This window comes from Alosa sapidissima, chromosome 17, assembly GCF_018492685.1.
Source record: "Alosa sapidissima isolate fAloSap1 chromosome 17, fAloSap1.pri, whole genome shotgun sequence".
Taxonomy (NCBI): domain Eukaryota; kingdom Metazoa; phylum Chordata; class Actinopteri; order Clupeiformes; family Clupeidae; genus Alosa; species Alosa sapidissima.
In genome coordinates, this window is record NC_055973.1 from 15,618,623 (window position 1) to 15,690,711 (window position 72,089).

General features: G+C 40.6%; 5 protein-coding genes across 6 annotated transcripts in view; 4 read left to right on the top strand and 1 right to left on the bottom strand.

Moving 5' to 3' along the window:
• The first annotated feature begins 16,914 nt into the window (after positions 1-16,914).
• Positions 16,915-20,368, top strand: LOC121688187 (tripartite motif-containing protein 16-like). Its single transcript, XM_042067626.1, is given in 7 exon segments — positions 16,915-17,581; positions 17,790-17,885; positions 18,133-18,366; positions 18,441-18,603; positions 18,701-18,760; positions 19,157-19,159; positions 19,162-20,368. Coding segments are annotated over 7 exon segments (1,668 nt in total). The 5' UTR covers positions 16,915-16,990; the 3' UTR covers positions 19,683-20,368.
• Positions 20,369-25,372: 5,004 nt separating this feature from the next.
• On the top strand, positions 25,373-42,470 carry LOC121688188 (E3 ubiquitin/ISG15 ligase TRIM25-like). 2 transcript variants are annotated; one of them, XM_042067628.1, is made up of 7 exons: positions 25,373-26,014; positions 26,419-26,514; positions 26,624-26,740; positions 40,668-40,784; positions 40,898-41,057; positions 41,136-41,186; positions 41,517-42,470. In XM_042067628.1, exons 1-7 carry the CDS (start codon positions 25,424-25,426, stop codon positions 42,047-42,049), a joined length of 1,665 nt encoding a protein of 554 aa, XP_041923562.1. In that variant the 5' UTR covers positions 25,373-25,423; the 3' UTR covers positions 42,050-42,470. The 2 variants fall into 2 exon arrangements, with proteins under 2 accessions (XP_041923562.1, XP_041923561.1); XM_042067627.1 differs by lacking the exons at positions 25,373-26,014; positions 26,419-26,514; positions 26,624-26,740 and adding exons at positions 39,308-39,941; positions 40,346-40,441 and having other exon boundaries at positions 40,551-40,784.
• A 725-nt stretch (positions 42,471-43,195) lies between these two features.
• Positions 43,196-48,665, bottom strand: LOC121688206 (tripartite motif-containing protein 16-like). Its single transcript, XM_042067656.1, is given in 7 exon segments — positions 43,196-45,423; positions 46,500-46,529; positions 46,635-46,797; positions 46,883-47,116; positions 47,374-47,456; positions 47,790-48,089; positions 48,092-48,665. Coding segments are annotated over 7 exon segments (1,617 nt in total). The 5' UTR covers positions 48,345-48,665; the 3' UTR covers positions 43,196-44,869.
• Positions 48,666-55,707: 7,042 nt separating this feature from the next.
• On the top strand, positions 55,708-61,228 carry LOC121688186 (tripartite motif-containing protein 16-like). Its single transcript, XM_042067625.1, has 6 exons — positions 55,708-56,404; positions 58,063-58,158; positions 58,387-58,620; positions 59,267-59,429; positions 59,532-59,591; positions 60,472-61,228. Exons 1-6 carry the CDS (start codon positions 55,817-55,819, stop codon positions 61,014-61,016), a joined length of 1,686 nt encoding a protein of 561 aa, XP_041923559.1. The 5' UTR covers positions 55,708-55,816; the 3' UTR covers positions 61,017-61,228.
• Positions 61,229-64,794: 3,566 nt separating this feature from the next.
• LOC121688409 (ras-related protein Rab-18-B-like) overlaps positions 64,795-72,089 on the top strand; it is a 10,220-nt gene continuing 2,925 nt past the window's right edge. Inside the window, exons 1-6 of the mRNA XM_042067985.1 lie at positions 64,795-64,968; positions 67,920-67,975; positions 70,135-70,196; positions 70,889-70,961; positions 71,235-71,353; positions 71,452-71,518. Of these exons, the coding sequence (XP_041923919.1) occupies positions 64,901-64,968; positions 67,920-67,975; positions 70,135-70,196; positions 70,889-70,961; positions 71,235-71,353; positions 71,452-71,518 (445 nt within the window). The 5' untranslated portion in view covers positions 64,795-64,900. The remainder of the gene's footprint in view (positions 64,969-67,919; positions 67,976-70,134; positions 70,197-70,888; positions 70,962-71,234; positions 71,354-71,451; positions 71,519-72,089) is intronic.

Here is a 72,089-nt window from a genome sequence, read left to right on the forward strand (position 1 = left end):
TCCTGAAAGCAATCTAGGGTCATTCCATGTCAATTCAACCAGGGCCCATGCACTTAGGTCTCATAAATTCTGAAAAAATTACCAGGTGTACATATGTTACACAGGAGACACACTGTAATTTGCTTTTATGTAAAATCAATACTTTTCAAGATACAGCCAGTTTTACGGGGGGAGGGGGTTGTTGATTTGGTTCGGCCTCTTTTTTTTTTGCAAAGTTAACAAGCCCATAGCACAAGAACTAAACCATATAGGGTCAAGTTTTGCATGCTGTTACATAAATAGGAATGGTATGTAGCAAAATCATCACGTTTGGTCTGGATGATCCTGCATGGTCATAAGGAGCTGCTGACCACTTTCTACTCAGCCATCATTCAGTCTGTCATCTGCACCTCCATCACTGTCTTGGGTCTGCCACCAAACGGGACAGGGCCAGACTGCAACGGACAATTAGGGCTGCAGAGAGGATCATATAACCTTCCCTCCATCCAGGACCTGTACTGGTCCAGGGTCAGGAAATATGGGTAGGAGCAAATAGACACAATTTGCTTGTTTTATGGGTGAAAAGGGGCATCATCTGTAGACATCATCTGTTTTAAAATGAAATAACATCTCAACTGGACTACTGCAACACTCTATACACTGGCACTGATCAATCACAGCTCCGCCGCCAGCAGTTGATTCAGAACTCAGTCGCCCGACTCCTCACCTGTACAAAAAAGCATGAACATATCACCCCGGTCCTCGCATCGCTCCACTGGCTCCCCATCAGCTACTGCATTCATTTTAAACTTCTACTGACTGTTTACAAATCCCTCCACAGTCTGGCCCCCACATACTTGTCTGATCTTCTCCAACCCCACATCCCCTCCAGAGCACTACGGTCAGCTGATTAACTGCTGTTGGAAGTGCCCAGGTCCAGGCAAAAAACCAATGGGGACAGAGCCTTTGCAGTAGCAGCCCCCAGACTCTGGAACTGCCTCCCCCTCCACATCTGTGCAGCCCAGTCTCTGAATAAGTCCCATTTAAAGACCCACCTCTTTTCACTTGCCTTATAGTGTCTCCTTTCTTAAGTGCCAGTGCATAGTGTTCCCTGGTTACCTTTTAAATGTTCTGTTTTTTACATTATTTTAACTCCTACAGCACACATGGGCAACATACGGCCCGCGGGCCACATCCGGCCCGTGGGCTTTCCCTGACCGGCCTGCGTAAGGTCCGTGAAAAAACAGTAGTCAAGAGCCTATCATAGAGATAATGCACGCAAATCAATATCGTTGCTTTTATTATGACCGCCGCACAGCGAAGCGCCGGTCATATAGGTTTAGTCAGATTTTTTTTTTGTTTTGTTTTTTTTTCTTTTTTTTTCCGCATGTCTAAATTTCCGTCAAGGATTCCCGGGACACTGAAAGACCGGGGTAGACGAAACTTGGTGAGTATGTAACCCCATATGGATAGCATGGAACCATAGTTTTTCGTTTTGATCTGTAGGCCCCCCGCTGGACTGCACCCCCCGAAAGGAGAGTAGGGCAGACAGTTTTCTGTGGATATCTCGAGAACCGTAAGGTTTAGGAGGACCATTTTTTTTTGTATGTTGATCTCAAGGGGCCATGTCATCCCATTCCATAACCACTCATTTCATGTATAGTGCCACCTAGTTAAACACAAAAAAGTAAAAATGAGGTGTTGTAATCGCAGGTATCTGTGACCTAACATAGTCAAAACTGCACAAAATTGGAAGTGTAGGATCATTATGACACCCTCTGAATGCACGCAAGTTTAGTCGAATTCCGTTCATGGGGGGCCACACAATAAATTAATTTATGTTACTATACACCAACTGGCCTGTAGGTGGCCGGAGACAGTTTTCTGTGAATATCTCGAGAACCGTAGGGCCTAGGAGGTCCACCTTTTTTTTGTATGTTGGTCTTAAGGGGGCATGTCAACCCATCCCATTACCACTTATTTCATGTATAGCGCCACCTAGTTAAAAATTAAAAAGCAAAATTTTAGGTGTTTTCATCACAATATCTCTGGCTGACATGGTCAAAACTGCACGAAATTGAAAGTGTAGGATCATTATGACACCCTCCAAATGCATGCCGTTCATGGGGGGCCTTACAATAAAATAATTTATGTGTACATTTAGTGACCGTTGTTATGATACTGTTGGTCTCTGTTTGTTTGCCTGTCTCTCTTTCTATGTGTTGCAGGGCGGAGTCAGTGCACAGGTGTTGCTAGTCAGCTGCTAGTCAGCTGATCAGGGATCCAGCTATAAAGAGGCTACCTGCCTGGGTTCGGGGTGCCCTTCTCTCCAGGAGAATCTGCGTTGCTTTTATTTTGAGAATGCATTTTACATTGTACCCTGACTTACATTACATCTTTATTTTTCCACCATCTTATGGACACTGACTGTAGTTTACGTTTGCCCTACATTATTACTTTAATAAACATTTGTTAACGGTTATCTACGTGTGGTCTCATATGTTAAAATCACCACAAACGAGCCTGGTGGTCTTAACATATTGGGGGCTCGTATCCGGTTTAGCTTTGGGACCTTTTTTCTTTTTGCGGAGTAGGTAAATGCGCAGGTATTGGGCAGGTGAACGTCCCACTAAAGTGGTGTCAAAAGACGCAACTAGGTTGAATTGTGTATTTGCATATTGGATTGGCTACTCCGTTTGGGCTTGAGTGCACCCTAGAAGATCAAATTCGTCGGGAGACTCGCGTGGATATTACTTGTTTGATAAGAGTGTTTTTGTAATTAGTTTTGTTGCGATTAAATACATGGAGAGAGGGAAACTAGTTTGGATTCGCCAGGCTATCTTGTAAACAACTGAAAATTGGTAAGTGCTATCTCCGCATTGTTTGCGGAGACGTTGGTTTTTTGTTTGTGTTGATGGAGCAGGTAGCCTACCCTGCGATAGATTTTAGACCGTTCTGCGATTTCTGACCATGTTGGGGGGGTTGGCGTGCTAAACCCTGGGCTGAGGACACAGCCGTGGTCTGTCGTCTTGAGGGGCCTAGAGCCCGGATAGTCGCTTCCAGCGGTATTGTGATTAAAAATCTCAGTCCTCGGGGGGGAGCGAGAAGACGCAGGTATAGTTTATTTAGGGGTTGGATGAGTTAGGTGCGGGGAGCTCCTGATCGCTGGTTTGTTTTTGTTTCTGCAGACAATGCTGGTTATGCACAACGCCAAGTGAACGGTAGGCTATGGTTGTTGAAGTTATTAGTCACTAAATGTGGGAATTCTGTGGAGTGTGTAAGACATAATAGCACCTTGGTAAACTTTGTCAGATTTATTGTAGGTTTCGTTGTTTAGTTGCGGGATTAAATGGACGCGGTTGAGAGTTTTTTGGCCGCTCCTACAGCGGAACTTTTAAATTCCCTCTCAAAAGATAATGTTTTTAAGGTGGCAGAGCATTTTCAAATCGAGATAACCTTAAGTAAAACCAGTAAAGTGCATGCACTTAGGACATTTCTGAAAGATAGGCTGGTCGAGCGACAGGTGTTGACTCTCTCTTCGGATACGGAGGAGCCAGCTGCACATTCGAGCCCTCATTTGGTAGCTCCGGTGAAGTTGTCTTTTGACACTTCACGTTCCAATGAAGGCCTTACATTTGAACAGCGTAAGGAGCTGCGGCTATTAGAGTTAGAACTGGAGAAAATTCGGTTTATGCATCAGTTAGAAGAGAAGAAACTAGCTCATGAAGTCGAGCGTTTGCGGCTGGTGGCTGAAGGTAAGATTACTGATGGTACCCTGTCTGGTAATGACGGACGTTCGGCAGGCTTGAATTTAGCTCATATGATTAAATTGTTGCCTAGATTTAATGAGAAGGATCCAGACGTTTTTTTTTCTTTGTTTGAGAGCATAGCAGAAGATAGAGGTTGGGATGACACTGATAAAATCTTGCTCTTGCAAAGTGTACTAGTGGGTAAAGCTCAGGAGGCTTATATTTCTCTATCTGGGTCTCAGAGGAAAGTTTATAAGTCTGTTAAGGAAGCCGTCTTAAAAGTGTATGAGTTGGTGGCCGAGGCCTACCGCCAGCGTTTTAGGAGTTGGCGGAAAGGGGAGAAGCAGGCTCACGTGGAGGTAGCCAGAGAATTAGGCACTCATTTTTATCGTTGGCTGGCAGCAGAGGGTGTGAGTGATTTTGATGCTTTATGCAACTTGATGGTGTTGGAACAATTTAAAAGCATTGTTCCAGATCGGATCGCTATTTACATTAATGAACATAAGATAAAGACTCCGGCTGAGGCCGCTGTTTTAGCGGATGAGTTTGTGTTAACCCACAAGACATTCAGCAGAGACTCTAGTTACCGTGGTGAGTTTGGCTATAGGGAACCACGTCAGGGAAAGTTCTTTGCTGGTGCTGGGTCTGGCTCTGCCATGTCCAAGTCTGAGTTCAATTCAAAGTCTAAAACTGAATTTGATTCCAATTGTCATTATTGTCTAGAGCGTGGGCATTGGAAAAATGAGTGTCCGGTGTTGCGTTCCCGGAAAAGGTCAGACGAGAAGTATGACTCTGGGAGGCCAGTAGTTTTGGCCAGTGTGTGTCAGTCAGGTGAGGCAGAGGGGTCTGTCCCATTTCAATCAGAGGAGGCTAGGCCAGTTGTGTTGGCGTCTCAAATGAGTAACCTTAGGGGACACATCGAGTCCTGGGTACCTGAAAAAGTCCTGGATATTGAGCGTGACTATGCTCCATTCATTACTGAAGGTTTTGTTTCTATGGTTGACAGCTACAAAAAGGTGGGCATTCGGATACTTCGCGATACAGGCGCTTCAGAATCATTTATTTTAGAGTCTGTTTTGCCTTTTTCTCCGCAGTCTAGCACCGGTTGCAGTGTCTTGATTAAAGGCATTGGACTTCAGGTTTTTTCTGCTCCTTTGCATAGGGTGGTTTTGCAGTCAGAGTTGGTGCAGGGTCCAGTGACCATAGCTGTTCGACCATCGCTGCCTGTGGAAGGCGTAGATGTAATCTTGGGGAATAATTTGGCGGGTGGACGTGTTTGGCGTGATGTGACGCCACCTCCTGTTGTCAGAAATGTTCCATCTGTATCTGGTTCTGATAGTTGTGCCATTGAGTTTCCTGACGTTTTCCCATCTTGTGCAGTGACTCGTGCTATGAGCCGTTCTTCGGAGGTGGTTTCTAGTAGGATGGGCAGTAAGTCAGAAAAGTTGATTTGTTTGCCACCTTTGCCCGCTCCTTTGTCGCGCAGTGAACTGGTGGTGGCACAGCGAGAGGATTCAGGCCTAGTTGACTTGTTTACATCTGTTCAGTCTAGGGAACAGGTTAGTCACGGTCTATCGGGGTATTTTCTGCAAGATGACCTGTTGGTGCGTAAATGGTTACCCTTCAGTGACCAAGACATAGCTAGCCCTGTTTATCAGATTGTGATGCCTAGCAAATTTCGTGACCTTGTTTTGAAGACTGCCCATGGTGGACTGTCTGGCCATCTGGGAGTCAGGAAGACATATGACCGGGTCATGCGTTATTTCTACTGGCCCCGTTTAAAAAAAGATGTTGCTCATTTTGTGAAAACCTGCCATACATGTCAGCTAACAGGGAAACCAAATCAGGTTATAAAACCTGCCCCCTTGTATCCAATACCACCAGTTGAGAGACCTTTTGAGCATTTAATTGTGGACTGCGTTGGTCCATTGAGTCCTTCAAAGTCTGGTTCTGTCTATCTTTTGACAGTAATGTGTCAGTGTACCCGGTATCCGGCGGCATATCCATTGAGGTCTATTACAACTAAGTCGGTGGTTAAGGCGTTGTCCCAATTTATTTCCATCTTTGGCATACCAAAAACTATACAGACAGACAGGGGTTCTAATTTTACCTCACGCCTTTTTGGAGAGGTTTTAAAGCAGTTAGGTGTTGCACATCAACGGAGCAGTGCTTATCACGCTCAAAGTCAGGGGGCTTTAGAGCGCTGGCACCAGACCTTGAAAGCACTGTTGCGGGCCTATTGTACAGAGTTAAACAGGGATTGGGAGGAGGGTCTTCCATGGCTCCTTTTAGCAGCTCGTGAGGTCACGCAAGCCAGCACAGGGTTTAGTCCCAATGACCTGGTATTTGGCCACCAGGTGCGTGGACCCTTAGCAGTGCTGCAAAGCAACTTGGAAAATACGGAGCCACCGTCAAATCTTATCGACTACATTAGTGGGTTCCGCCGGAAGTTGTTTTTAGCGGGAAGAATGGCCGGTGAGAACCTTGCTAAAGCCCAGAGGAAAATGAAGACCTGGTTTGATCAGAAAACGGTGCAAAGACACTTTAGTCCAGGGGATAAGGTGCTCGCTTTGTTGCCTATCCCAGGTTCTCCGTTCCTCGCAAAGTTCTCTGGCCCTTACTCTGTGGTGAAGCAGGTGTCTGAGTTGAATTATCTGGTTTCCACCCCAGATCGGAAACGATCTACTCAACTCTGTCACATCAATTTGTTGAAGCCTTATTTTTGTCGGTCTTCTGTGGTGGGGGAGGGAGTAGATACTGGGGTGAGGCCAGTAGGAGTATCGGCAGTCAGTGGGAAAGTTCATTCAATCACTTCTGGTATGGTGGCAGCATATACACAGGAGGATGTGAATGCGCCAGATGACGGTGTGTTTCAACCCCGGCTTAGGAACTCTGAGAAGTTGGCAGAGTTGGAGTCTTCTCTTGGCCACTTGTCAGAGGAGAGATTTGCACAGGTGAAGCAGTTGATTACTGATTTCCCTTTGTTATTCTCAGATACGCCCACACGCACACACTGGATTGAGCACGATATTGAGGTAGGTGATGCTTGCCCTATACGACAGCGTTATTATCGGGTCTCTCTGGACAAAGCTAGTTTTATGGAGTCTGAGGTTAAGTATTTACTGGATAATGGGTTAGCGAGGCCATCTAGTTCAAGCTGGGCCTCACCATGTCTCTTGGTTTCCAAACCAGATAATACTTATAGATTTTGTACAGACTATAGGAAATTAAACAGCATTACCAAGCCTGACTCTCTTCCACTGCCCCGGATGGAAGACTGCATCGACCGGGTTGGGGCGGCGAGAGTCCTAGTCAACGCTTGATGCGGTGGGTATTGTTCCTACAGCCCTACAACCTGGAGATTAGGCATATTCGGGGGGTTGACAATGTGTTGGCGGACACATTGTCTCGTGCCCCGTGTGAGTGATACAGCTGTAACTTGTCTGTCCTCTGTTATGTTCTTTCCTACACATGGTAGTGCATTTCCTAGTGGCAGAGTACTGGTGAGGGGTTATGTGGTTATACAGAGGATCTCTTTGAGGGTCCTCTGTCTTTATGGGGGGAGGTGTTATGATACTGTTGGTCTCTGTTTGTTTGCCTGTCTCTCTTTCTATGTGTTGCAGGGCGGAGTCAGTGCACAGGTGTTGCTAGTCAGCTGCTAGTCAGCTGATCAGGGATCCAGCTATAAAGAGGCTACCTGCCTGGGTTCGGGGTGCCCTTCTCTCCAGGAGAATCTGCGTTGCTTTTATTTTGAGAATGCATTTTACATTGTACCCTGACTTACATTACATCTTTATTTTTCCACCATCTTATGGACACTGACTGTAGTTTACATTTGCCCTACATTATTACTTTAATAAACATTTGTTAACGGTTATCTACGTGTGGTCTCATATGTTAAAATCACCACAAACGAGCCTGGTGGTCTTAACACCGTACACCAACAAGGATTCCCGGGACACTGAAAGACCGGGGTACACGAAACTTGGTGGGCATGTACCCCCACATGGATAGCATGGAACCATCGGTTTTTGTTTTGATCTATAGCCCCCCCCCCCCCCGCTGTACTGGACCCCCCGAAAGGAGGGTAGGGCAGACACAGTTCTCTGTGAATATCTTGAGAACCGTAGGGCCTAGGATGACCAATTTTTTCCGTATGTTTGCCTCCAGGGGTCATGTTAACCCATTCCATGTGCACACATGTGCATAAACAGATACACACACACACACACACACATACATTCACAGTAATCATACGTATGACACATACTCACACAGTAGACATATGTACGCATGCATGCACATGCACAAACACACATACGCAGGCAAACACACAAGCACGCACACACACACACACACACACACACACACACACCCACACACATAAACATAAACGTGTACACGCACACATGCACACAATTCAAGAATTTCTCAGAATTATGAACAGGCAAGATGGGGGTGGGATTGTATAAAATGAATTTTACATGTGAAATCTATGAACTAATCATGTTTTGGTACTTGTTGTCTAGCAGATACCAGTGAGAATTGAGTGTGGATAATGCAATTTAGTGAGACAGTTAGAATCATATAGGCCTTTCAGCGTGATTTATTTTTGTGGGAAAAATGTGCTGGACTGGGCGGCGGTCATATTTTGTACCGCTCTGCGGTACATTTAGTTTTGAAAGCGACTGCTATTTGTACGCCCATACATTTGTGCGTGGATGCATACGACGTAAACACCCTCGCTGATGTGCTGGTGTATAGAATTTATGCTTCTGCGTAACAGAACAGTTGCCTTTATGTTGGCGTAAACCTTTCAAAGTTTTGTGTCTCCTGTGTCTGCGTCTCTCACCACCGCAACGGTTGTTAGAATGTCGTACTCCTACTGCTGCTCGTTGGCGATACGAAGTGTTCATTTCAAAATGTTACTGACAGTTTACAATCGGATAACCCCGTCATGGTAACCAAAATATGTCCGAGTTTATTTGCAAAGCTTATGTTAGCGACTAGTATGATGCTACTACCCACAGGTTGCTTGAAGCAGCCGGCTCAACACACAGGGCGAGTTGACCAATCACAGTTTTGTGTATAAAGTTAAAGCAAAAACATAGCCTACATTTTCAAAATAGTTTTCTTTGTGCATGTTGATTAACTAATGACAGCCTACTATTGTCTGCTCCACATTTTCATAGTCTAATTCTGTTAATTTAATGGTGGTAATGATTTAATGATGAAATATTGTTGATGAAATGGTGGCCTATTAAATACTGGACATATATTAAATATTGCCGTTTTTCCTTCGTCTCCCTTACATTTTCCATCTGTTCTTACGAGTAGCAATCAAAACCATATGATTTACTTAATGTTATACAAGAACAGAATAGAATTGAACAGAATTGAGTTCAGACTTGAGTTCGGTATTTTGGGTCCGGCCCTCCTCAACAGTCCCAGTTTGTCATGTGGCCCCTTGGGGAAATTAGTTGCCCACCCCTGTCCTACAGTCATTGTCTTGTAGCCCTTTTCTTTTTTCTTTTTGCCTTAGGTCATTCCTTTGTTTATTGTGCTTTATTTTAGCACTTTATTGTGAAGCACTTTGGTGCGGCTCAGCCACCGGGAAATGCGCTATAGAAATAAAAAAATATTTGACTTGACTTGACTTGACATATCTCCAATATTAAAATCACTACACTCCCAGTAAAACAAAGAATTGATTTTAAAATACTTTTTATTGTTTTTAAATCATTGAATGGCCCCATCTTATATCTCTGATATGATCACTGCATATATTCCAGCCAGATACCTACGGTCCTCAAGCAAAGGTCTCCTCTCAATCCCAAGAATAAATACTAGTTCCGCTCATGGTGCTTTTAGTCACTATGCCCCTACACTCTGGAACTCCCTACCTTATGAATTAAAGGTGCTCTAAGCGATGTTGGGTAACGTCACTTCTGTTTATTTTCAAACAATAACAGTTTTTCTTAGTCACTTTGGTGCTTTTCTCAGATCAGAATGAAAATTCTCATAACTATTAGTTCAACCTCCACAACATTTAGTTATTTGTGCACATCATAGTAGCAATGCTTTTGGACATGTTTCAGTTGCTTTGTCATGTCAGTCAAAATGAACTATACTTAGATAGATGCTGAATAGTCGTTCCCAATAAAACTGATAGTCTTCCTTTCATTGCTTGAGTCATTACATACAAAATTGGTGAACTAGTTATCAAATTCTGTCACAATGCTGTAGAACTGTAGCCTAGAAATCTAGACGCGCCCCTAGCGCTAGTCTAGCAACTCTCCGTTGGCTTGTGAGCTCCAGAAATCGAAACTTACAGTTTTTCTCAGTCGCTTTGGTGCTTTTTTCAGATCAGAATGAAAATTCTCATAACTAGTTCAACCTCCACAACATTTAGTCATTTGTGCACATCATAGTAGCAATTTCTCCTTCCTCTGAACAAATTGCAAATACTTTTGGACATGTATCAGTTGCTTTCATACAATTCTCTGCTGTTTTTTAACATTATCATTTGCTTATGTCATGTCAGTCAAAATGAGATATACTTACAGTATGAATGCTGAATAGTCGTTCCCAATAAAACTAATAGTCTTCATTTCATTGCTTGAGTCATACAAAATTGTTGAACTAGTTATCAAATTCTGTCACAGTGCTGTAGAATTGCAAAGAGCATACAGTAAAAATGTACGCATTCAGTGTCTTGTACTCACTTACTCACCTAACTACAGCAATGTGTAACTTTACTGTTTTCAAATGGCTGTACAAGTACTGTATAGTGCTGTCTTGAGCATGTTCAGGTAGTGTCACCGAGTTCTGACCTTTTTTTGCATTGGAAAACACTGAGAGAACTGTCATAATGAAAACATGACAAAGCCATTTGACTATCTTGTTCATAAACGATGGTGTCAAGACTTCTCATTTTGATGACACTGACAGTTTCATTGACATGAATACCTGCTTTTGAGGAATGGACTATCCATTTTGAGCAAGTGACATGCTTTTGCAGGTCATCCACTAGGTTTTGCAGTTTGCACTAATTGTTTTGAGAATTGCACTAACTTCTGTGCAAATGTTAATAGTGATGTGAGAAAAGCACCAAAGCGACTGAGAAAAACTGTAATCAGGCATTGAAATTGTGTATAGAGTCGTTTGGTGGGCTTACTGTAACATAATGATTGATGGCAGAGTTGCAACGGTTTGGCTTGAATTCCCTGCTACTTGAAAACAAATATCCTATTGCGTCCTATTGCGTGCAGAGGGAATTTGAAATACAACTTATTATCCCGCCCCTCGGACTGAGCACTACAAACGGTGAGTGCCCAGACCCTACATTTTAATGTGGGTCTGGCTCGCCAGGCTAGTAGAATTGCAAAGAGCACAGTAAAAATGTGAAACATACATATTCAGTGTCTTGTACTCACTCTTCTAACTACAGCAATTTTTAACTTTACTGTAGTTTTCAAATGGCTGTACAAGTAGGCTACTGTATAGTGCTGTCTTGAGCATGTTCAGGTAGTGTCACAGAGTTCTGACCTTTTTTGGATGGCAAAACACTGAGAGAATGAACTGCCATAATGAAAACATGACAAAGCCATTTGACTATCGCTCGACTTATCGTGACTAAATTCAAGATGGCTGCAAACGCTAAACTTCATGAAGATACTATCTGCATAAATCGTCTTGTAAGTGAACTACCAGTGCTTTTTCAAAGTTCTCAATGTCTCGTTTTAAATGTCAGGGCCCTCGGAAGTCTACCAATGAAGTGTGGAGATACATTGAGCCTCGTAAATGGTGTAAAACAGTGATTTATTTGCATGGCTAGCCCGATGCCGAAGCACCACCATTGAAAAAGCTGTTGGTAGCATCGGCTAACTAGCGCCAGATTTTAGATTGCAGGGGACAAGCCGAGATGGGCTTTGAGACATACGTTCACACTCGGTATCATGTTTCAACACACTTTAGGTCAATATCACACCGGAATTCTCCTTTAAGGCCTTTCCAAGTTGCTGCGATGACTTTCATTTTTATTTATATTATCATTTAAACTAGAATGTTGTACTTTCTGTTAATTTTACTTTTAATGTATTTTTAAATGTCTATTTGATAGTATTTTTCTATATTTTTTCTAAAGGCACATTGAGTCTGTGTATGCGATATGAAACGTGCTATATAAATAAACTTGAATTGAATTGAATGTGTGTGCTGGTGATAGATAGATAGATAGATAGATAGATAGATATACTTTAATTATCCCAAAGGGAAATTCAGTTGTTTCAGCAGCCTTTAGTACATACAGCAAGCACACATATAGTACACATACATAAACAAAAAATTACTTTCACCCACAAGACATAGCATGTGGTAGCTGTCAAGGTACCATACACATCCAAGTACCAAAGTGTAACTGCCTAATAATAAATCAAGACAATTGCCTCCATATTAGATATAAAAGATTAAAAGATAAATTGTCTCTCTCTACTCAAAGGAGAGTCGTTGTACAGTTCTATTGCTGTGGGTAAGGTTTTCTTATATCTGTCCTTACTGCAACTGAGTTCGCGAAACCACCAACTAAAAACACTTTGTCGTTTTGCCAGTGTACTGTGTAGGGGATGGGATGTGATGTATTGTCCATGATGTGTAACAATTTCTGCACCACCTCCTTTCCACCACCAACTCTAGAGGCTCTAGAGTAGTCCCCAGCACAGAGCCTGCTTTCTTAATTAGCTTGTTCAGTCTGTTATAGTCACTGGCCCTGATACTGCTACCCCAGCAGATGACAGCAAAGAAAATTGCACTTGCTACCACAGACTGATAAAACATTTGTAATATCTTAGTGCACACATTAAAAGACTTATAGTGGGGTTGTTTAAGGCTCAGTCATTTCAAATTTGTGTTAAAGTTTGGTTTTCACTTCCAAGTTGAAGTTTAGGGTCTATAGAACAATTTGAGTCTGAGTGTCAAACACACAGATAAAAAATGGCCTCTGGGGGTGGGTTTTTTTTTTTAGATAAAGGGTGGAAATGCCCTCAAAGTTGCAATGAAACATTATTTCTAACTAAATTTGTTGATGCAGTTGCTTTTCTGGACCAGTGAGTGACATTTGGGTAATTTTCTGCGGCACACCTGATGATCTCTCACGGCACACTAGTGTGCCCCAGTAAAACACGTAGTAGGCCTAATCCCTTGCATTGCCACAAACAAACATTAGGCCTATGATATCCCATGCATGATAGATAGATAGATAGATAGATAGATAGATAGATAGATAGATATACTTTATTGATCCCTAGGGGAAATTCAAGAAATGAATTGAATCAATGGAAATGGTTGTTGAAGGGGATTGACTGATAGACTGTCCAATCAGAGGGGCCTGTATGATGCCTCTTTACTTTGCACAATTTTGGCTAAAACAGTAGACAGTATGTTTATGTAAGTGAATGAAGATAAATTGTAAAGGTTGAAGATGGGGTTGAATGGGGGTTTCTGGGCTATAGGGCCAGATAATAGCGGTATTAAACCGATGATGTATCATCTTGGGGTCACCAAGTCCCCAAAAAAATCTTCAAAAGTGACCTCACTGCTAATAGCTTTTTTTAGAGGGCATGCAGGTAAAAGCCTGTCCAGCCATTTAACTATTAATGTAAACGGCAGCAGTTACTGAATGGTACAGTGACTTTATCTGGAAGTGTGGTCTATTGTCAGATGAAATGAAAATTGAGCTCTTTGGCTAGAAACTTTAGATGTGTTTGGTGTACATAGAAGAATGGCTATACTGAAAAGAACCCGATGCCTAATGAGAATTATGGTGGAGGGGCTGTGCTATTGTGGGGCTGTTTTTATTCCCAAAGGCCTTGAGAACCTAATTAAGGTGTATGGTGTCATGAAAAACCTGAACATTTTCAAAGGAAATCTGCCAATCTCTGCCAAGACACTAAAAGTTGGTCATGATTGGGTCATTCATCAGGTCAATGAACCAAAGCAAATGTCCAGATCAAAACAAATATTGTTTGCTGAACACAAAATCATGCTTCAGACATTGCCATCTCAGTCCCCTGATCTAAACTCCATAGGAAAACAGTGGGGTGAGTCAAAGAGGAGTGTGGACCTAGGAATCTGGATGATCTGGAGAGATTTTGTAAAGACGAACGGTCTTAAATCCCTTGCTTTGTATTCTCCAACTTTATGGGGTTTTATTGGCACAGGGAGGCTTAAGAAGTTATTACAAGCAGGGGTGCCAATAATTGTGAGCAATGTGTTTTTGTTACAAATATTTATTTCTTTATGAGATTTTCTTTTTTCTCCAAATAAGTTTGCTTCCCTTCAAGGTTGGATTTTTCCTAATTTCTTTCATTGTGAGATTACAATAAATCACCAACAGATTGTTTTTTTATACCAGTTTTATATAATTATTATATTATACTATAATTATTGCTATAATTTTAAACTATATTTTCTGATTCAAAGCTGAACAACTGAACAACAGCTGAACTACAGCTATAAAACTGATTAAAGCTAGATTCATGTCAATTCAGGTTGGTTTTTACAAAGTTAAATTGTGTTTTGTTTTATAAATCATGATATTGAATTATGCAGTGCAAGATGCCTCGAAGACAGTAGACAAATGCAGAAAGAAAGCCACAAAAGGCAATGGATCTCTCTCTCTCTCTCTCTCTCTCACACACACACACACACACACACACACACACACACACACACACACACACACACACACACACACACACACACACACACACACACACACCACACATACAAGCAAATAGATAAAGATTTCACCTGGTGGGGTAAATGATCTATATACTATAGTATGATGTGTTGTAAGATTCCATGTTGAATTTTGTTTCAATATGGGTCGCTATAATTTAAAGGATTGAACTGTAAATTATGCTGACATATGTTTATAAATCTTGTTTCATGTGCCCCTTTTTCAGTTTGAGCCCCTGGCCCTCCAAAGGTCTCTGCACGGCCCTGATATAGAGAGCTAGGCAATGCCCATGATGATGACTGAGCTGTGTAATGGGTCTGTTGCCTATTAGACTACTTTAGGCTATATCACGACTACTTCATGACTACCTAAAACCGTCTTTATTCAGAAACTGTGTCATTGGTCATTGATTTATGTATTCAAAAATAGCCCTCTAGCCTTTTTCACAAGCCTGTATTAGGCAATGGGTTCCTCAAAATTTCACGCACATTATTATTGATTTACTTTCTTCCAGATATAAAGTTCTTTTGTGAATTTTTCCGTGAATAAAATGATGGCTTGATTTAAAAAAAAAAAGTTGGTACTGATGGTACATGATCCTAATGGTACATGATCCTAAATTCATAAACTGAAAGTTGCAAGTTGGGTGCTTAATATCACATCGGCTTTATGCAACCATTTGTGTATGGGTATCCTAGGTATCTTTGTGCTTCAGGGATATTCTGAACAACGATCTTAAATCGAGTTGAGTGATTACCCAGGCTTTATTTACAATAACTTTAAAAATGATGTTTCATTGCAACTTTGAGGGCATTTCCACCCTTTATCAAAAAAAAAGCACCATTTTGCTGTCCATGGGCTAAAAGTGTGTTTATTATAAAGTGTGTTTTTAATCTGGTAACCAAATGCTTAGCTCACCAGTTTCTCCTTTTAATTCTGAATCCATACATACCTCATATGTTATAATTGGTTAAACTAGTCAAAAGTTGTAGCAGTTTAAATATTTTGCAGCGCCCCCTAGAGGCTATTTTGTTATCTGTGTGTTTGACACTCAGACTCAAATTGTTCTATAGACCTTTCACTTCATCTTAGAAGTGAAAACCAAACTTTAACACCAATTTGAAATGACTGAGAAAAATTACACATACATACGACCCCACTATTAAGCTTCCTCAAGAAATAGAGCCTACTTTGACCCTTCTTGTAGACAGCCTCAGTGTTATGCTTCCAGTCCAGTTTATTGTCTATGTGAACCCCCAGATATTTATAGTTCTCCACCACCTCCACCTCTTCCCCCAGGACGGTGAGGCGGTGAGGGTGTTTGGCTTAGTACTGTTCCCGCTAAAGTCCACCACCATCTCTTTGGTCTTGGCCACATTTAAGAGCAGGTGGTTGCTACCACACCACTCCACAAAGTGATCCACTGTCTGCCGGTACTCTGTTTCTACCCCCCCCCCCCCCCCCCCCGCCCCCCCCCTAACACACCTCACCTATGCAGAGTCATCTGAGAACTTCTGCAGATGACAAGACTCAGAGTTGTATTGGAAGTCAGAGGTGTAGAGTGTGAAAAGGAAGGGGGATACCACAGTCCCCTGAGGTGCTCCTGTACTGCTGACCACCCGCTCAGACACACAGCCCCCCAGCCGAAAAAACTGTGGCCTATCTGAGAGGTAGTCCATAATCCAGGAAGTGACGGTGGTGGCCAGCTGCATCCTCTGCATCTTCTCCCCCAGCAGCCAAGGCTGGATGGTGTTAAATGCACTGGAGAAATAAAAAAACATGATCCACAAATGCCAAATCACATTTCACAAAGGCAATTATCAGTTTTACAAATGCCATATTATTTACAAATACACATCTACAGTATATTTGTAAAAATCAATATACAAGTTACAAATGGGATTCATTTGTGGATATCAAAACACGCATGCAAATCAAGAAATACTTGTGGATCACCCTCTGCACATTTACAAATATTATTGAAACAAGTATAACCCCATAATATGGATTATTGGCTGTTATATAATTGCAAAAAAAAATGATTCTAGTAGACTACCTATGATAACAATAAATGTCTGAAAGATCTCAAGTGGGTTCAAGCCTATACCTGGAGCACATTGATGACAATACCTCAATTCACTTAGTCATGTACATCAGCTTACCAAGCATAGTTTTTGGACACATACTGTATCCTGTTCTGTTTATTTTCTTTATTTATTAATTTTGTTTGTATATTCAAAATATCAAATATAGGTATCTCAGGTTTGTACATATCTACATAATCTGCCTTTCTATGTCATATATTTCTTATGTGTTCTTTCCCCCCATAATGCAACACTCCACCTCTTGTGCTCTCTGCACTGCTGCCCCTCCCACTTTCTCACACACACTGACTGAGGAGGCCACTCCCTCTGCTCAGTGCCCAGCCCTTTTCCACAGAAACGAAAGTCAGTTGTGCCTCCAATTGTGTCAGCAGGGGATAAGAACAGTGAGTGACTCAAGACAGAAAAGAAAGTGATCCAAAATGGCAGAGGCCAGTGTTATATGGAGTCAGGATGCGTTCAGCTGTCCAATCTGTCTGGATTTACTGAAAAATCCTGTTGCTATTCCCTGTGGCCACAGTTTCTGTATGGACTGCATCACAGGCTGCTGGGATCAGGAAGAGCTGAAGGGAGTCTACAGCTGCCCACAGTGCAGACAGACCTTTACACCCAGACCAGTTCTGGGCAGGAACACAATGCTGGCTGAAGTGGTGGACAAACTGAAGATCATGGGATTCCAGGCTGCTCCTCCTGCTCAGTGTTATGCTGGACCTGGAGATGTGGAGTGTGATGTTTGCACTGGGCGAAAACAAAAGTCTGTCAAGTCCTGTCTGGTCTGTCTGTCCTCTTACTGTGAAACTCACCTCAGAGTTCATAATGATCTCAACCCAGGGAAGAAACACAAAGTGGTTGATGCTGCTGGTAAACTAGAAGATCTGATCTGTTCTCGTCATGATAAACTACTGGAGGTCTTCTGCCGCACTGATCAGACATGCATATGTTTCCTGTGTGTCATGGATGAACATAATGGACATAAAACAGTTTCAGCTGCGGCTGAGCGAATTGAAAAACAGGTAAGACTACAATAAACAATGTGTAGTCCATTGAATTGCCTGTATGAAATGCACTTTAAAATGATGTGCCATGCTTTGCAAACCAGATAGTGAACTTTACCCCCTGGCTTATGTTTGAAGAGGGTGTGTTTGTACTTACCTGCACAATATGTGCTAAAATATCTCTCAATATGTGGTGAGATAGCAAATGGATTTTACCTCTTCACAGAAACAGTTGGAGGAGAGCTGCAGAAAAACCCAGCAGACAATCCATCAGAGACATAAGCACCTGCAGCAGATGAAAGAGGCCATGAAGTCTCTTAAGGTGAGTTCCAATCTGAGAGGTAGAGGGGCAGTCTGGATGTTTCAAGGTGCCCAGAACAGAATGTGGGCCCAGAAAGATGGGAGTCTAGCAGGCATGCTATGTAGAGTTTTGATATTTAGGCTATTATTCTAACATTGCCCCATTTCTACCCAGGCCTTTAGCTTTTTCAGCATATAATGTAACATTTATGCCAGTTATGAAACAGAGTGGCAAAATAATTTAAATGTCCTCTTATATCTCCAAACAGCACTGTGCTCAGGCAGCAGTGGAGGACAGTGAGAGGATCTTTACTGAAATGATCCGCTCCATTGAAAGAAGACGCTCTGAGGTGACACAGCTGATTAGAGATCAGGAGAAGGCTGAAGTGAGTAAAGCTGAAGAACTCATGGAGAAACTGGATAAAGAGATTGCTGAGTTGAAGAAGAGAGATGCTGAGCTGGAACAGCTTTCACAAACAGAGGATCATACAAGCTTTCTCCGGGTAATCTTTCTGCAAAGATATGATAAAGAAATGTCATCTGTTTTCCTCAATAACAGCTTGTGTTCTTTTTGCAGAGTTTTCAGTCTCTGTGTTCCTTGACTGACCCAGATGATTCATCATCCAACCTCAGTTTCTGTTCAGATATGTCATTTGAAGAAGTGAAGGGAAATATGTCTCAGTTGAAAGATAAAGTAGAAGATTTATTTAAGCATTGTGTAGAACAGATTTCAATGAGAGGTAATGCACAAAGAACATTTTGTACTACTCCACTTTCATAGGTACATTTTATTTTATCTGAGTAAAACCAGTCTGATAAATTATCTCTTCTGTACAGCAAAAGTGATACAAATATCCTCTCCCCATGAGCTCTTGACCAGACAAGACTTCTTAAAATGTAAGAATAATGCAAGTTACTGCTAAGACACTAAGGCAGAGCTGTTTACACATTAACAGGAAGTAATTCAATATAAACAAAACACATTACGTCGATTAACAACATATTAGTGCACTATATGTTGATTAACAAGAAATAACACATTACAAAATGTTGATAACAAAAATTTAGTAACACATTACTATACTATTCATTAAAAAGAAGTAACACATTACTCAAACAGTACGAACATAAACTATATATTCAAGGTATAACTTTTGTACCCATTTTTCAAAGTGCTATTACATTCAGTGCACACTTTATTTTTAGGTTCTAGAGCTACACAGTAGTGCTTTATTAATGAAAGACAAATTTAAGGATTATTATCTCAATAACTGTTACCTTTTTCCTCCTCAGACTTTGTCAACTAAATCTAGATCCCAACACAGCAAACCCAAATGTTCATTTGTCTGATGGTAATAAGGAAGGTATTTGTAGACTTTATACACAGTCATATCCTGACAATCCAGAGAGATTTGACCTATGGCCACAGGTGCTGTGTAAGGAGGCTGTGACTGGAAGATGCTACTGGGAGGTGGAGTGGACCTCAGAACATTGGAAAGGTTCTGTAGCAGTATCCGAGATCTGCAGGAAGAGAGAAGACCAACAGGCCCAGTTTGGGTACAATAAACACTCTTGGAGTTTAAACTGCTCTTCCACTGCATGCTCTTTCATACACAATGGAGAGGAGACTAAACTCAGTGTTAAACGCAGCAGTAGAATTGGAGTGTATGTGGATCACAAAGCTGGAGTTCTGTCTTTTTATAGCATCCACAGTGACAAAATGACCCTCCTGCACAAAGTCCAGGCCACATTCACTCAGCCACTCTATCCTGGTTTTTCTTTCAAACATTATAACACAAAAGTAAAGCTATGCCATTAGGTATGCCATTTTGTGTGGGTGTCATCACCCAACATGATGAACCTTTTCCATCTACCTGATGCACCCAAATATTTCTAGCACTATGCAGTTTCATTTCTGACTCTGCCTTGCCTTAAAAAAAATCCACCAGTCTCAATCAAATGCATGTTGATTTGGTTTAAACATACACGTATTTCTTGTCAGATAAAACAAGGCTATAGACATAACAACAACATACTATTTTTAAGGATAAGTTCTTCCAGAATTCCTTGGCAACGCAGTTCTGTGTATGGGTATTTTTTGGAGATTAGTTCATGTTCATAGATCTGATTCATGTTTACAATGCTGTCCAATGCATTAATAATTTGTCATTTGTACATACTGAAGATAGTGCACTTCATTATAACCGGACTTTGTTGTATACATATCAGAATCAATAAATATGTGTTGTTTGGCTTGGCATATTATAACGGGTGTGGAGGAGCAGCGGTAATGTTACTGTCTGACAATTGCTTGACCTGGGTTCAATTCTCGCCCATTGCAAGTCCATGTCACTATAGCATCTGTTAAATATCAGTCAACTTTATAACACAGCTTTTATTTTATTTTGCTATTTTTTGTCCAAACCCTAATGTAACAAGCTGTAGTGAAAAGAGCGATTTATTTTTTGTGAGAGAAATCAACTAATAAAAAACGCCTCACTTTCATCCGGGTTTGTGTGTTTAAAGATGTAGGTGTTAAGGAGATGGCCTGATCACTGGTTATAATGAGGTATATTGACTCATATATTTTTTTATTTAGGCCTGTTGAATAAATGCTTATAAAAAGCTTTCATAACCTTCTAACACTGTTCCGGTCAAAGATGACCGATTTACACATTCCCTGTACCATAAATATGGGATTTTTCATCAGATTGCCTCAAGATCTTATGATATCCTTCACAAAAGGCTTTTGAACACATAGAATTTATTTTGACTACTTTCTTTGAATTTTGAGTGATTTATTCGACGTAGAAACACTTTTTTTGTTTACGGTCAAAAATGACCGCCATAGGAAATGAATGGGAAAGAGTATAATTTTCATCCAGAAGATAAAAGACATCTCCTTACACACACTCCTACAACTTACCACCAATGTTCCCACACATATGCTTGCATGCACACACAGAAGCACACACCCCCCCCCCCCACACACACACACAAACAGACACACGTACTGTACAGTACACACACACATGTACACCCACTCACAGACACAAACACACACTCAGTACATGTTGTCAGTTCATGTTGTTATGTTGCCACTTGTACGTGTGAACCACCAATGTTCGCACACATACTGTAGGCATTTACACACATATAGAAACACACCCACCCACACACACACACACACACACACATACACACACACACATGTACACACACACACACACACACACACACATACACACAGTTCATGTTGTCAGTTCATGTTGTCATGTCATGTTGCCACTTGTGCATGTGAACCACCAATGTTCGCACACACAGGCATGCACGCACACACAGAAACACACAAACAGACACACACACACACACACACACACACACACACACACACACACACACACACACACACACACACACACACATGTACACACACACACACACACACACACAGTTCATGTTGTCAGTCGTCATGTTGCCACATGGAGGAAAACCACCAATGTTTGCACACACATGCATGTACACACACGGAAACCCTCACACCCTTACACCCACCCCCCCACACACACACACACACACACATTTACACTCACTCTCTCTCTCACACACACACACACACACACACACACACACACACACACACACAGTTCATGTTGTCATGTTGCCAAGTGTTCGCACACCTTCAAGCACATACAGAAACACACAAACCCACACACACAAACACACATGATGTAGCTTTTAATGTTCTAATAAGGGTCTGTTTACAATAATGTTCTATTAAATAATACTTTTTGTCATGGTATTGGTATTTAAGAGCAGTTAAAACTGTCCGGTCAAATTTGACCGCGAACAGTAAATTAAGGGGGGTAGCAACGAACAGTGTTTAAAGGATAAACGTAGGCCTATTTCAGTAGACCTCAATAGTCATTGAACTGGAAAATCTTCATCAGTGACAGTTCCACCAATGGCCACTAGAGAGTAGCAACTTATTAGTGTTCAGCAAAAAAGCCTTTCGGTCCTGAGGGCAAAACTTTGTATTTGGAGACCATGCAAGAAGACACATGTTATTGTACCATTCAGTGTTAAAATGCTGAAAATATGTATTTGCTGGAGTGGACAGATATCAATTATTAAGTCTATCCAGATCATTTCACAGACATGTCAAGTACCTCTGGGATGCACTCTTAGGTATTACATTGTAGAAGAGCTGAAAACCAAGCATTTTACTCTCCTTATACTAGTGAGCTGTAACATAAATGAATCTTAAGTGTTAAATCTTGTCATACATAGAGTTTAAATGTGTATTGTATGGCAAGTCATGCTTGAAATACATAAAGTAAAATTATGCATGCTAAAAAAAAGTATCTCTATTTTGCTTTATATTCTTGCAAACCATGTTCCCCTCGTTTTCTAGATTAGTTCTCCTGTTTGAATTTGCAGTGCCACCCATCTGTCAAATAACAACAGAGAGAATTATGTTATTATTTTTAAAAAGGCTCCTTTTGTTATGATTTGAAATCTGTATGTGACCCCAGAATAAAAAAGAGGTAAGTCTGGCTGTTCTTTATACAAATAAAATGATTATAATCTTGATTCACATTATGATGGATTTTAAAAGGAGTTTGACAGTCGTCAGTCTTGAGTACTGTGGAGGAAAGTGAGAGGATCTTTACTGAAATGATCCGCTCCATTGAGAGAAGACGCTCTGAGGTGACAGCTGAGAATTAGAACACTTTTTCATACTGTACATTTCATTTTTAACCAATGGAGTTGTACACATTGAGTTTCCAGTCTCTCTGTTCCTTCTCTGCAACTAACAACCCATCAGACACACAGCAAAGACAGAGCTGTCTTTTTATGAGGTTAAAGGAAGACTTTCCCAGCTCAGGGAGAAACTAGAGGATGCTTATAACAGCCATTTCTACAGCTGGTATCATGGACGGATGTATTAAGGGCCCCCCACTAATTGTCGCATATGTGGGAGGGGGGGTTTGGGGGTCCTCCCCCAGACATTTTATAACTTGTTTGATGTGATTTCCTAGCCTGGAAAATCCAGACCCTGATAATCTAGAAAGATTAAGGGTCTGGCAAAGAGCAATGTAATGGCCCAACTCGAGGGGCGGCAACAAGCATGCATTTAAAAATCTCACAACACAACACTAGACCATGTTTACTTTGAATGATTTCGGACTTCGACACAATGGGATAACACTACGACCAATGTGTACTGTCCTCCAACGTTGCAGCACTGTCTTCATCAGTTTAGCTGAGGGAAACTGAGTTGTAGAAAACACTAATAAGAATAATTGCCATCGAGACCATGCAGACAGATTTGATACATCAAATGAGGTTCTGTGTAGTGAAGCTTTATCTAAATGCTGCTATTGGGAGGTTGAATGGTCAGAACTAGACGTTTACATAAGGGATAATGTATAGAACGCCGGTCATTATTGGGAAAATAAGTCCCGAAAGGGCGAACCGGACCCCGACGCGCAGCGGAGGGGTCTTGTTCCGCCCTAAAGGGACTTATTCCTCTGGGTGTCATATCACGATGTGACTCTTTAGCCTACATAGCCTAGGCTATAGCCTATTTGTTACCGTTTCATCGTGGCTTTTGGTGAGAAACATAGTTCGACAACAGCACACGCTGAACTTGAGTCAAACATTCTTTAGAACACAGCTGATCAACCGTCTGCTTTCACTTTTGAATTAAGTTCCAGTCCTTGCGTAGTGATATGAAAGACATGAAATAGAGGCACAAAGCCCATTTTCCTTGACAGCGGTCTGTTATACTTAGCAACGGTCTGTTATTGAGAATTAGCAGACCGCCGAATGTTGGGAAGGCCCATTCAAGTGAATGGAGCATTCTTCAGCATAATGGAGAGCCGTGTAATAAATTGCTGTATCATACAAAGGGCTGAAGAGGAAAGGAGGTTCTAATGATGCCATTGTTGGACATAATAACAGGTCTTGGAGTTTGTGGTGCAATTCATCTAAGTGCACGTTCATCCATGATAACAAATGCACTGCACTCTCTCATGCCCCCACTTCCTCTAGAATAGGAGTATATGTGGATCACAGGGCAGGAAATCTGTGCTTATACAGTGTCTCTGATACATTGACTCATCTGCACAAAGTACAGGCTACATTCACAGAGCCATTATATGCTGGCTTTTGGGTCAGCACGGGCAGCAGAATTAAAATTGGTCAGTGACCTAAAACAGAAGTGAATACCCATGCCTAATTTTAGTTTCTGACAAATATGTTGTTTCTTTTGGAATTTTGATCTCATTTAGGCTATAATGATCTCTATCCATAAGCGGTGCTTGTGCTCGTGATCAAGGATTCACCTTTAAAGGTGCCATGTGTAATATCTGCCAAAAAATCAATTCATACTCCACATTCCATAAAAGATGGGGGCAGTATACCTCCAGAAAGTGAGTTGGTCTACCCTAGAATAACAACCGAGAAACGTGTATTGCAGTTTGGCTGGCGGTTATGTTGCCCGCATACTGGCTCCCATGGCCGAAACTGGTATTATGACACCTGTCGGGCTGTGGCTAGTAATTTAGCATGCTAATTCTGGTTGATATCTCTGCAGCACTATACCTTGGCATTTTTTTAATGACATCATCGCCCATATTTCTTCTCATTCATTTGATGCGTGTAGCTCATTTTTTGGATATTTTTACCTCAATTCTTACACATGGCACCTTTAAAGGTGAATTTCCAATTGTTCACATAGATCTCTCAAGGTCACAAGTACCCTCGGTAGGGAAAAAAAGGGAAACAATCAGTGCTACTTAGCTTGAGTTGCTGTAGCTAACAGCTAGAGCAGCCAGGCAGCTGGGGGCATTTTTTAAATAATTTGTAGACAACGAAAGGTGTTACAGACTCTCGTCAGTATAGCCCTTCCAAAATCATTGTGCATGTTTTATTGACTGATTTCATAATTTAAGTAACAGTGGACACTTATACTTTCCTATAGAAAAATGACTAAATCAAATATGCAAGGATGTGGAAATGACCAACAACTGTAAGAGTAAGCATAAGAGTAAACATCAATAGCAACCAGCAAATAAAAAGATATTTTGATGAACAGTACTTTTGTTGTCTTTTTTTTGGCCACAAGTGTTCAAACAACAGGCAGTCCGCTCTCCCTTATTCTGCCTTTATTGTTTTATTCACTATGAGCCTTTCACATCCTGGTTTTTCATTCGTCATTTGTGATCTTTTTTCCTACATTGTTAACGGGGACAGAATCCTCTACATTTCAAACACAACATAGCAAAACAGAACAAAGACATACAGAATGTATAGTAAAATAAACATCTTTGGTTTCACTTTGGTTTAATGTGGTCATTTTAAAAGGAGTATTTTTTTAGAGACTGACCTTGATTTCTTGTTCCTGTCTATGAAACTGGTTGGTGCAGTTTTGTCCCTCTCCTGCAATCTCATATAGAGCAAGCCACTCCCATTCCCCAGATCCCCTCTCATTACAGTAAACTGAAAGTGAATAGTTTAGTTCTGTACTTGAGAGGGGTCAGAGAATATGGTAAAATGGCTGCAGTAATAGACTTATGGACTCAGGAGCACTTCAACTGTCCGATATGCCTGGATCTGCTGAAGGATCCTGTCTCTCTTCCCTGTGGACACAGTTTCTGTATGGACTGCATTACAGGCTGCTTGAATCAGGAAGATCAGAAGAGAGTCTACAGCTGCCCACAGTGCCGACAGACCTTCACTTCGAGGCCTATTCTAGGAAGAAACACAATGCTGGCTGAAGTGGTGGACAAACTGAAGATCATGGGACTCCAGGCTGCTCCTCCTGCTCACTGTTATGCTGGACCTGGAGATGTGGAGTGTGATGTTTGCACTGGGCGAAAACAAAAGTCTGTCAAGTCCTGTCTGGTGTGTCTGTCCTCTTACTGTGAAACTCACCTCAGAGTTCATAATGATCTCAACCCAGGGAAGAAACACAAAGTAATTGATGCCACTGGAAACCTACAGGATCTGATCTGCTCTCAACATGATAAATTATTGGAGGTCTATTGTCGTACTGACCAAAAATGTATATGTGTGCTGTGTGCTATGGATGAACACAAACAACATGATACAGTTGCAGCCACTACACAGAGGACAGTGAAACAGGTAAGGATGTGATCTTGCCCTATAGTGTCATTAATTATTGCTCATATGTATCAGATCAAGAGTTTGTGCTCAGGGAAGACATTGCTTAGGGTCAGAGCTCTGCTCTGCAGCATTGCCACTTTGCTCAAACTGTCTCTCATAGGACACAGTCTTTCATAAACATTTCAGAGCAGGGGTCATACCCTGTCCTTATCAGGATACAGACAGCCGATGGTAATATTTGACCATAATCAGCTGTTTTAGAGATTTTAGGATTTTTGCTAAATCCGGTCCATACATGTCTATACACCATAATTAGTTATCTATAATACACCCCACAATAAGTAAACCTGAATACTGTTGCTTTAAGTATAACATTGTTATGTTCTTGACTAAAGTGCAAATGAACAATTTACCTACCACAGAAACAGTTACAGGAATTGATGTTGAAAGTCCAGTGGCAAATACAAGAGAAAGTGAAAGAACTCAAGGAGCTTCGACAGGATGTAAAAAATCTGAAGGTAAGTGCTGACCTCAAGTTAAGGCAGAGTGAGGAGACACACTGACACTGAGTGTGAAGAATAAGCTCTCCAGGATGATATTCAAACTGTCATTTGTGTCTCTTAACAGATCTCTGCTCAGGCAGTAGTGGTGGAGAGTGAGAGGATCTTCACTGAAATGATCCGCTCTGTCGAGAGAAGACACTTTGAGGTGATAGAGCTGATCAGAGATCAGGAGAGGGCTGAGGCAAGTCGAGTTGGTAGCATCGGCTAACTAGCGCCAGATTTTAGAGTGCAGGGGACAAGTCGAGATGGGCTATGAGACATACGTTCACACTCGGTATCATGTTTCAACACACTTTAGGTCAATATCACACCGGAATTCTCCTTTAAGGCCTTTCCAAGTTGCTGCGATGACTTTCATTTTTATTTCTATTATCATTTAAACTAGAATGTTGTACTTTCTGTTAATTTTACTTTTAATGTATTTTTAAATGTCTATTTGATAGTATTTTTCTATATTTTTTCTAAAGGCACATTGAGTCTGTGTATGCTATATGAAACGTGCTATATAAATAAACTTGAATTGAATTGAATGTGTGTGCTGGTGATAGATAGATAGATAGATAGATAGATAGATAGATAGATATACTTTAATTATCCCACAGGGAAATTCAGTTGTTTCAGCAGCCTTAAGTACATACAGCAAGCACACATATAGTCCACATACATAAACAAAAAATTACTTTCACCCACAAGACATAGCATGTGGTAGCTGTCAAGGTACCATACACATCCAAGTACCAAAGTGTAACTGCCTAATAAGACATAAATCAAGACAATTGCCTCCATATTAGATATAAAAGATTAAAAGATAAATTGTCTCTCTCTACTCAAAGGAGAGTCGTTGTACAGTTCTATTGCTGTGGGTAAGGTTTTCTTATATCTGTCCTTACTGCAACTGAGTTGGCGAAACCACCAACTAAAAACACTTTGTCGTTTTGCCAGTGTACTGTGTAGGGGATGGGATGTGATGTATTGTCCATGATGTGTAACAATTTCTGCACCACCTCCTTTCCACCACCAACTCTAGAGGCTCTAGAGTAGTCCCCAGCACAGAGCCTGCTTTCTTAATTAGCTTGTTCAGTCTGTTATAGTCACTGGCCCTGATACTGCTACCCCAGCAGATGACAGCAAAGAAAATTTCACTTGCTACCACAGACTGATAAAACATTTGTAACATCTTAGTGCACACATTAAAAGACTTATAGTGGGGTTGTTTAAGGCTCAGTCATTGCAAATTTGTGTTAGAGTTTGGTTTTCACTTCCAAGTTGAAGTTTAGGGTCTATAGAACAATTTGAGTCCGAGTGTCAAACACACAGATAAAAAATGGCCTCTGGGGGTGGTCTTTTTTTTAGATAAAGGGTGGAAATGCCCTCAAAGTTGCAATGAAACATCATTTCTAACTAAATTTGTTGATGCAACAGTTGCTTTTCTGGACCAGTGAGTGAGATTTGGGTAATTTTCTGCGGCACACCTGATGATCTCTCACGGCACACTGTGCCCCACTAAAACACTGTCGTAGGCCTAATCCCTTGCATTGCCACAAACAAACATTAGGCCTATGATATCCCATGTGTAGCCAGTTCACCTTGTTTCTGTCTTTTCCCCATGTCTCCCTGTTTTCCCTACATGTCCCACACTGGCCTGCTCCCGCTAACTAGGGGGGCGTGGTGATTAGTTACACACCGGAGTTCGTTCGCACTGATTACTGGCCAGACAGTATAAAACCACCCAGGTACGAAGAAGCGTTGTAAGCTCTGCCTGTTTAACCCCCTAGCATGGCGGATTCAGTCATCAGGTATGTTGCAACACTCCCGTTTGCTGCCAGACTAATAACATGGTTTAATCAATGTTTGTCTTCACCTGTAGCTTCGTGGTCACCGGCTAGTCTACTCCTGCTGCCCGTGTTAGACACCATCCCAACCTATGTTTGTCTTAAATCTCTCGTAGGTTATTTTCTGTTTTGAGTCGTAACACTTTCTCTTGTATGCCTGTAGCTGAACGTGGGTGAGTGCTCTCCATACGGCGCTTTGTGCACTAATCGTAGTTACGAACATAGGTATGTACGATGCTTGCTTTAATGGGTAACTTTCTAGGCGGCAGTAGAAGGCTTTATGTTCAATGTCTTTTCTGTCCTGTCCAGGTAGCGCGGCCTTTTCCATCTACGCGGGGTGCATAGCGTGGGTCGTGCTGCTGTCTTGTCTGTAGTTATTTTATTTTGGTGTAGCCTAATTGTGTGCGGTTTTTCAAGTACGTTCTGTGTCTGTTTCTTTTTGTGGTCATTAACTTAGTGTCTACGTCTGCCTGTGTTTGGGTTTTGGCGTTTATGTCAGCCTGCATGTTGCTTGCCGCATTAGAGAGGAACGGGGCATAAGTGGCATATGCGTCATCCTGGTAACTGCTTAGGTTCTCTCTGGTGCTGGCTGTCATTTGCGTGTGTTTGTATTTCTTTTGTCCTGGTGTGCCTGCATTATCTACCATAACGTCTGTATTGGCTGACTGTATTTTTGCCCCCCCTTGTGGTGCTGTTTTATTTGTTTTGGCAGATGTGGGGCCCTCTTTGAGGGAGGCTAGTCACCTGGTGGTGGGACCCTGTAGCTGCACATTTGTGGTGTCATTGTTGCTTGCGGTGGGCTGCTGTGTCACTGGTAAGTCACTTTCTTGCAGTGTGTATGCACGTGTGATGGCTGGAACTTAGAACACACCTCCAGTTAGTCTGTCTCCCTCAGGTAAGCCCCTATCTGCTGTATCTTTTTAGCGCCAGTGGAGCCTGGCCCCACTTTAGAAATCACCTGTTATTGTATCATAATAAGAGAACAATAATAAATATTTTTGTACTTTCATAACCTCTGACTCGTTTCAGGTATTATGGCAGGACACGCCTCCCTTCCCCCCCCCCCCCTTTGGTTATTTAATAAACTTATGATTTGACTGGAATTCACGTTGTCTGCTTGGTGCTTTCGGACCTGTGTCAAACCTTCCTTAGCAAATTCTCTTAAAGAAGTCCCAGGGTACTAAGCCCAGGGTGGTGTAGTCGGGCTACTGGGAGTGGCTTATAGCCTCTCTTTCCCTCCTTACTGCTCTGGTCACACATGCATGATAGATAGATAGATAGATGCTAAGACAGTATGTTTATGTAAGTGAATGAAGATAAATTGTAAAGGTTGAAGATGGGGTTGAATGGGGGTTTCTGGGCTATAGGGCCAGATAATAGCGGTATTAAACCGATGTATCATCTTGGGGTCACCAAGTCCCCAAAAAAAATATCTTCAAAAGTGACCTCACTGCTAATAGCTTTTTTTAGAGGGCATGCAGGTAAAAGCCTGTCCAGCCATTTAACTATTAATGTAAACGGCAGCAGTTTCTGAATGGTACAGTGACTTTATCTGGAAGTGTGGTCTATTGTCAGATGAAATGAAAATTGAGCTCTTTGGCTAGAAACTTTAGATGTGTTTGGTGTACATAGAAGAATGGCTATACTGAAAAGAACCCCATGCCTAATGAGAATTATGGTGGAGGGGCTGTGCTATTGTGGGGCTGTTTTTATTCCTAAAGGCCTTGAGAACCTAATTAAGGTGCATGGTGTCATGAAAAACCTGAACATTTTCAAAGGAAATCTGCCAATCTCTGCCAAGACACTAAAAGTTGGTCATGATTGGATCATTCATCAGGTCAGTGAACCAAAGCAAATGTCCAGATCAAAACAAATATTGTTTGCTGAACACAATCATGCTTCAGACATTGCCATCTCAGTCCCCTGATCTAAACTCCATAGGAAAACAGTGGGGTGAGTCAAAGAGGAGTGTGGACCTAGGAATTTGGATGATCTGGGGAGATTTTGTAAAGACGAACGGTCTTAAATCCCTTGCTTTGTATTCTCCAACTTTATGGAGTTTTATTGGCACAGGGAGGCTTAAGTTATTACCAGCATGGGTGCCAATAATTGTGAGCAATGTGTTTCTGTTACAAATATTTATTTCTTTATGAGATTTTCCTTTTTCTCCAAATAAATTTGCTTCCCTTCAAGGTTGGATTTTTCCTAATTTCTTTCATTGTGAGATTACAATAAATCACCAACAGATTGTTTTTTTATACCGGTTTTTAGTCAACTTTAACCGAGGTGCCAATAATTCTGGAGGTTACTGTATATAATTGCTATAATTATTGCTATAATTTTAAACTATATTTTCTGATTCAAAGCTGAACAGCTGAACTACAGCTATAAAACTGATTAAAGCTAGATTCATGTCAATTCAGGTTGGTTTTTACAAAGTTAAATTGTGTTTTGTTTTATAAATCATATTGAATTATGCAGTGCAAGATGCCTCGAAGACAGTAGACAAATGCAGAAAGAAAGCCACAAAAGGCAATGGATCTCTCTCTCTCTCTCACACACACACACACACACACACACACACACACACACACACACCACACATACAAGCAAATAGATAAAGATTTCACCTGGTGGGGTAAATGATCTATATACTATAGTATGATGTGTTGTAAGATTCCATGTTGAATTTTGTTTCAATATGGGTCGCTATAATTTAAAGGATTGAACTGTAAGTTATGCTGACATATGTTTAAAAATCTTGTTTCATGTGCCCCTTTTTCAATTTGAGCCCCTGGCCCACTAAAGGTCTCTGCACGGCCCTGATATAGAGAGCTAGGCAATGCCCATGATGATGACTGAGCTGTGTAATGGGTCTGTTGCCTATTAGACTACTTTAGGCTATATCACGACTACTTCATGACTACCTAAAACCGTCTTTATTCAGAAACTGTGTCATTGGTCATTGATTTATGTATTCAAAAATAGCCCTCTAGCCTTTTTCACAAGCCTGTATTAGGCAATGGGTTCCTCAAAATTTCACGCACATTATTATTGATTTACTTTCTTCCAGATATAAAGTTCTTTTGTGAATTTTTCCGTGAATAAAATGATGGCTTGATTTAAAAAAAAAAAAGTTGGTACTGATGGTACATGATCCTAATGGTACATGATCCTAAATTCATAAACTGAAAGTTGCAAGTTGGGTGCTTAATATCACATCGGCTTTATGCAACCATTTGTGTATGGGTATCCTAGGTATCTTTGTGCTTCAGGGATATTCTGAACAACGATCTTAAATCGAGTTGAGTGATTACCCAGGCTTTATTTACAATAACTTTAAAAATGATGTTTCATTGCAACTTTGAGGGCATTTCCACCCTTTATCAAAAAAAAAGCACCATTTTGCTGTCCATGGGCTAAAAGTGTGTTTATTATAAAGTGTGTTTTTAATCTGGTAACCAAATGCTTAGCTCACCAGTTTCTCCTTTTAATTCTGAATCCATACATACCTCATATGTTATAATTGGTTAAACTAGTCAAAAGTTGTAGCAGTTTAAATATTTTGCAGCGCCCCCTAGAGGCTATTTTGTTATCTGTGTGTTTGACACTCAGACTCAAATTGTTCTATAGACCTTTCACTTCATCTTAGAAGTGAAAACCAAACTTTAACACCAATTTGAAATGACTGAGAAAAATTACACATACATACGACCCCACTATTAAGCTTCCTCAAGAAATAGAGCCTACTTTGACCCTTCTTGTAGACAGCCTCAGTGTTATGCTTCCAGTCCAGTTTATTGTCTATGTGAACCCCCAGATATTTATAGTTCTCCACCACCTCCACCTCTTCCCCCAGGACGGTGAGGCGGTGAGGGTGTTTGGCTTAGTACTGTTCCTGCTAAAGTCCACCACCATCTCTTTGGTCTTGGCCACATTTAAGAGCAGGTGGTTGCTACCACACCACTCCACAAAGTGATCCACTGTCTGCCGGTACTCTGTTTCTACCCCCCCCCCCCCCCCCGCCCCCCCCCCCCCCTAACACACCTCACCTATGCAGAGTCATCTGAGAACTTCTGCAGATGACAAGACTCAGAGTTGTATTGGAAGTCAGAGGTGTAGAGTGTGAAAAGGAAGGGGGATACCACAGTCCCCTGAGGTGCTCCTGTACTGCTGACCACCCGCTCAGACACACAGCCCCCCAGCCGAAAAAACTGTGGCCTATCTGAGAGGTAGTCCATAATCCAGGAAGTGACGGTGGTGGCCAGCTGCATCCTCTGCATCTTCTCCCCCAGCAGCCAAGGCTGGATGGTGTTAAATGCACTGGAGAAATAAAAAAACATGATCCACAAATGCCAAATCACATTTCACAAAGGCAATTATCAGTTTTACAAATGCCATATTATTTACAAATACACATCTACAGTATATTTGTAAAAATCAATATACAAGTTACAAATGGGATTCATTTGTGGATATCAAAACACGCATGCAAATCAAGAAATACTTGTGGATCACCCTCTGCACATTTACAAATATTATTGAAACAAGTATAACCCCATAATATGGATTATTGGCTGTTATATAATTGCAAAAAAAAATGATTCTAGTAGACTACCTATGATAACAATAAATGTCTGAAAGATCTCAAGTGGGTTCAAGCCTATACCTGGAGCACATTGATGACAATACCTCAATTCACTTAGTCATGTACATCAGCTTACCAAGCATAGTTTTTGGACACATACTGTATCCTGTTCTGTTTATTTTCTTTATTTATTAATTTTGTTTGTATATTCAAAATATCAAATATAGGTATCTCAGGTTTGTACATATCTACATAATCTGCCTTTCTATGTCATATATTTCTTATGTGTTCTTTCCCCCCATAATGCAACACTCCACCTCTTGTGCTCTCTGCACTGCTGCCCCTCCCACTTCCTCATACACACTGACTGAGGAGGCCACTCCCTCTGCTCAGTGCCCAGCCCTTTTCCACAGAAACGAAAGTCAGTTGTGCCTCCAATTGTGTCAGCAGGGGATAAGAACAGTGAGTGACTCAAGACAGAAAAGAAAGTGATCCAAAATGGCAGAGGCCAGTGTTATATGGAGTCAGGATGCGTTCAGCTGTCCAATCTGTCTGGATTTACTGAAAAATCCTGTTGCTATTCCCTGTGGCCACAGTTTCTGTATGGACTGCATCACAGGCTGCTGGGATGATTTTAAAAAAAATCCACCAGTCTCAACCAAATGCATGTTGATTTGGTTTAAACATACATGTATTTCTTGTCAGATAAAATAAGGCTATAGACATAACAACAACATACTATTTTTAAGGATAAGTTCTTCCAGAATTCCTTGGCAACGCAGTTCTGTGTATGGGTATTTTTTGGAGATTAGTTCATGTTCATAGATCTGATTCATGTTTACAATGCTGTCCAATGCATTAATAATTTGTCATTTGTACATACTGAAGATAGTGCACTTCATTATAACCGGACTTTGTTGTATACATATCAGAATCAATAAATATGTGTTGTTTGGCTTGGCATATTATAACGGGTGTGGAGGAGCAGCGGTAATGTTACTGTCTGACAATTGCTTGACCTGGGTTCAATTCTCGCCCATTGCAAGTCCATGTCACTATAGCATCTGTTAAATACCAGTCAACTTTATAACACAGCTTTTATTTTATTTTGCTATTTTTTGTCCAAACCCTAATGTAACAAGCTGTAGTGAAAAGAGCGATTTATTTTTTGTGAGAGAAATCAACTAATAAAAAATGCCTCACTTTCATCCGGGTTTGTGTGTTTAAAGATGTAGGTGTTAAGGAGATGGCCTGATCACTGGTTATAATGAGGTATATTGACTCATATATTTTTTTTATTTAGGCCTGTTGAATAAATGCTTATAAAAAGCTTTCATAACCTTCTAACACTGTTCCGGTCAAAGATGACCGATTTACACATTCCCTGTACCATAAATATGGCATTTTTCATCAGATTGCCTCAAGATCTTATGATATCCTTCACAAAAGGCTTTTGAACACATAGAATTTATTTTGACTACTTTCTTTGAATTTTGAGTGATTTATTCAACGTAGAAACACTTTTTTTGTTTACGGTCAAAAATGACCGCCATAGGAAATGAATGGGAAAGAGTATAATTTTCATCCAGGAGATAAAAGACATCTCCTTACACACACTCCTACAACTTACCACCAATGTTCCCACACATATGCTTGCATGCACACACAGAAGCACACACACCCCCACACACACACACACAAACAGACACACATACTGTACAGTACACACACACATGTACACCCACTCACAGACACAAACACACACTCAGTACATGTTGTCAGTTCATGTTGTTATGTTGCCACTTGTACGTGTGAACCACCAATGTTCGCACACATACTGTAGGCATTTACACACATACAGAAACACACCCACACACACACACACACACACATACACACACACACATGTACACACATACACACACACACACACACACACTCACACACATACACACAGTTCATGTTGTCAGTTCATGTTGTCATGTCATGTCATGTTGCCACTTGTGCATGTGAACCACCAATGTTCGCACACACAGGCATGCACGCACACACAGAAACACACACACCCCACACACACACACACACACACACACACAAACAGACACACACACACACACACACACACACACACACACACACACACATGTACACACACACACACACACACACACACAGTTCATGTTGTCAGTCGTCATGTTGCCACATGCAGGAAAACCACCAATGTTTGCACACACATGCATGTACACACGGAAACCCTCACACCCTTACACCCACCCACACACACACACACACACACACACACACATTTACACTCACTCTCTCTCTCACACACACACACACACACACACACACACAGTTCATGTTGTCATGTTGCCAAGTGTTCGCACACATTCACGCACATACAGAAACACACAAACCCACACACACAAACACACATGATGTAGCTTTTAATGTTCTAATAAGGGTCTGTTTACAATAATGTTCTATTAAATAATACTTTTTGTCATGGTATTGGTATTTAAGAGCAGTTAAAACTGTCCGGTCAAATTTGACCGCAAACAGTAAATTAAGGGGGGTAGCAACGAACAGTGTTTAAAGGATAAACGTAGGCCTATTTCAGTAGACCTCAATAGTCATTGAACTGGAAAATCTTCATCAGTGACAGTTCCACCAATGGCCACTAGAGAGTAGCAACTTATTAGTGTTCAGCAAAAAAGCCTTTCGGTCCTGAGGGCAAAACTTTGTATTTGGAGACCATGTACTGTATGCAAGAAGACACATGTTATTGTACCATTCAGTGTTAAAATGCTGAAAATATGTATTTGCTGGAGTGGACAGATATCAATTATTAAGTCTATCCAGATCATTTCACAGACATGTCAAGTACCTCTGGGATGCACTCTTAGGTATTACATTGTAGAAGAGCTGAAAACCAAGCATTTTACTCTCCTTATACTAGTGAGCTGTAACATAAATGAATCTTAAGTGTTAAATCTTGTCATACATAGAGTTTAAATGTGTATTGTATGGCAAGTCATGCTTGAAATACATAAAGTAAAATTATGCATGCTAAAAAAAAGTATCTCTATTTTGCTTTATATTCTTGCAAACCATGTTCCCCTCGTTTTCTAGATTAGTTCTCCTGTTTGAATTTGCAGTGCCACCCATCTGTCAAATAACAACAGAGAGAATTATGTTATTATTTTTAAAAAGGCTCCTTTTGTTATGATTTGAAATCTGTATGTGACCCCAGAATAAAAAAGAGGTAAGTCTGGCTGTTCTTTATACAAATAAAATGATTATAATCTTGATTCACATTATGATGGATTTTAAAAGGAGTTTGACAGTCGTCAGTCTTGAGTACTGTGGAGGAAAGTGAGAGGATCTTTACTGAAATGATCCGCTCCATTGAGAGAAGACGCTCTGAGGTGACAGCTGAGAATTAGAACACTTTTTCATACTGTACATTTCATTTTTAACCAATGGAGTTGTACACATTGAGTTTCCAGTCTCTCTGTTCCTCCTCTGCAACTAACAACCCATCAGACACACAGCAAAGACAGAGCTGTCTTTTTATGAGGTTAAAGGAAGACTTTCCCAGCTCAGGGAGAAACTAGAGGATGCTTATAACAGCCATTTCTACAGCTGGTATCATGGACGGATGTATTAAGGGCCCCCCACTAATTGTCGCATATGTGGGAGGGGGGGTTTGGGGGTCCTCCCCCAGACATTTTATAACTTGTTTGATGTGATTTCCTAGCCTGGAAAATCCAGACCCTGATAATCTAGAAAGATTAAGGGTCTGGCAAAGAGCAATGTAATGGCCCAACTCGAGGGGCGGCAACAAGCATGCATTTAAAAATCTCACAACACAACACTAGACCATGTTTACTTTGAATGATTTCGGACTTCGACACAATGGGATAACACTACGACCAATATGTACTGTCCTCCAACGTTGCAGCACTGTCTTCATCAGTTTAGCTGAGGGAAACTGAGTTGTAGAAAACACTAATAAGAATAATTGCCATCGAGACCATGCAGACAGATTTGATACATCAAATGAGGTTCTGTGTAGTGAAGCTTTATCTAAATGCTGCTATTGGGAGGTTGAATGGTCAGAACTAGACGTTTACATAAGGGATAATGTATAGAACGCCGGTCATTATTGGGAAAATAAGTCCCGAAAGGGCGAACCGGACCCCGACGCGCAGCGGAGGGGTCTTGTTCCGCCCTAAAGGGACTTATTTTCCCAATAATGACCGGCGTTCTATACATTATCCCTTTATTACACGGCTACTTGCCAAAACAAAACAATAAATTCCCCACGATGTGACTCTTTAGCCTACATAGCCTAGGCTATAGCCTATTTGTTACCGTTTCATCGTGGCTTTTGGTGAGAAACATAGTTCGACAACAGCACACGCTGAACTTGAGTCAAACATTCTTTAGAACACAGCTGATCAACCGTCTGCTTTCACTTTTGAATTAAGTTCCAGTCCTTGCGTAGTGATATGAAAGACATGAAATAGAAGCACAAAGCCCATTTTCCTTGACAGCGGTCTGTTATACTTAGCAACGGTCTGTTATTGAGAATTAGCAGACCGCCGAACGTTGGGAAGGCCCATTCAAGTGAATGGAGCATTCTTCAGCATAATGGAGAGCCGTGTAATAAATTGCTGTATCATACAAAGGGCTGAAGAGGAAAGGAGGTTCTAATGATGCCATTGTTGGACATAATAACAGGTCTTGGAGTTTGTGGTGCAGTTCATCTACAGTAAGTGCACGTTCATCCATGATAACAAATGCACTGCACTCTCTCATGCCCCCACTTCCTCTAGAATAGGAGTATATGTGGATCACAGGGCAGGAAATCTGTGCTTATACAGTGTCTCTGATACATTGACTCATCTGCACAAAGTACAGGCTACATTCACAGAGCCATTATATGCTGGCTTTTGGGTCAGCACGGGCAGCAGAATTAAAATTGGTCAGTGACCTAAAACAGAAGTGAATACCCATGCCTAATTTTAGTTTCTGACAAATATGTTGTTTCTTTTGGAATTTTGATCTCATTTAGGCTATAATGATCTCTATCCATAAGCGGTGCTTGTGCTCGTGATCAAGGATTCACCTTTAAAGGTGCCATGTGTAATATCTGCCAAAAAATCAATTCATACTCCACATTCCATAAAAGATGGGGGCAGTATACCTCCAGAAAGTGAGTTGGTCTACCCTAGAATAACAACCGAGAAACGTGTATTGCAGTTTGGCTGGCGGTTATGTTGCCCGCATACTGCCTCCCATGGCCGAAACTGGTATTATGACACCTGTCGGGCTGTGGCTAGTAATTTAGCATGCTAATTCTGGTTGATATCTCTGCAGCACTATACCTTGGCATTTTTTTAATGACATCATCGCCCATATTTCTTCTCATTCATTTGATGCGTGTAGCTCATTTTTTGGATATTTTTACCTCAATTCTTACACATGGCACCTTTAAAGGTGAATTTCCAATTGTTCACATAGATCTCTCAAGGTCACAAGTACCCTCGGTAGGGAAAAAAAGGGAAACAATCAGTGCTACTTAGCTTGAGTTGCTGTAGCTAACAGCTAGAGCAGCCAGGCAGCTGGGGGCATTTTTAAAATAATTTGTAGACAACGAAAGGTGTTACAGACTCTCGTCAGTATAGCCCTTCCAAAATCATTGTGCATGTTTTATTGACTGATTTCATAATTTAAGTAACAGTGGACACTTATACTTTCCTATAGAAAAATGACTAAATCAAATATGCAAGGATGTGGAAATGACCAACAACTGTAAGAGTAAGCATAAGAGTAAACATCAATAGCAATCAGCAAATAAAAAGATATTTTGATGAACGGTACTTTTGTTGTCTTTTTTTTGGTGTTCAAACAACAGGCAGTGTTCAAACAGTGTTCAAACAACAGGCAGTCCGCTCTCCCTTATTCTGCCTTTATTGTTTTATTCACTATGAGCCTTTCACATCCTGGTTTTTCATTCGTCATTTGTGATCTTTTTTCCTACATTGTTAACGGGGACAGAATCCTCTACATTTCAAACACAACATAGCAAAACAGAACAAAGACATACAGAATGTATAGTAAAATAAACATCTTTGGTTTCACTTTGGTTTAATGTGGTCATTTTAAAAGGAGTATTTTTTTAGAGACTGACCTTGATTTCTTGTTCCTGTCTATGAAACTGGTTGGTGCAGTTTTGTCCCTCTCCTGCAATCTCATACTGTATAGAGCAAGCCACTCCCATTCCCCAGATCCCCTCTCATTACAGTAAACTGAAAGTGAATAGTTTAGTTCTGTACTTGAGAGGGGTCAGAGAATATGGTAAAATGGCTGCAGTAATAGACTTATGGACTCAGGAGCACTTCAACTGTCCGATATGCCTGGATCTGCTGAAGGATCCTGTCTCTCTTCCCTGTGGACACAGTTTCTGTATGGACTGCATTACAGGCTGCTTGAATCAGGAAGATCAGAAGAGAGTCTACAGCTGCCCACAGTGCCGACAGACCTTCACTTCGAGGCCTATTCTAGGAAGAAACACAATGCTGGCTGAAGTGGTGGACAAACTGAAGATCATGGGACTCCAGGCTGCTCCTCCTGCTCACTGTTATGCTGGACCTGGAGATGTGGAGTGTGATGTTTGCACTGGGCGAAAACAAAAGTCTGTCAAGTCCTGTCTGGTGTGTCTGTCCTCTTACTGTGAAACTCACCTCAGAGTTCATAATGATCTCAACCCAGGGAAGAAACACAAAGTAATTGATGCCACTGGAAACCTACAGGATCTGATCTGCTCTCAACATGATAAATTATTGGAGGTCTATTGTCGTACTGACCAAAAATGTATATGTGTGCTGTGTGCTATGGATGAACACAAACAACATGATACAGTTGCAGCCACTACACAGAGGACAGTGAAACAGGTAAGGATGTGATCTTGCCCTATAGTGTCATTAATTATTGCTCATATGTATCAGATCAAGAGTTTGTGCTCAGGGAAGACATTGCTTAGGGTCAGAGCTCTGCTCTGCAGCATTGCCACTTTGCTCAAACTGTCTCTCATAGGACACAGTCTTTCATAAACATTTCAGAGCAGGGGTCATACCCTGTCCTTATCAGGATACAGACAGCCGATGGTAATATTTGACCATAATCAGCTGTTTTAGAGATTTTAGGATTTTTGCTAAATCCGGTCCATACATGTCTATACACCATAATTAGTTATCTATAATACACCCCACAATAAGTAAACCTGAATACTGTTGCTTTAAGTATAACATTGTTATGTTCTTGACTAAAGTGCAAATGAACAATTTACCTACCACAGAAACAGTTACAGGAATTGATGTTGAAAGTCCAGTGGCAAATACAAGAGAAAGTGAAAGAACTCAAGGAGCTTCGACAGGATGTAAAAAATCTGAAGGTAAGTGCTGACCTCAAGTTAAGGCAGAGTGAGGAGACACACTGACACTGAGTGTGAAGAATAAGCTCTCCAGGATGATATTCAAACTGTCATTTGTGTCTCTTAACAGATCTCTGCTCAGGCAGTAGTGGTGGAGAGTGAGAGGATCTTCACTGAAATGATCCGCTCTGTCGAGAGAAGACACTTTGAGGTGATAGAGCTGATCAGAGATCAGGAGAGGGCTGAGGCAAGTCGAGTTGAAGAACTCATGGGGAAACTGGAGCAAGAGATTGCTGAGCTGAAGAAGAGTGAGACGGACTTGGAGCAGCTTTCACATACTGAGGACCACATCCTTTTTCTACTGGTATAACTTTCTGTTTCTCTCTTTCTGCCTTGCTGACTCATCCAAACACAATGATAATGTGGGATGTAATAAGGAAGGAAATAAACTTGTTATTTCTCCACTTGTGTTTACAGGGCTTTCCATCTCTTTCTCCACCTTCTGAATCCATGATTGGAGATATAGTCCATGTAAATGAAGATCTGTGCTTTGAGGTGGTGATGAAAAATATTTATTTTCTCAAAGAACAAATAGAACACTTCTGCTCACTGGGAGTTGGGCAAATGTCTGGAAAAGGTATGAGTCATTTTCTTTTAGTAAACAGTTATTAGTAAGCAATTCCTAAAATTAATGCTATGATCTTCATGGATATAGACTTTCAGGTTCCTACCACGGAATCCAAGACAAGAGAACATTTCTTAACTTGTAAGTCTTCCCTCTCCCCCCTACTGAAATCACATCCAGGCCAACATACACACACACACAAAACACTCACTTACATACACACACATACACACACACACACACACACGCACACACACACACACACACACACACACTAGATAGATAGTTAGTAAACTGTTCTGCACAGCATCAACTAACAAGTATTATACATACATACATACATTTCCATAAGGTAATATACTGTTAAATTGATTTAAAACATATACAACAGATAACATGCTAAAAATAAAATGCAATGCTATTGAAGTCTGAAATCCACTGTATTCAATGTCTGTCAATGTCTGTCTTTAGATTCATCCCATCTGCAACTAGACCTCAACACTGTGCACAGAAACCTTTGTCTGGGTAGACAAACAACGGAGGTCTTCTACTGCGGCGCAGTCCAGTTGTACCCTGACAACCCAGAGAGATTTGACTGCTGGCAGCAGGTGCTCTGTAGAAAGGGCTTAACTGGGCGATGCTACTGGGAGGCAGAGTGGAGTGAAAGTGGCTTGTGGGGAGGTTACACTGCAGTATCTTACAAAGGCATACACAGGAAAGGAGGTGGCAATGAAAGCAGGTTTGGCCATAACAACCAGTCCTGGAGTTTGCACCACTCTCCTAACAAGTGTTCTTTCCTCCATGATAAAACTGAGACTGAACTCCCTCCAGTCATCAGCTGCTCCAGAATAGGAGTGTTTGTGGATCACAAAGCAGGAATTCTATCATTCTATTGTGTGTCTGATACAATGATTCTCCTACATAAAGTCCAGACCAAATTCACCCAACCCCTCTATCCTGGCTTTTGGGTACCAGTTGGATCACAGGTAAAGCTGTCCTTCTGAACGCCATGAACATTTATTGTCACTTTTATTCAGACTGACAGTGACAGATTGTTAAGAACAGAGATAGATGTGTCTTGGAAGATGTTTCATTTCTAGTTAGCCTTTCCAGATCTTGGTGATCCAGATGTGGTAATTGTGTTGGGCATAAAAAAGTGTCAGAAACTTACTTGTAGAAAAATGTTTATTGTCCTTTTACAATGTATACTATTGATATTTCTCACTGTGTGCATACATGCTATCACAACTGTACTGGAAATTGAGCTAGCAGAGCAAGGTTCCAGGATAATCAGGTGTTTAGTAGAAGAATACCCATAGGCAAATGATATACCCTAATATACTGATAATATATATCACTGTTAATGTGTATGTACTGGTGAACTAATTCATAAATATATCAATAAATGTAAACAATGTCTATAAATGCATCTACAACTGACTTGATATATGAAGGGACTTTATCAGTGCTCAGACAGGGATTACACATTTACCTGACTCAGATGAAAACGGATAAGAGTGCATTCGTTCACCTATCTAAACTTAGATTTATTTATTCTTGCACTCAGAGTATAGCTGAGAATACAAACAAACAAGCCAATGTATGCAGATCATTGTCTTTAACTGTATATAATGAATTGGCCCATAGCTACAAAATAGCCATGCACTACCTGATGTTGGTCTCTGTCATGGGTTGCAGTCTCCACTGAGGCTCATTGTCATCACCATTTGCACTACTGTGGACTCGCAAAGGAATTTTGCACAGCTCCAGTAGCTGCAGCGCCCTCTATTGGTGTTGCGTATCATTACTGTAATCCACGTCAGTAAAGCCAGCTGGCATGGTGAAGCCAGATGCTTTAGTGAACTGAGAATAAACAGAGAGCTTTATCTTAAATCTTTATGTAGTGTAAACGTCTTTTAGATTAAATGGCAAATAGCCTCAACAAGAAGGCCAGTCAGCTTTCTCAAAGCAACTTATCAACACTTATATTGCAAGTTTGAAGATGTAAAGCAAGACTTCATTTGTAATTCTTCCCCACCAAGTGTTGTAGTCTACTGTATGTGATAAAACAAAAGAAACGATATATGCAAACTGTTTCTAAAGCTCCCAGTTTAATGCTGGGTGATACACAACGTTTCGACCACTCAGGTCTTCGTCAGACCTGAGTGGTCGAAACGTTGTGTATCACCCACCATTAAACTGGGAGCTTTAGAAACAGTCTGCGGATATCTTTTCTTTTGTTTTGCTCAGTATTTCTAGTATCCAGCACCTGTAGAATCAGTATAGATGTGCGTACACCTCTACATTTCAGTAGTCTATGTGATACACAGGACTACGCAGTATACCCACTTCAAAAGCATCACCATCTCAGTATACCCACTTAAAATAAGCAAGGGTTATTAACATTTGGGGTTGATCACAGTATATCCACTATACCTAGCTAACTAGTCTAAACCACTGCCCGTTCCCCATACACAAACTACATCCAGGCCAACACACTCACTCACTCACTCACTCTGGCCTACATCATGAAAATCAGTGATAAGAAATTGACATTTTATTGTGTGACAGTGTCTCATCATCTTCAAAAAAATCATCCAGCTCAAACTAGAACCCTAGAACCCAGCACGGTGTAAAACAAACTAGAACCCAGCATGGTGTAAAACAAACTAGAATCCAGCACGGTGTAAACAAACTAGAACCCAGCACGGTAAAACAAACTAGAACCCAGCATGGTGTAAACAAACTAGAACCCAGCACGGTGTAAACAAACTAGAATCTATCACGGTGTAAACAAAAGCGTTGTCTAAATAGAGAAAACAGAGAGGTCTGCAGCAGTGCCACCCAGCACCAAAACACACAGCACATCTCTTTCAAAGGTGTAAATGAGAAAAATCTCAAAAATACAAATCTGGAATAGCCATATTAAATATTATGACGTTGTTATGTGTAGAGCCCTGCTTTCTTTGACAACAAATACATGTTTCATTCACTCAACCATTATTTAGTCTCGGAGGTTCATTGAGGGTAATCTGCATTTTCAGTAAAGCCAGTAACAATGAAGTGTTACGAAGTAATAATTGTAGTAAAAACAATACTAAATAAAAACTAATGAGAAGCTACATAAAATTGTAGAGGAACAAGGAAAAATAAAAATAGATAAAAATAATACAACCCGAACTCTGAAAAAGTTGGGATGTTCTGTGAAATGTGAATAAAAAAGAATGATATAATATACAAATCATGTTAACCCTATATTTGATTGAGAACATATCAATTGTTGAAGGAGATACATTTGACTATTTCATTGAAAATATAAGCACATTTTGAATTTGATAACAGCAACACGTCTGGCTGGAAAAGTGGTGTAATGATAAAGACAACAAAAGGAAGAACATTTCACAACTAATTAGGTGAACTGGAACCTGGAACTGGAATGGGACAACATTTCATTATCAATGACACCACTGACCTCTATGTGGTTTTGCAAATGAAAAAGTGAATTCAGCACCCCAATATTTACCAAACAAGGCCATTTGTTAACTTAATTAATCATTTTAGTACATTTCATTGCTTATGAAGCTGAGGAACTGTGTTCAGCTAGGACGCTTACAGCCCCACAGTTCAATGACCTCTATGTCACCAGAGCTCAGATAGAGCTTGTATTGCAGATTTTAATTCAGCACACCCAAATTGACAAAGTAAGACTGGTTGCCAACTTTGTCTCAAAAATGCCTCGGGCTTCCTAAATAAGCACATTTTTCGATTTTGGCACTAAATATGCATTTGACTGAGACAGGTGACACCCAAACAAAATGGCATACCTAATGGCATAGCTTCACTTTTGTGTTTAAATAACGTAAACAAAAACCAGGATAGAGTGGCTGAGTGAATGTGGTCTTGACTTTGTGCAGGAGGGTCATTTTGTCACAGATGCAGATGCTGTAAAAAGACAGAATTCCAGCTTTGTGATCCACATACACTCCAATTCTTCTGCTGGGAATAACACCGAGTTGCGTCACCTCTTCATTGTGTATGAAAGAGCATTTAGTGGACCAGCAGTCTAAACTCCAAGAGTGCTTGTTGAACCCAAACAGTACCTCTTGGCCTCGTCTCTTTCTGCAGATCTCTTTGTAGGACACTGCTACAAAACCTCCCCATTCCGTGTCTACATGTATGTCACCCAGGCTCCACTCCACCTCCCAGTAGCATCTTCCAGTTACAGCCTCCTTACACAGCACCTGTGGCCAATAGTCAAATCTCTCTGGATTGTCAGGATATGACAGTGTCTTAAGTTTAAAAGTGACTTCATTATTACTATCAGACAAATAAAGATTTGGTTTTGCTGTGTTGTGATCTAGATTGAGTTGGCATAAGTCTGAGGAGGGAAAATGTAAAACAGTTATTGAGATGATAATAATAATAATAATATTTGCCTTTCATTAATAATTCACTACTGTGTAGTTCTAGAACCTAAAAGTAAAGTGTGCATGTATGAATGTAATAGCACTTTGAAAAATGGGTACAAAAGTTCTTCCTTGAATCTAATTTATGTTACTGCAGTGTAAACTAGATGTACCGCAGAGCGGTACAAAATATGACCGCCGCCCAGTCCAGCACATTTTTTCCACAAAAATAAATCACGCTGAAAGGCTAACTGTCTCACTAAATTGCATTATCCACACTCAATTTTCACTGGTATCTGCTAGACAACAAGTACCAAAACATGATTAGTTCATAGACTTCACATGTAAAATTCATTTTATACAACCCCACCCCCATCTTGCCTGTTCATAATTCTGAGAAATTCTTGAATTGTGTGCATGTGTGCGTGTACACGTTTATGTTTATGTGTGTGGGTGTGTGTGTGTGTGTGCGTGCTTGTGTGTTTGCCTGCGTATGTGTGTTTGTGCATGTGCATGCATGCGTACATATGTCTACTGTGTGAGTATGTGTCATACGTATGATTACTGTGAATGTATGTGTGTGCGTGTGTTTATTGTTTATTATGTTATCTGTTTATGCACATGTGAGCCCTACGGTTCTCAAGATATTCACAGAAAACTGTGTCTGCCCTACCCTCCTTTCGGGGGGTCCAGTACAGCGGGGGGGCTACAGATCAAAACGAAAAACGATGGTTCCATGCTATCCATGTGGGGTTACATGCCCACCAAGTTTCGTGTACCCCGGTCTTTCAGTGTCCCAGGAATCCTTGATGGAAATTTGGACATGCAAAAAAAAAAAAAAAAAGAATCTGACTAAACTTCGCTGCGCGGCGGTCATAATAAATGTGTGAAATGTGTTTGTACCACAGTGTTATAAATGTATACAGTGTTATATGTGTTTTAATATGTTTCTGTTGTAATACAATTACAAATAACAATTCTAAAGAAATATCAATAAATTAAGTTATGTTTTCATTTATGGGTATTGCAATATTGACATGATTCTTACATGTTAGGAAGTCTTGTCTGGTGGCTTTTGCTGTAGAGACAGAAGAGATCAGTTATCAGACTGATATTACTAAGATAAAACAACATTTACCTATGAAGGTAGAGTTGAACGACATGTTCTTTGTGTATTCATTACCTCTCATATAAATCTGGTCTGCTCCATACTTCAGTAAATCTTCCACTTTGTCTTTCAACTGAGACACATTCTCCTTCACTTCTTCAAATGACACATCTGAACACACACTGAGGTTGGATGATGAATCCACTGGGTCAGTCAAAGAACACAGAGACTGAAGACTCTGCAAAAGATACTCAATCTGTTAGTGAGGATAACACATGCCATTTCTGTGTAATTTCTTCATCATATCTTAACAGAAAGATTACCCGGAGAAAGCTTGTATGATCCTCTGTTTGTGAAAGCTGCTTCAACTCAGCATCTCTCTTCTTCAGCTCAGCAATCTCCTTCTCCAGTTTCTCCACGAGTTCTTCAGCTTTACTCACTTCAGCCTTCTCCTGATCTCTAATCTGCTGTGTCACCTCAGAGCGTCTTCTCTCAATGGAGCGGATCATTTCAGTAAAGATCCTCTCACTGTCCTCCACTGCTGCCTGAGCACAGTGCTGTTTGGAGATACAAGTAGATATTTCATTATATTGCCACTTTGTTTCATAATTAGCATGAAGGTTCCAAATGAGTTCAGCCCTATAGGCTGGAAAAGCCAGAGGTCAGAAATTCTGAACTCTTATAAAAATAGCTTAAATATCAAAACTCTATATCAAAATGCCTGGAGTGGACTCCCATCTTTCTGGGGACACATTCTGTTCTGGGCACCTTGAAACCTCCAGATTGCCCCTCTTCCTTTCAGATTGGAACTCACCTTAAGAGACTTAATGTCCTCTTTCATCTGCTGCAGGTGCTTATGTCTCTCATGGATTGTCTGCTGGGTTTTCTGCAGCTCTCCTCTAACTGTTTCTGTGAAGAGGTGAGCATTAATCTATTTGCTAAAGATACTCTTATAATGGTCCAGTAATGTAAGTCTCTTCCAGTCTTCTTAGATGCCAATGATATAAAATGCATGAAAGCTTAATATTACCACCCCCCCCCCCCCCCCCCCCCAAACCGATCATAAAGGGGGTACATGTGTTTATGTAATATAGTCATCGCCAGGGTTGGGTGCCACAACTTGGTTTATTACAAGGCAAGGCACATATGGTGCGTTTCATACACAGACACAAGATCATGCACTATACATTGTTTATTGCAGTAAAAAAAAACTAACTATTTAATGATTACTGGATTCTCTTACCTGTTTTTCAACTCGCTCGGCCGCAGCTGAAACTGTATCATGTCCTTTGTGTTCATCCATGACACACAGCACACATATGCATGTCTGATCAGTGCAGCAGAAGACCTCCAGCAGTTTATTATGACGATAGCAGATCAGATCTTCTAGTTTACCAGCAGCATCAACCACTTTGTGTCTCTTCCCTGGGTTGAGATCATTATGAACTCTGAGGTGAGTTTTACAGTAAGAGGACAGACAGACCAGACAGGACTTGACTGCCATTTGTTTTCTCCCAACACAGACATCAGGAGTCCCATGATCTTCAGTTTGTCCACCACTTCAGCCAGCATTGTGTTCCTGCCCAGAACTGGTCTGGGTGTAAAGGTCTGTCTGCACTGTGGGCAGCTGTGGACTCCCTTCAGCTCTTCCTGATCCCAGCAGCCTGTGATGCAGTCCATACAGAAACTGTGACCACAGGGAAGAGTGACTGGATCCTTCAGTAGATCCAGACAGATTGGACAGCTAAACTGGTCTTGGCCCAATACAACACTGGCCTCTGCCATTTTGCATCACTTTCTGTTCGTCTTGGGTCACTCACTGTTCTTATCCCCTGCTGACACAGTCAAGTTGGAGGCAGAACTGACTTTCGCTTCTGTGGAAAAGGCTGAGCACCGAGTAGAGGGGATGGCCTCCTGAGTCAGTGTGTGTGTGTGTGTGTGTGTGAGAGGAAGTGGGAGGGCCAGCAGTGTAGAGAGCACAAGAGAACAACACTGCATCAAGTGTAGTGTTGCATTATGGGGGGAAAGAACAAATAATAAAAATATGACATAGAAAGGCATATGTAGATTGCAGATATGTAGAAATATATATTTGATTTACCAGGTATCCTTGTCAATATGTTATGAATTGCTTAGCCGTCTGACTTAAATGACTGCAGTGTGAATATTAATGTAGATATAAATATACAGACAAAGGAAATAAATTAACCCACTTGAGATCATTTATTGTTATCACGGGTAGTCTATAATCATGTTTTTTTGCAATTATATCACAGCCAATCACCCAAATGGGCTGATCAACCAAATAGGTAATACTCTGTATAGTTGGAAAGCTACAGCGCCCTCCACATATCCAGAGCTCTCTCTCTCAACAATGGACAGTCATTCTCAATGTCATTAATCCGAACCATCTTTAAGGATGGACAGTATTTCTGATACATGTATTTAAAACATGAATACAAAATATTATTTTAAAATTTGTATTTGATTTGGATGATGGAAATGCCTTCATATTTTGTATCAAAATACTGCAGTGTTTTGTATTTTTGTATTTTTAAAATAGTAAAATACTTTCTGAGACATATCGTGATGGCATCATACAAGAAATATAAAACCTGTTTCCTCTGTAACTCTTTGCCAGTACATCACACAGTCACTCTGTTTCAGAGAATTCTACAGGGTCTGAGCTTTCAAAAGAGGTCATCCATTTAATGATGGGCCAAAGTATATGGGAAAAGTGCCCTTCTAAGTAGAGAATGTGAAATGTCGGGCAAAAAAAATGAAACAGGGGTGAGGATTAACACATTAAGAGTGTGGACCCCACACCCCTTGAGAGAAGGCAAGGTTGACGCCACTGAGGTGTCTTAATTCTTCCTTGAGTTGAAGTCTAGGGGCAGAGTTAGAGGCCCCTCCTTGAGACACATGACCTGTAACTAGTAAATCCACACAATCCACAGATGTGTACTCCCGTGTGAACACATTCCAGTTTTGAACTCTATACAGATAAGATTAGTGCATACAAACAATCTACGATTAGCACATACAGTATATCTTACACCGAATTCACCAACTCATGCAATTCTTCCCATACACTTAAATCTCACAGATGACTCTCCTCCACAACGTCCTGATCATGCTCAACCAGACATGTGGACTCGAGTCACATGACTTGGACTCGAGTCAGACTCGAGTCATGATTTTAATGACTTCAGACTTGACTTGATAAAATTCGGCATGACTTGCGACTCGACTTGGACTTGAATACTATTCACTCGAGACTTGACTCGGACTTTGCCTCTTTGACTTGTGACGACTTGACATGTCTCGAGTCAAAAACTAAATTTCCTGATCGTGGACCAGTCACCCCAGAGATGCTTTCCCTCCGCGACTAAAAAAAAAAAAAAATAGCGGAGACAAGCGGCCAGTCCAGAGCACAGTTCAGTGCTGCCGCTACCCCCACATGCGTTACGCACTGTGTGTAGGGCACCAAGAGACAGAGAAACGACCAACATTTAGCTAATAACTAGTAGCTTTACTGCAAACTGATTCGCACTCTTGTTAGAGAACGTTTACAATGTCAAAATGCACCAACAGCATGTTACATAAAGATGATACTTTTCGAGTCCTCTCCATTAAGATCCAACTTGAACTTTTGCTAGCCTACTCCATTTAATTGAGAACCCCATCTAAGCACGCACGAGAGGGAGAGAAAACGAGTGGCAGGTTCCAGCTGGCTTGTCATTGTTGATGATGATTGATATTTTCTTTTAAATATAAGAAACGTATAAAAGGAAATCATGAAGGCAACAAATACGAGATTAGGGGAAATTGCGGATTTATCCGGTTCTCACTACTGTTATAAACTATGAGATCCAGGTCACTATGACATAGGCTGCACTCACTGTGATTTGGAAAGTGGACAAGAATATGAAGAGTTGTCTTTGCCTTTGTTTAATGGAAATGGTGAGTCTTGAAGTAGGCCTATTCAATAATTTGTTTACATGAAGCACATTGATATGCCGATTGAAACGCATTCCACTCAGCTAGCTAGGTGGCTACTGGCTACCAGGCTCATAATTCACATTTAATTGCAAACAGAAAATGTCAAGCAAGCATCATGTCATACATGCATCTATTTCCAAAGGAATGAAAGCTGTTTGTGCCAACTTAATATAATGCTTATCATTGTTAATATTGTGCTATTCATGTGGCACAAACAATGTTTGAGTTTGTGGACTAGCCATAGGAATGGAGCTGGTAAAAAAGATCATTATGAGAATGTGTGGACAGTGGCACACAATGGGCTTAAAGTGACAGTGCACCATTTACAAATGAGATAAACAGCATCAAATGTGTAGTATTTCTTAAGAAATGAATACTTTAAAACAAAATTACTGTGTCATTATTATCTTTTAAATAATATAAAAGTGTTGACCTTGGCTTCCCTTATGAGTCGCCACTGGCAGACAGCCTAATAAATTGTTTGCAGGCAAATCTGTGGCCTAGCGCAGTGAAATGCCATCAGTCAAATTATTACTCATCCTTACAGTGGGCTCCGAAATTTGGAAAAACAATATTTTTATTTGTCATGTAGCTATCCGTTTTGTACAGATTACTCAGGTATGCACATGTGTATATTGTATGCGCATGCATATATCGTAAAAGATTTCAAGACAGAAACATTGAACATATTTTAATCTGTATTTATAAAAAAAAAAATCTGTGGATTAGATGGAAGTGTTAAAATTATGATCGATAGTCTAATAATGCCATTATTAAGTGAAGAGTACCTGATGACTTGTTCAGGACTTGAAAAAGATTGGGACTTGGACTTGGACTCGACTTGGCTTTGATGAGACTTGGACTTGGACTCGACTTGCCCTTCTCTGTATTTACTTGGGACTTGACTTGGACTTGAGTGCTAAGACTTGGGACTTACTTGTGACTTGCCAAACAGTGACTTGGTCCCACCTCTGTGCTCAACCAACCCATCTACCCTGGCTACCACCAGCTGGCTCCTAAGTGAAGGTGCGTCTATAACTGTCATTAGCATTTGTATTCTGAGTAACCAGATGTTAATAACAGAACAATATGTGTCAAGGAAGATGTTGTAATAAAATAAGTGTTTTGTTATTTTTCCTGATGTGCTCTTTTAGGATTTATGGCTTAAAAAGAGTGATAACATAAAAGATAAAATGACAAGAAGCAGTCAAGTCCTGTCTGGTGCGTCTTACTGTGATACTAATTTCCATTTCCAATGAGTCCATTACAATCTCAACTCTCTCAACCCAGTTATTCAAATCTCTCACAAAATAACCATGATAATAAACGATCATAAATTGATTACATCTTCATCTGAACAGTTGAAAGAGAGCCGGAGGAAATTCCAGCTGGTGATCCGAGAGACAGAACCACCTGTGGGAGATTAACGAGTCAGTTAAGTCTCTTAAGGGGAGTTTCAATCAATGGAAGATAACAATGATAGAGTAGCAAGAATAGGGGAAACCATAAGGATGCAGGGAGGGTAGTGTAGGATTTTGATTACATCTCTGGGTAAATGAATGTAAGGGGTATCGAATGTAGAACACAACTATATTGCTTCCTCAGATTGTGGATATTTCTGTGTCGGAAGGCGGAAATCTGTTATGGGGCAGAGGGTCCCAATTGCACCTAAATGGCAGAAAATACAACAACATGTTAGAGATAGCGTGTCTTGTTTTGAAGGACAGAACGAGACCTTATCCCACTAATCTGACACAGAATGGTACCTTCTTAATTTGGCTGGGGCACCTTGAGCCGTAAACTAGTAAATCTGTGTCTTACTGTTTGTCTCCCACATTGTTTGGTGTCAGACTGTGGCTGCATGCATGGTCTGAATTAGTGAGACTTAACCCCCTTGCACACAGTGCACATTCAGATGAGATACATCTGGATTCTACACAGCTCTTTAACAGTCAAATGTGGATTTACAAGCCAGGGCCGGTTCTCCCTATACACACTAAGTTGTGTAAGGCCCCGCAAGTTAAATGAAGGCCCTGTACCCCGTCTCCCCTTGAGTGAAGCTAGTGACAGACAGGTACAGTTATAGCAACAGTGTATCATATATTATGAAGATGAACATGAAACCGAATTAGCATTCAGGGCATGAAAAACGGAAGAAACTTCACGAGAATGAACAACGGGAACAGCAGTTGGGTAAACTTGTGTCCGTTCCAGTGCGTGTTGCTGGCCTAGCCTAGGCATAGCCTACCTAACAGGGAAGTGAATCCCCTGATCTGTCTGCGGCTTGCTTGCCTGCCTTTTCCAGTCTTGGTACTTCACAAAGTTGTTAAATCGCATGTTCCGTTTTTTGAATGCGAGTGACTGGCTACATTTTTAAAAAAAATAAATAAAAATAGATGTACCGCAGAGCGGTAACAAATATGACCGCCGCCCAGTCCAGCACATTTTTTCCACAAAAATAAGTCACGCTTGTCAAATTGTGTTCATTTCCTACTTTGTTCCTTTTTTTGTGTTTGTAATTGAGTGTGTGCAGAGTGTGTGCATATTTGTGTATATGTGTGCTTCTGTGTGTGTTTATTGAATGTGTGTGCCTGCATGTAAGCTAGTTTTTTTGTGTGTGTTTTTTGTGTGTGTGTGTGTGGTGTGTGTGTGTGTCTGTGTGTGTGTGTGTGTTTGTTTGTATATGTAGGTGTGTTTGTATATGTGGGTGCATGTGTGTGAGGGTGTGTGTGTTTATGTGTGTTTATGTGTTTGTGTGTGTGTTTGTGCGTGTCGTGTGTGCATGTATGTGTATTTACAATCAACTTGTAATCAATAGTGTCTGATATTTCCATCCAGCATTTTCTAAAGTCAAGCATTCTGTTCGGGGATACAGTTTCATTTTTTCTATAGCATCAAATACCAGTTTTGTTGGCCTTGTAAGATGGCCCTGTCAGGCCATGTATCTTTGTGATTTAGGGCTATATGTTGAGATCCCATTTTATAGTTAGGCCTGTAGATATATGCAGACCTAATGCTGAAAGTCTCTTAAACCCCATTTCCCATGTTTCATGGCCACTGAATCTAACTGTGACCAAATCTAAAAATTCTCCTATGTTTCTACAGCTATCATCTGAGACAGCCGTAATGCACAGTGAGAAGATCTTTGCTGAAATTATTAGTTCAATTGACACCAGACGCTTTTACGAGACAGCGGGAATCAGATCTCAGGAGAAGGCTAAGCTGAGACGAGCTGATGAGGTCATGGAGAAATTGGAGCAGGAGATTGTTGAGCTGAAGGAGAGAGATGCTGAGCTGGAGCAGCTTTTGCAAACAGAAGATCATACAAGCTTTCTCCAGGTAAACATTTTGGAAAGACACGATAGAAATGACACAAAGAAATATACATGTCTATTTCTCACCAGCACACTTTCTTTGCAGAGATTTTAGTCCCTGTGTTCCCTAACTGACCCAGACGATTCATCATTCAACCCCAGTCTATGTTCAGTGTCATTTGAACAAGTGAAAGAAATGGGGATGAAGAGGATAAAGATTTTGAAAGATTTCTACAAAGCATTATATGGCTTTGATTTTATTTTACTATAATGACGAATATTCCATAGATATCTGCAAGTTGGAAGACCAACTTTTTGAGTTGGTCAGAAGTGAGAAGTGAAGTTATCAGTCATAGGGCAATAATTTAAAAGGAGGACAAAGTGCAAAGTCTAAAGTTTAACTACAACTACTTTCATATTGAGGCAAAATCGATTGGCTAACCCCATAGACCACACATGGGCCTGTAATCTATTGGCTAACCCCATAGACCATACATGGGCCTGAAATCATATTTTAATATTTAGGCAAAACCTATTGGCTAAACTGATAAACAATGATAACATACAAAAAACACTAATGCAATGCAGCAACCAGGAACTTTGGTGTAGGTCTCTTCTAGAGTTAGAATGATTAACACCAAGAAGGGAGGAAACATCTGCAAAGGGCACAGTCCCTTACTCCACTAAATCAGTGCCTGCATGTGAATTCCTGAAGTTCCATGTTTTCGCTGTTATAGAAGAGTCTCCAGCAAAACTGTAGCAGCAACATTGGTACTTTTTATTTTGCTGGCAGAATTTGCCAGATGAAATCCAATAGTTGAAATAAAACCCTATCTGACATTGTGCTTTTAAAAATTACATGAATTGAAAAAGCATGAGAACATGCTGAGGGTGGGTAAAATCTGTGAGGCAAATTGTTTTTTATTATTAATTTGCATGAAGCAACAGAGCATGTCAATGCAGGTGCAGTTTCAGACACATATGCATTTACCCTATAAAATTATTTATTTTATTAAACACTTCTCTTCTCACTTATGGTGTCACAAAGGTTACAGAAAGCATCATCTGTGTCCAGGTGACTGAGGACTTGTTTAGGTAAATAGTAAATATCAGATGACACATGAATGGGACTCCAGACTCTCTGGCTGTACATGGAGCCACCACTGCCACTATCCTAGTGGTCCTCTCTCCAGAGGATTGGGAACAGATGCTGGGTGAAAACCTCTCTCATTCAGGTGTCATTAGTGCACAGCCCTGGCACTCCAAATGGGAAACAAAGTGGCTCAGATTGAGCCATACACTATTCATGCTGGTTTCCAATTTAGGGTGGTCGTGCTCCAAAATTGCTACAGGACTGTGAGGGGAGGATTTCATTGGCTATCGAACCAAAATATTAACATTTCACCAAGTTCAATGACTAACTTAAGCAACAACTGTAAATTAAGGCAATGCAAAAAGGAGAGAAATATGTTTGTTGTCATTGTGTGGCTCCATCAATGGCAGTTCTATCAATGGTCACGAGTGGGAGGCAACTTACTGGTCCTAAGATGATGTATACAAGACCACAAATGATCTGGCCACATTCAGTGCTGAAACTGAATATATTTTACTACTGGATTGGATAGATATTGATGATCTAGTCCACCATTCCAGAACATCTCCCACAGACATGTGAAGTACCTACAGTATGCTCTGGGGCACAATACTCTGCGAACCAGTTCTAAAATATGTATGGTACCAAGTTATGCTTGAAAAGTAAAAATGATTCATGCCAAAACAAAGACACAAGTCTATTTTGCTTCGTCTTGTCCTAAAACCACCCTCTGCTCACACGACCAATAGGCCACTCCCACTGCCCTATGTTGTTCCACTTCACCAGACACTAAAGTAATTTCTGCTTTCTGTTCAGTCTCCACAAGTGTCTCTTTTTGTTTCAGCAAAATGGCAGAGGCTGTTTCAGTATCTCAGGATCAGTTCAGCTGTCCAATTTGTCTAGATCTGCTGAAGGATCCTGTCACTCTTCCCTGTGGACACAGTTTCTGTATGGACTGCATTACAGGTTGTTGGGATCAGGAAAATATGAAGAGAGTCTACAGCTGCCCACAGTGCAGACAGACCTTCACTCCGAGGCCTGTCCTTTGCAAAAATACCATATTGGCTGAAATGGTACAGATGTTAAAAAAGACAGCAATCCATTCTGATTCCCCATCCCCAAATTATGTTGGACCTGGAGATGTGGAATGTGACGTCTGCGTTGGGAGAAAACGAAAGGCAGTCAAGTCCTGTCTGGTGTGTCTGTCCTCTTACTGTGAAACTCACCTCAGAGTTCATAATGATCTCAACACAGGGAAGAAACACAAAGTGGTTGATGCTTCTGGTAAATTAGAAAATCTGATCTGCTTTTGTCATGATAAACTGCTGGAGGTCTTCTGCCGCACTGATCAGACATGCATATGTGTGCTGTGTGTCATGGATGAACACAAAGGACATGATACAGTTTCAGCTGCGACCGAACGAATTGAAAAACAGATAAGAGAGTCCAGTAATAATTTCCTACAGTAGTTTGTTTACTATAATAAACAATATATAGTGCACTGAAATGCCTCTGTGTATGAAATACACTATTCAAATGCATGTGCCCCATAGCCCCCAACCCAGGCGATAAGTATTTTAGGTAACACTTTATTTTAATGTGTCGCTGTTACAGTGTACCTACCTAATTAGGTACAGTGGTACAACCTGTGTAACAACATGTACTATCAGGTACTATCATTGTACTTGCATTATGTATTTGTGGGTACCTACATATAGTTGTTACATTGTAATACTGAGTGCTTTTACAAAACTTTGCCAATTTGTCTAAATTTTCATCAGAGACAAAGAGCTGACCTGAGACCTGCTGGATGGGGTAAATCTGGTCATGATAGATATACAAACCATTCTTAGCTCCAACCTGTGCTGCTACAACCTTGTTACTCTTTGATACAGTGGAATAAAGTGTACCAGTTAATTACTTACATGTACATATGACATGTATGTTGTGTTGAGTCTTCGATATCTTGGAACAGGTCTACTAATTCACTACATAGTACATATATCAACTGTGTTGGTACACATTTATTACTATTTTGATACAGTGGAATAAACCCATTAAAATAAAGTGTACCAGTTAAGTACTTACAATTACATATTATATACATCCTGTCAATGATGTCATGCATCCTGTAATTGATGTGTTGAAACGTGTCTGCTGTTACACCACACAGTACATGTGAATTAGTAGACCTGTTCCAAGACATCGAAGACATAACATACATGTCATATGTACATGTAAGTAATTAACTGGTACACTTAATAGGTTTATTCCACTGTATCAAAGAGTAACAAGGTTGTAGCAGCACAGCTGTTACATGTACACTGAAGACAATGAGGCCTTGACTGGAGCTAAGAATGATTTGTATATCAAATCTATCATGACCAGATTTACCCCATCCAGCAGGTCTCAGGTCAGCTCTTTGCCTCTGATGAAAATTTAGACAAATTGGCAAAGTTTTGTAAAAGCACTCAGTATTACAATGTAACAACTATATGTAGGTACCCACAAATACATAATGCAAGTACAATGATAGTACCTGATAGTACATGTTGTTACACAGGTTGTACCACTGTACCTAATTAGGTAGGTACACTGTAACAGCGACACATTAAAATAAAGTGTTACCGTATTTTACATACAGATAATTTTATGATCGGTATGAGGGGGTAATAGTATTAAAGCTTTCATGCATGTGAAGTTATCCAAGAAGACAGGAAGGGACTTACACTGCAGGACCTGTTATAATAGTGGCTTTTATAGTAAAACAGCAAAAGATGGAAACATCAGTATGATCACCAAAATTAGCCTAATGCATGAGTAGGCTATCATATCATAGTAGCCAAATAAGAATAATCATCACAGTTTGATTAGATTAACCTCTCACCTGCCAAACAAGTTGCACTCAAAGCTCTTCTGGTAGCATGCTTGATCTGACCTATACTGGTTTACTGCATTGCTTTCAGTTTGTCATACAGGAAAAATATGTTTGAAGAGGGTGTGTTCATATGAACATCAAATACCTGCTTAAGATGTTACTAAAAGTCTTACAATATGTGCTGAAATAGCAAATGGCTTATATGTTACTTCACAGAAGCAGTTGGAGGAGAGTTGCAGAAAAACCCAAAAGACCATCGAAGAGAGACATAAGCACTTGCAGCAGATGAAAGAGGCCATTAAGTCTTTTAAGGTGAGTTCCAATCTGAGAGGTAGCAGGGCAGGCAGGTTTCAAGGTGCCTAGAACAGAATGTGGGATCCAGGCATGCAATGAGTTTTGATATTTATGCTATTTTTCAGGATTTCTACACAGGCCTTTGACTTTTCCAGCCTATAGGGCTGAACACTTTTTAAATCTTCCTTGCCAATTATGAAACAGAGTGGCAATCGAATTGAAATGTCCACTTATATCTCCAAACAGCACTCTGCTCAGGCAGCAGTGGAGAACAGTGAAAGGATTTTTACTGAAATGATCCGCTCCATTGAGAGAAGACGCTCTGAGGTGACAAGGCAGATTAGAGATCAGGAGAAGGCTGAAGTGAGTCGAGCTGAAGAACTCATGGAGAAACTGGAGCAGGAGATTACTGAGCTGAAGAAGAGTAATGTTGACCAAGAGCAGCTTTCACAAACAGAGGATCATACAAGCTTTCTCAGGGTAATCTTTCTGCTAAGTGAATCAGAATCCTTCCTGTAAATGTACATACTGTGTATTTCTTATTTCCATCCGTGATTTTGTACCCATGTGCACAGTATCTCTTGTTTCTTTAGTCTGTATGCAGTGTATCCTTAGGTTTATAATTGAATGGTTAGAATTCAATGGGAAATACACCTTTGTTTATGGTGTGTTTATTTGTCTGTAGATAGGTGAGCCATTGTTGCGTATGGCTGCTAACATTTGGCCAAGTGCAAGTTGGGGTCCTCCTGATTACCGACTGTCTATGAGGATCAGTCCTCCGAGTTAGAACAAGAGGTCACACTCCCCTTTGTTTGTAACAACATACTTAAGTTTAGAATATTCCTTGTCTAGTCAGTGATACAGGTGAATCTTCTAGGTGAAGCTTGTTTCTCTCCCTTGATGCACATCACTGAAAGAATAAAGCCTGTTTCCTGATTGACCATCATCCTGAATGAGTCTCCAGATAACTGTGGTACTAGGAATATTGCTATCAGTCACTTGCATTGCTCTGCTATTTTAAGCGACAATTAAGACGTTGCGAAGGGCATAACAGATTCAGTGTGGACAGAGAGCATTAAATCGGATGCTGTTAGGATACCCTGTAAGAGATTGTGTCTCTTTGCAGAGTTTTTGGTCTCTGTATTCTTTGACTGACCCAGAGGATTCATCATCCAACATCAGTTTTTGTTTAGATGTGGCATTTGATAAAGTGAAGGAAAATGTTTATCAGTTGAAAGAAGATGTGGAAGATTTACTTAAGCATGAAGTAGACCAGATTTCTATGAGAGGTAAGGAATACACAAAGAACATACATATTGTGCAACTCCACCTTCATAGGTACATTTTATTGTATTTTATCTTATAGTAAAACCCCTTCTTTCTCTATACAGCAAAAGCGATAAGAATATCCCCTCCCCTTGACCCCTTGACCAGACAGGACTTCTTAACATGTAAGAATAATTCACATTGCAGCTAGAAGACACTGCAGCAGAGCTGTTAATAGTAGGCTAGCCTACACATTACTGTATGTCGATTAACAGGATGTAGGCCTAATTCAAGATGTTGATGAAAACGAATAACACATTACCGATAGTATGTTGATTTAAATGAAGTAGCACACAGTAACACTATGACCATAAACATGAACATTAGATTCAGGGGATAAACAATACAGCTGTACACATTTTTCAATATGACTTATTACACGGCTTTTCAGAGTGCTGCAGAATGCTCTATTCACTTGAATGGGCCTTCCCAAAGTTCGGTGGTCTGCTAATTCTCAATAGCAGACCATTGCTAATATAACAGATCGCTGTCAAGGAAAATGGGCTTTGTGCTTCTAATTAACGTGTTTCATATTACTGCGCAAGGAATGGAACTTCATTCAAAAGTGAAAGCAGACGGTTGATCAGCTGTGTTCTAAAGAATGTTTGATTCAAGTTCAGCGTGTGCTGTTGTGAACTATTTGTTTCTCACCAAAAGCCACGATGAAACGGTAACAAATAGGCTATAGCCTAGGCTATGTGGGCTAAAGAGTTATATCGGGGGGAGTTTATTGTTTCGTTTTGGCAAGTAGCCGTGTAATAAGCGGGATAATGTATAGAACGCCGGTCATTATCAGGAAATAGGTCCCTTCAGGGCGGAACAAGACCCCTCCGCTGCGCGTCGGGTCCGGTTCGCCCTGTCGGGACTTATTTCCCAATGACCGGCGTTCTATACATTATCCCTTACATTTAGGTTCTAGAACTACACAGTACTGTTTTTAATGGAAAAACAAATATGACTATTGTTAACACAATTGTTATTACGGTATACCTTTTTCCTCCCCAGACTTGTGTCAACTCAATCTAGATCGCAATACGGCACAATCAAGACTTAATTTTTCTGATAATAACAAGGAACTTACCTGTAAAAAAAATGAGATGCAGTCATATACTTACAATCCAGAGAGGTTTGACTATTGGCAACAGGTGCTGTGTAAGGAAGCTGTGACAGGAAGATGCTACTGGGAGTTGGAGTGGAGCCCAAGTAACTCCGGAAGAGCATGGGGAGTTTATGTAGCAGTGTCCTACAAAGAGATCCGCAGAAAGGGAATAGACCAACAGGCCAAGTGTGGGCACAACAAGCACTCTTGGAGTTTACACTGCTGGTCCACTATGTGCTCTTTCATACACAATGGAAAGGTGACTCAACTCAGTGTTATTCCCAGCAGTAGAATTGGAGTGTATGTGGATCACAAAGCTGGAATTCTGTCTTTTTACAGCATCTGCAGAGACAAAATGACCCTCCTGCACAAAGTCCAGACCAAATTCACTCAGCCACTCTATGCTGGTTTTTGGTTAGATGTTGAAGCAAAAGTGAAGCTATGCCATTAGTTATGCCATGTTGTTTGGATGTCATCAGTGGTAGAACATGATGAGCCTTTTCCATCCATACTTGATGCACCTGACCCAAACATATTCCATCACTATGCAGCTCCGGAGACTCAGTTTGAGTAACTATAAATCCAAAAAAGGTTGAGACATGTACTGGCTTTCAAATGTTGCATTTTCTATTTTAGTGTCAATGATAGATCATTTAATTTGATTTACCGGTAATATTATTTAATTTAGAAGATAACTCTTGAGATGAAAAGTTTTTAAGTTGTGTAATTTTATTTAGACGAAAAAACCATTTGATATAAAGGTGAGACACTACAGATAAATAGGGTAAAAAAATGTAATTGATATCGTTAAACCGTTAAACTTGGCCAGTTGTTTACTTAATGTACATAAAGAAAAAAAAAAAATTGTTTGTATTTTTTCTGATTCTGTAAAAGTAGCCTAACTTTAATTTAATCATAGCCTATTTTCTGCACCCGTCTCCCTACCCATTCATCTTGGCTTCGCGAACTTTCCCTCAACACATGACAAACCATATATCAGAATAAACAGCAGACCTTACCGAACACAAAGGTGTAATTTTAATTAAATTTAATTACATTTAAATTTGCAGCAGTGTCTATATGCATGTCTCCAACTTTGGGGTTTACAATGTGTTTAACTTGTTCAATAGGCCTACATTATTTTATAACAGGCCAAATACAAAATAAATGTTACAAATATCGCCTAGATAGCCTATGTGTAGGTGCGATTTGTAGGATTGTTACCTAACGTTCTGTTGGCCAAAATCAAAACACTGGTGAACGTTCTCAAGACTACCAGACGCAAGCCTCTTCTGGGTTGCCAGATGTAATGAAGACTTAGCTAACGTTAGTTGACCTGCAGCTGCTTTAACGTTTCTCCACCCATGACCCAGCTACACATTACGGAAACAGTGAAAACAAAAAATACCTCTCTAACCAACGTAACATATGTAGCTGAAGTTAGCGATGCAGATGAAGTTTAGCATAGGCTACCTGTTGTGGAGAAATATGGGCAGCTATGAAATTTGCCTGCCTCTTGTAGGCGTTCAAGACAACTGACAGCTGTTGACAGTTGGCCTTTGCTAATTTGGCAACCCAAATAGGAGGACGCGCTAGCCCATTATTAATACGCTATTCTAGAATTAATCGTTCAAAACATAAACGAAAATTCCAAGAGATTCCGCCCCGTAACTGATTTTATTTCATGGGTGTTACGGGGTTTCACGGTTAGAGTAATGTTGTCAAATAAGCCATTACTTCAATTCATCGTGTTTCCTCACTCTCTGACAACATATGGTGATCATTTTTGGAATGGTTACAGTTTATTTTCCATTATTTCCTACATACTGGACCTTTAACATTGGAACTGCTCTTCGATAGGAACGCAACCACTTGGGGCGCTGGTTTTCACTTTCCCTCCCTATGGAACGAAATGGCACTAGTTCCGGACTCCTAACGTGTGTCAAAACATAAACTTTTCTCTGAATAAGCAATAATAACATATACATATAATTTTGTATACTATTTTACAGTCATTGTTTGTGTGTGATGCCAATGAAACACTCTTTCGGACACGGAATGAATAATTTCATTTTGCCCTGTTAACCGAGCTAGCTAGCTAGCTAGCTAACGTTAGCACAGTAAACGGAAAGTGAATGGGAATGTTCGCTAGCTAGGTAGCAGCTAAGAACTTTGGTTAAACTTATATATTGTTGTAAACAAACCTGAAATAACATATGTTCAGCAACTTTGTGGTAGTCTACTAGTTCTAGCAAAAAATATGTTAGGTTAGTTTATCAACTATCTCCTGAGTCTAGAGCCTCTGAGAACAGGTGGCTGTGCACCAGAGCTTTGAGGAGACAGTGACAGATCACAAACAAAGCTACTTTTGTCTTTATTTGTTTCGTTGGAAAATACAATTTCAATGTCGGAATGTTAGGGAGACGTGGCTTCTAGAAAATGGGTTCAAAAATTACATCGCTGAATGTAGGGCTAAGGGATTGGTCATATTCTGTAAAAATGTTAATTTCTCCCATAGGAATACATAGACACTGAACCTCCTGCTAGACTCCTAAATGGGCGTGACAGCAGTGTTGCCAACTATTTCAAATGGAAAGTAACTAAAACCAGCTCCAAAAGTCGCTAAATGTCGCTAGATGATGTCACACACTAATTTGCATATCAATTATGTCACCAGGTTGTGACCGCCCCCCCCCCCAAAAAAACAAAAACGGTGATGGCCCTTTAATACCCCTTTACAGCTGTTTGCTTTTCTCCTAGGCCTACTGAAATAGGCATATTTAATTTAATATACTTTTATAGGGTAATTGATACACTTTACACTTCTGTACATCTTGTCATAGTATAGCCTACACCAGAATGAGCAGATGTAGGCTAATTCACAAACGAAACAGGCATGACTCCTATTACAGCACAGCCGAACTCACTGCTCACTCAGAAGAATAAAAAGGGACGTTACATGCCATCACACCAGAGTCTCAAAAAGTCTCCAAGAACGCCAGAAAAAGTAGCTAGATTTGTCGCTAGTCGCTTTTTACAAAAAAAGTCGCTTGGGGGGTCTGAAATCTCGCTAAATATAGCGACAAAGTCGCTAAGTTGGCAACACTGCGTGACAGCTTCGAACCCCACCTTACAACGTGCCAGAATTTACCCTCTTATGAATCGTCTCGCTTTATCAACCGTCTCTGTTCCTACTGCACACCAAGATCCACAAATAAATACTACTAGATTTGAATGCGAAGACACCCTCCACTGAATAACCAGCAGATGGCATGTCTGTTATCAACTGATAGCAACAATCTTTCTGACGCTGTTTTCCCTAGTTCAGTTCAGTCAAGTGGTCTATGACTAGCAGGATTAACGACATGGAAGACACTGGATTAAATGGATGGGTAAGTAATAACAACTAGCCAGAACGATTTATTATCGGTTTTGATGTGTAGTGCCGTTTTTAATTTCATAGACTGTACTAAAGTCCATTTAGTCAGCGTACAGCTGCTAACAGCTGCTAACGTTAACAGCTAGCTAAACAGCTGGTGCCTTTTCAGCTTTGTTGGTGCCTGCACAAAACACATTAAGTTAAGATTTCCCTTAAAATCCGATTTAGGGCCCCCTTCAAATAAAATGTAGTTTCCCCTAAAGTTATTGTGTCTTGCAACTGCTGTTTTACAGATGTCACAGATCTTACGTTAAAGATGTTAACATAGCTTCTAGGCTAACGTAAGGTGAGAGCCAGCTCAGCTGAGATCGCTATCTGACTGCCATTAATGTCAATATTGCTAAATAGACTTATTTATACAGTCTATGAAATTAAAAATGGCACTACACATCGAAACCGATAATAAATCGTTCTGGCTAGTTCTTTATAGATCAGTGATCTTGGTGTGCAGTAGGAATGTCTCAAAATTACATCATCGGCATAAAAGCAAAAAGGAGATTCACAAATGCAGATTCCACATACAAAGTCAAGCATATTTATTTTCAAATTTCGAAAATATATTTACAAAGACACGTTTATTTATATAAATTTGTTTATTTATTTGTATGTCACATTTTTATATTTGTATTTTGTATTTGGATATTTATAAATGTATGTATATGTATATATATATCCTTTTATATATATTTAAATCATTTTGAGACAATCCTCACTCCCACATTATTATCCAGCAAAGTGGTTGACGAGGGCAGCCAATACTGTAGAGGGCAGTGATGAGCCTTTTTCTCGGTATACTACTTCAACTCAGGCGAAAAGGAAAACAAGAAACGTCGACTGTTGTTTGTTATCAGTTGGTTTGTTTTTCTAGTAGATTATTTATCACTCTTTAAACGGACATGGAGGACGACGTTCTTACAACGCTGAAAATATTGATCATCGGAGAAAGTGGTGTTGGAAAGTCAAGGTCAAGTCAAGATTTGTCCTCCTTGTTGGTGTTTAGATCAATGTAATTTCAGCTAGGCTGTGTCAGTGTTTAGCATCAGGTGGCTAACGTTAAGGTATTTTCCATCAGTTATGTTTAATCAAGGTAGCGTGACTAGCGTCAGAGAATGTCTAATAAGTAGACGGGCTCTAGTAGCATGCTACACCAGTGTTGCTGTTGCAGATATTGCTCTGTCTGATCCTGAACACTTTCTGGGAAAAGCCTGTGTGTGTGTGTGTGTGCGCACGTGTGTGTGGTTTTGCGAAGTCATGACACGGTTAAGTTTGGTAACTTTTAAAAAGCTTTCACATTATGCCTAAATTGGTCAGATATGTGACTGACAGTGGTGTGTGTGTTGATTATGGCTTCCCTCACATTAGTTGCTGCTTGTCATACTAGCAGCTAGTGTGTGTAGAAGTCTTCTAGACTGGACAAACAGGCTAGCTTCGAAGCTAGCTACTAATGCTACTCAATGTAAATAAATGGTGATATTGTGACAGGTTTACCATTCAGTGGAGAAAACGGCACATATTTATTTTACCAAATAAAAGCTAGACGCAATCTATCGCTACCAGGCTACTAGAACCTGGATTGATGGGTGGTCGTTGACAGGCCTTTGGACATGTGTGTGAAGAGAAGCACATTATGGGACTAGTTTGCGTGTAGGCTTTTATGTTCCCGTATTCCTGAAATGTGTAAGCCTACACAGTATTTTTTGGCCATAAAGAGATTTTGTAGTTTTATTCTTAATTGTATTGATGGTCTACTATTTAAGAATGCATGTGTAATTCATACAAGTAGCGTGTAAATAGACCTAGAAGCTACACACACTACCAATTTAAAACAAAATTTTGTGTAGCACATTTAAGTGCTTCACAGGTAAGACAGAGAGGTAATTAATTGTACACACATAGGTAGAACAAATATAATAGGATGAGAGAAAATACTTCTTTAAAAGAATAGAAATAAAATAAGTTGAGGTAACAAGCCAATAAAATATGAATTAAAAAAAGAAAAAAAGTATGGTAAATAAATAAGCATTAGTAAAAACAATAGAACAGAATAAAAACAGTAAAACATGCAAATGATTACTTAAAAGCAACATACATGATATATGAATGTTTGATTTGTTTTTTTAAATGGTCTACTGTCCTGTTGTGCATTTTATTTTACGTTTAACTGTTATGTTATTATTTTTATTTTTATTTTATTTTGTTATAACTAGAGTGCATCTATTGTAAATAAACCTGTCCTCTTGATTCATCATACTGTGATTCACACTAATTGTATGGTGAAGATAGGTCTAGGTGTATGCCACTAGGTGTATGCCACTTAAGTACTGTTACTGTATTGGCAACACAAATGTGAGTTAAGTACTCAAGACATTGGTGTATTTCTGTTTGTGATAGAATTCAGTGTTTTCATTATGCTGGGTCATTTACTAGGCATAGATTATGCCAACATGTTGCAGACCTTTTTTTTTTTTATTTAGCTTTCATACATTTTCATGGAATGTGTTGAATCTGTTAACCCCTTTTTTTATTGACCCCTGGTAATTTATTTTATAGCCTACTGGATTTCTGAGTAATTTTGCCAGAAACGGCTAAATTAAATGTAGACTATGACATTTCACAAATTGACAGCAACACCGATAAATCTCTGTTATTTTCTTCTCTGCAAATGTAAAGTGTCTGTGAGCAGCTAGGCTAGGTCTTCCATAGGAAGCTTTGGTAGGATTAGACATTTCTTACATTCCCTCCCTCTGTCGTTCTCTGGAGTCTTTATACTCTATCCACCACACTTTATTACCTTACTAAATACTTGATCTCACTCTCAAATTTTCCAATATCCGCTGCTGGAAAGAGTAGGTGTGTTTCACATCCATCTCTAAAGGGGAGTGCTAAATCTTTAATAAAATCCTCCCCAGTTGGTGTGACTTCAAGAGAATTAAAGGGAACTCATCTACATATTAGGTTAGGTGTTTTATATCTGGATGTACTCCAGTGATTGCCTCACTGTCTCAAACCCAGCAGCCATTTCTTAATGGCCTCCTCTGTGATATTGGTGCACCTGGCGTAAACTAGCCCAGTAGTAGACTATCCCGTTTCCAGTAAATATGAAGAGCATTTCTGGCAAGTCAGCAGGTTGACCTTTATCTTCTGCATGGCGGCTGAGTAATTGTGCCACAGCTGGAAAGGAAATGAGAGGGATCATCTAATCAAATGCGCAGTCTCGTATGTGCGCTCACGGAAATACAAGAATTTGTCAAGTTGAGAGATGAAACCAGAAGAGGACAGAAAGAATGAGGGGGGAAACTGGAGAGGTAGCTGCAAGGTAGCGCTCATTAATATTGCAGATCACCATTATAGTGTAAAGGAAGCCCTGTTGGCCGCGAGTCTGCGGAGAGTCTTTGGTCTGTTGCTCTTACTGAAGACACAAATGTATTTGAGTAGGCCCTCAGCCTAATGTTGGTCATTAGGGTGCCAGTAAGGAATTGTCCTCAAGAGTAGGGTTAGTGGGGAGAGTTAAGTACAAAGAAGCGCTGCATATCATTATGATTGGTCAATGGTCATTTTGGTTATGAGAAATTGTGAAATGCTGTCCTGTTTTGTTTGTTCATATCTTTCAAATTTGTGCAAGGGGCACACACATCCCAGAGGTTAAAATAGGTGCTGGACTCAAGAGTCTAAGAGGAACATGAGTGAAAAGTCCAAACACTGGAGCTCCAATTGAATAGATGGTTTAATCACCACAAGTGTAACATTTCGGGCCATATTGCCCTTCCTCAGACAAGGGAAGACAAGGAAAGGGCAATGTACCCCCGAAACATTACACATGTGGTGATTAAACCATCTATTCAATTGGCGCTCCAGTGTGCAGACTTTTCACTCATGTTCATATCCTTCTCTTTCTATTCTGTTTCTTGTCTCCAGTCTTCTGCTGCGATTCACAGATGACACATTTGATCCAGAACTTGCAGCTACAATTGGTGAGTGTTTATCAGTGGAATACGACACATTATTCCTTCTGTCCCTCTCTTTCTCCCTTTCTCTCGTTCTTCCTGTCCTTTAATCTCACTCCCTTTCTCACATTTACACACAAACTCTTTCACATTCAGTCATCTAGACGCTCTGTCGTTCCCGGTAAAAACATTAAACAGTATTTCTTTAGGAGGCCCCGTGCAGACGTGCTTAAGCTATGCTGGATAATGGGCACACATACACACACACACACACTCATACACACACACACGCACATATACACACACACATACACAAAAGCCACAGCCCGGTCAGAGCAGGAGTGCTATAAATCAGGTGTCCTGCGGTAGAGATGACGGCTCTTCATGGCTTCACCGAGAGCTGGCTCTTCCTGTCCAGGCCCAGTAAAGCGCACTTGTCGACTGTGGGGCTGCACGCTTTTAAAACACGAGCCTCCTGTCTCAAGGTCTCTGTGTACTCTCCCAGGCGACCCTGAAAAAGCTTTAATAACTCAACTGAGGAAAAAAAAAATACACATAGAGGGATAAGATTCATCAGTCTGCCAATAATCTGAGACATGGCGAATTGCCAGACAGCCCCCGCCATGTGAGAGGAGGAGAAGGAAGTCATTGAGGATCTTACGGTGTAATGTGGAGGGGCGAGGTCTGTGCCTGCGCGGGTAGCAGGACAAGTGGTTCTCCAGTGGGCATGGCCTCTGGCTGTGATGCGCTGATCTGTGACGGCGCTGACGGCCACAGCAAACAGATGGAGCTCTGCTGAAGCGCCGGCCCTCCCCACCAGAAGAGTTATACCTGGGGCCCTTTATAGGTGTCCTGTCCGGCAATCTGTCATACTTATATCAATGGTTAAAACATGTCTCTGAGATATTGTGGTAACAGTACGCCTCGTTTTATTTATTACTCACGCACAGTCGGTCTCCCTTTCTCTCTGTCCTTCCCATACAAACACACACACGCACTATCACCTGATCCATTATTAAATCTTTCTTCTCTGTGCTCCTGAGTGAGTGTTGAATGGCCTGTCTTGTGGATATAATGTCGAGAGACGTCTGTAAAATCACTCAACAGGAGCACGCCCCATCTCCTTGTGCTAACTTCAAGAATAGAATCAATGTGTGTTGCATGTGTCTGAGACAGTGTGGTTTGTGTGTGATAGAGAGAGCGAATATATATGATCATCAGAGCAGTCGTGCTTTCACTGGCTCTGCTGCCAAGGCTTAATGCTGGCTGTCATTCAGCTGTGATGCATGTCCATACTGTCTTATACCAGGGCTGCTTCAGTCTGTTATCTACATATAAGACTAGGAAAACTACAGTGTTTAATAATATTTAACTTATTCATAAAATACCTAGGGTTTCACAATACAGGATTAGCACATTATCTAGACTAGAGCAGAGTGTCTGTCAAACCCGAAAGAAAAACTTTTAATATAAATAGGCCTACATGTAGTGCTGAACAACTTAGGGAAAATATAATTTTTGAAAGTCAAGCTTCAGTTCAGCATTCACTATATAATGCGTTCGTTGACTCTGAAATAGTAATTTGTCTATTATTGTGCTAAGTTCTCCAAATGTAAAGCACTTTGACTTTGAAAAGCACTTTGAAAGGTGCTATGCAAATAAAGCGTATTATTATTATTATTATTATTATTATTATTATTATTTGCTTACTTATTGGGCAACACCAGCACTACTTCTGCTTTTTTTGCTGTACATTCATCTTGCTGCTGCCTGTGTTACTTTTTTCAAATGTTTGTCATGTTGCCTCAGGAGCCAGCAAGTGCTTTACATAGATTTTGCATAGTACCTTTGATGGCGTGTTTGTACAAAATTTTTGGTAAAATACTCACAAATAATTATAGTCTCAAGCTGTATGATGCATTGCAGTCTTCGTTATTTGTTAACTGTATTATTGAAATTGCATTTTCGATTAAAAATGTATTAATCTTTCAGCCCTTGTATGCCAGAATTTAAGGTGGTTTGGTGTCAAGGACTTGACACTGAAGAGATTCTTTAGCTAACTAAACTTGTTTTGCGAAATGCCCCCATTATTATTTGTCTAAGCCTTGTTTGGCCTTGTTGTCTTGTTCTATCACCCTGGTAGTGTTGGGTTTCCTACTGCTTACCTTTATGTTTGTGCGTCACAGGTGTGGATTTTAAGGTGAAGACCCTCACGATCGATGGCAACAGGGCAAAACTTGCCATTTGGGTGAGTGTGTATTGTGTATGTGTATGTTGTTTTGTTGTGTGTGTGAGAGAGTGAGAGTGAGAAGAGAATCCTCCCCTCATGCTGTTGTTTCTGTGTCTGCTTTTTGTGAATGATCCTTGGAGCATTTAGTCCAGATACCTGCAGGGGGCGATATAGGTCCACACTTGAACTCCACTGGACAGCAAATGGAAATATTTTACTTGTGTGTGGAATGGCATCATTTCAGATACCGATGGGACAGCTGTTTTTTTTTAATCAAATTTCCTATGCATGTAGGCACACTCAGTCACACGGAGAGAGAATATTTCTATAAAAGTACAGTACATTTTATTCTGATTGGATCGTGATCAGATTTGTTTTTTTGCTGGAGGATTAATAAATAATTGTGTGTCGTATAATTCTCCCTGTGTGGAGTCTGCATTTTATGATGCACGACTTTGAGTGAATTTGTTTTTTTTTTTTGTATTGCAATGGGTGCATTTTCAAAAAGTAGATCTGAGACTGTGTGTGTGTGTGTGTGTGTGTGTGTGTGTGTGAAAGAAATATGTTAATGCTTGATTGTGTGATTTTGTGTGTGTGTTTGTGAAAGAAATATGTATGTGCTTGATTGTGTGATTTTGTGTGTGTGTGTGTATTTGTGTTTGGGATATTGTCGTAGTAAGCTGAGCAGTCTGTGTTGTGTTATTCCTCAGGACACTGCCGGTCAGGAGCGCTTCCGCACGCTCACGCCCAGCTACTACAGAGGAGCTCAGGGAGTCATACTGGGTGAGTCGGCAAGGCCAATACAAACATGAACTCCACACAAACACAATGAATAGAGTGTATCAGCAGGAGTATCCTTCCTCCACTTCATTAGTGATCACAGGCATATACTGACATAGAAACTCCTGTTCCTGTAGGCCATGCTGATGGTCCTTGGGAGGTGCTTGTGTGGACAAAAGCAAGCTGAAGGCTGTGGCTTGGTCGAATTGTGTTTCGGTGTCATGTCGTCTTTGTAGACATAAACACATTGTTTTTCTCTCTTTCTTTTTTAATCAGTCTATGATGTCACAAGGAGAGATACGTTTGCCAAACTAGACAACTGGCTGAATGAGCTGGAGACGTACTGCACAAGAAATGACCTGGTGAAGATGCTGGTGGGGAACAAAATCGACAAAGTAAGTGTGCCGTTGTGCCATAGTTAACTTGCATGATGTGGCTTCCGTAGTGTTGATTAATGCCTAGAAGGAATTCAAAAATCTTTTTTTTTTTCCAGGAAGGCCATGAATTGGACAGAAGTGAAGGACTCAAGTTTGCACGCAAACATTCCATGCTGTTTATAGGTAAGGCCTGAAGATTTGCAGATAAATATATACTTGCAGATTTCCTTTCTGAATGTGTGTGTGAATCAAGCATTAAAGCATACTGTTATGTACTGTAGACCCAATGCAGACAGTCAGGTTGAAGATTTGTAAGGCATGTCTACTATTCCAGATGCCCAAGTAGGTGGCAGCTGGAATCCCTCAAAAAGTCTTGAGGATCTTTGCAGGCTTAGTAATTAGCAACCACAACTTTCAAATCCATGCGAAACAAGTCAGCAGCTATGGGACTTCCAAAAAGACAGACATCCTTACCAACCAGTTATTCTCGGTATTGGTAGCACTTTGAAGGGATTTGTGGCCCTCCTACAGCGGTCGACTCTAGTGGCAGCTAGCGAGAACTGTGAACATCGAGAGCTGCTCGAAGTTCGTAGGAGTTGAGTTTCCTTCATAGCGGACTGCTTCCTCTTCCAGCTCATGGTTTGCTTCAGGCAGCGCCGTTGGCTTGTCCCTCTGACAGTGGCCTGCACTTTACATTATGAAGTACGTAGCATTATAGATGAGGTCATCTCTTTTTCGAAGCGTCAAACAGGAA

Bases quoted from the DNA above. Each gene is read 5' to 3' on its own strand.
- LOC121688186 (XM_042067625.1), top strand. From the start codon at position 55,817: ATGGCAGAGGCTGTTTCAGTATCTCAGGATCAGTTCAGCTGTCCAATT. The intron at 58,159-58,386 runs GTGAGTTCCAAT...ATCTCCAAACAG, and splicing joins AGGCCATTAAGTCTTTTAAG to CACTCTGCTCAGGCAGCAGT. The intron at 59,430-59,531 runs GTAAGGAATACA...TTCTCTATACAG, and splicing joins AGACCAGATTTCTATGAGAG to CAAAAGCGATAAGAATATCC.
- LOC121688188 (XM_042067628.1), top strand. From the start codon at position 25,424: ATGGCTGCAGTAATAGACTTATGGACTCAGGAGCACTTCAACTGTCCG. The intron at 26,015-26,418 runs GTAAGGATGTGA...TACCTACCACAG, and splicing joins CACAGAGGACAGTGAAACAG to AAACAGTTACAGGAATTGAT. The intron at 41,187-41,516 runs GTAAGTCTTCCC...GTCTGTCTTTAG, and splicing joins AAGAGAACATTTCTTAACTT to ATTCATCCCATCTGCAACTA.